This window comes from Glossina fuscipes, unplaced genomic scaffold (assembly GCF_014805625.2).
Source record: "Glossina fuscipes isolate IAEA_lab_2018 unplaced genomic scaffold, Yale_Gfus_2 142, whole genome shotgun sequence".
Lineage (NCBI taxonomy): Eukaryota > Metazoa > Arthropoda > Insecta > Diptera > Glossinidae > Glossina > Glossina fuscipes.
The window spans coordinates 969,797-1,041,885 of NW_023998485.1; the positions used below are offsets into that span (position 1 = coordinate 969,797).

General features: G+C 33.2%; 4 protein-coding genes across 10 annotated transcripts; 2 read left to right on the top strand and 2 right to left on the bottom strand.

Moving 5' to 3' along the window:
• Positions 1–19,330: 19,330 nt before the first annotated feature.
• LOC119641051 lies at positions 19,331–24,760 on the top strand. Of its 3 annotated transcripts, none has more exons than XM_038039478.1 (2): positions 19,331–19,582; positions 24,188–24,760. In XM_038039478.1, the coding sequence occupies exon 2, from the start codon at positions 24,377–24,379 to the stop codon at positions 24,734–24,736; it is 360 nt and encodes a 119-aa protein (XP_037895406.1). In that variant the 5' UTR covers positions 19,331–19,582; positions 24,188–24,376; the 3' UTR covers positions 24,737–24,760. The 3 variants fall into 3 exon arrangements, with proteins under 3 accessions (XP_037895406.1, XP_037895408.1, XP_037895407.1); XM_038039480.1 differs by having other exon boundaries at positions 19,331–19,552; XM_038039479.1 differs by lacking the exon at positions 19,331–19,582 and adding an exon at positions 22,402–22,904.
• LOC119641050 (cGMP-dependent protein kinase, isozyme 1) lies at positions 24,743–43,161 on the top strand. 5 transcript variants are annotated; one of them, XM_038039473.1, is made up of 9 exons: positions 24,743–24,835; positions 31,414–33,073; positions 33,208–33,711; positions 38,913–39,857; positions 39,919–40,288; positions 41,817–42,268; positions 42,332–42,495; positions 42,570–42,755; positions 42,812–43,152. In XM_038039473.1, exons 2-9 carry the CDS (start codon positions 31,490–31,492, stop codon positions 42,972–42,974), a joined length of 4,368 nt encoding a protein of 1,455 aa, XP_037895401.1. In that variant the 5' UTR covers positions 24,743–24,835; positions 31,414–31,489; the 3' UTR covers positions 42,975–43,152. The 5 variants fall into 5 exon arrangements, with proteins under 5 accessions (XP_037895401.1, XP_037895403.1, XP_037895402.1 ...); XM_038039475.1 differs by having other exon boundaries at positions 24,747–24,835; positions 41,865–42,268; positions 42,812–43,153; XM_038039474.1 differs by having other exon boundaries at positions 24,750–24,835; positions 31,488–33,073.
• Positions 43,162–51,783: 8,622 nt separating this feature from the next.
• On the bottom strand, positions 51,784–55,458 carry LOC119641101 (lysosomal alpha-mannosidase-like). Its single transcript, XM_038039544.1, has 7 exons — positions 55,334–55,458; positions 55,051–55,235; positions 54,810–54,995; positions 54,393–54,732; positions 54,201–54,334; positions 53,171–54,014; positions 51,784–53,101 (listed from the first exon to the last, which is right to left on the bottom strand). Exons 1-7 carry the CDS (start codon positions 55,436–55,438, stop codon positions 51,917–51,919), a joined length of 2,979 nt encoding a protein of 992 aa, XP_037895472.1. The 5' UTR covers positions 55,439–55,458; the 3' UTR covers positions 51,784–51,916.
• Positions 55,459–69,052: 13,594 nt separating this feature from the next.
• LOC119641084 (gustatory and odorant receptor 21a) lies at positions 69,053–70,734 on the bottom strand. The gene is made up of 4 exons (XM_038039520.1): positions 69,837–70,734; positions 69,634–69,779; positions 69,216–69,574; positions 69,053–69,151 (listed from the first exon to the last, which is right to left on the bottom strand). The coding sequence occupies exons 1-4, from the start codon at positions 70,592–70,594 to the stop codon at positions 69,053–69,055; spliced, it is 1,362 nt and encodes a 453-aa protein (XP_037895448.1). The 5' UTR covers positions 70,595–70,734.
• Positions 70,735–72,089: the final 1,355 nt, after the last annotated feature.

Here is a 72,089-nt window from a genome sequence, read left to right on the forward strand (position 1 = left end):
CAGTAATTTGTTGAACACATAACTGAAAGTGCTACCAAAACAAACGTCGGTTCGTTTATTTTTTCTTTTTTTTTTAAATCATCTTTTTCTGTTTTCTGTGTAAATATGTCTACGTTAAAGAGAAAACATTTTTACAACTAAATCTTGTACCCCAGTTCTGATAAGCCATCTATCGTTCGTGGAAAATTAATATACACTGCAATTAAGCAAGTACGTGCCTTCAATTATTTGCTCTACAAATGACTCAGTTTCTCCTGCGATAAACGGATGGATAATTGAATTCACTTATTGAGTGCAAATAGGCGCAAGAAGTAAACATTTCTTTCTTTCGCTGTTGTAAATAAGATGATGTTTTCAGTATACCGTAAAAGCATTAAATTATTTGAACGAAGACTTGAACACTTTGCCAAACAAAATATCGTTCGATTATTCATTTTTAGTTATACAGCTTCAATGATGAAACAAAAGAAATTTTCACAGCCACACCACGAATTTCGGCACTTCATGAAACAAATTATAAAACCGCATTATGGATCTCTATTCAAATACAAACATGCACATACATGCATACACTGATAAATGAAAGCTTTAATATTCAAAATTTATCAACAATAATAACAAGAAAACCAACTAAAAACACAAACATAAATAAATAATGAAAAATATATAAAACTTAAAGAAAAAGAGGAAAAAATATAACATAAATAAATGAGAGAACTCATATAAATTTTGAATTTAAAGTTACGGTTATTCAGCTCTTGATTGTAAATATTGTGCAATGGATACACTCAGAATTTTTTTTCTTTGAATCCAAAACAAGAATTAGGAGAAACATTTGCAACTTTTTTTATTTTTATTTATTTCGTTTTTTTTTTTTTTTTTTTTTCTTTTTTAATCAATATTAAAGTCTTTAAATAATAGAACAAATCTGTTGATAAACAGAATAGAAAAGCACAACAAAAAACAAAGAAACAATATCATATATTTAAGTGTAAGATAATTTTGTGAAATATATTAAACTTTAAAAAAATTTTTAGATAAAGGTAGAAAGATATACTAAATATAAATACTTTGACATATAAAGAAATACAAATTTATTTGTGTATGTTTTTATTTTGTAAGCGAAATACATTTTTTGGGTTTAAAAGCGTTTTTCTAATCATTTTTACAGGCAATTATTTTGAGAATTTGTAAAATATCTAATTTTTTATAAATTTTAATATTTTTTTTATATGAACAAATATCTTTAAATAACAAATAAACATTATAATATAGGGGTAAGCGTGTGCATTAGATAACACCTTAAATAATTTGCGAGTAATATAAGACCTAAGAAATCATGTGAAATGACTTCAATAAAAACTAATGCAAACACAAATTATTTTTAATAATTTTTTTAAATATTTCTACTCTAATTTTTCTTGTAATCGGTTAAGAAACAATGACATAATATTTATGCCCACTATCTCAAATATGCTTCGAATATTGATCAGCAAACATATTCTCCTTGGGATTTTGATCCAATTTTGCGATGCGCCATATTGAAAGAACTAGATAATCCCAAAAATTGCGCAAGAGTTCACACCGTTGCAGTCTTACGCGCGCTATAGCCGCATGAGTAGTCGAGTAAGTGAGAATCGCGATTACCAAAGCAATGTTTCTCTGTTCAAATCTAAGTACGTTACGGCATAGTTTACATACGTAAAAGCATAACATTTATCGACTATCGACCCCACTAAGCTGCGGTCAGTCCCTATCTTTTTCTATATTGTCACTTCTTCATCGCAGGGTTATACAGTGTTATACAGTGTTATAAAGGAACCTCCCATGAATAATTAATCAAACCAAAGAGAAAAGAAAAATGTGATGGGTTCATATTTACATTTATCCTTTACCAAAGTCAAAGTACGCCACAATCCCATGAAAGCTACAGTACAAATAGAACGACCGAGACATAACCGTCCACTTTGAATTTTATTGTTTTCTGGCGAACGCATTTTGCCAGTCAGTGTCGGCAGAAAACATGTTCATTGGGGCAGCTTCCTTTACTAAATGCAACGCAATAAATCTGATGCAGGAATTTATACCATAATATTTGAAAATCGAAAATAAGTGTTTTCTACACAGTTCATTTAAGCGGTAATAACGGCACTGTTAATAGTTTTCGAAATGCGTATTGTTTTTTTTTTCGATTGGAAGAATCTATAATGGTATAATAATATTTGAAGGGGATTACTAAAAAGAAATTATTTTGAAAAACATTAAAAAAACACCAAAAGTATTCCCGCCAAGAAAGTTTAATTTAAGGAGCTTTGCGGTCGTAACTGTTGCATCTGTTGCAAATTTTTATTAAAAGAATAAGCAAAGCCAACCTCTTAACGTAGATGTCTATAAACTCTACCTATCTATGGAGAAATAGGAATTACGAAAATATTGATTTTTTTATCATCAGCGAGTGCTTAAGATGAACGGTTGAATTTTCAAAAAAAAAAAAATATATTTTCTATTAGCGAATATTTGAATTAACTTATCGAAAATCCCATGCGTGCGGTGGTTTAGAATGCTGTTTGGAAAATATTGTAAAACAAATCGAATGACAAAATTGAAAATTGTTGAAGTTATGTTATTTGCCGTTTTCAAAAGTCATTTTTCGAAGAGAACACGTTTCAATTTTAGAAATGTGTTACAGACATATTTCTTATTATAATACATTTTTTGATTAATTTTTCCCCAGAAAAACTTCTATATTCAAAAATTCTCACCTTACTCTTGCAAACTTATTTATCAGAAGACAACTTGTGCGCCTGCGAAGCAGGAAACGGCAAGAAAATTTATAATCTTCTAACGGAAAGTATAATTAGCATCAAAATCTGCACACTTTCAATTTGTTGGGCTTTAGCCTTATACCTGCTCCGCGGTCGTCTCAGTGACCCTTATTTAACGTATTTGTTTGTTTGTTAAATACTTTATAAACGATATCGGTTAGGATATTAAGAACATTAAAAATGACAGCAAAAAGGACATTAAACGAAATGTTTCCATCGGATGTTCATTTGACACACACAGTTCGTTTAGAGCGTTTGCGAAATTTCCTGCCTCCATTTTGTAGAAAGTTCAAAGCATCTATTAAGCCAATGAAAGATGAGCGATGTCGACTACTTCAAATGCAAAAATTGACAAGTTAGGTAATGTGCTTATTAAAGGAAATTACTCAATGAAAAATATTATTCTCTCATTATCCAGTTTTCGAGATTGCAAACTGCAACGGAAACATTCTCTCCCTGTTGTTAACAGATTGTGAGATGGTGGAAATCTTTATAAAAACCATCATTAAAAATTTCAGGACTCAAAATATAAAATGATTCTCTTCTCCGTCAATTACCTGAAAGATGGTTACTTTTTCAACGGCTTTTACGAAATTGTTAATTGAATTCCCTTTCATACCACTAGTTACTAAACTCTTAATAGTTTCTTTTCTAGTACCGCAATTAAGTTTCGATCCATTTCAATTCTAAGTGGTGGGCAGCAATGATTTATTATAAAATACAGTCTTTACAAGTTTAGATATATACTTTTTTATAAAATTGTACATAATTAGCATTTAAAACAAAAATAAATCTTCCTCCTTATCATGATCGTCTCATACATATATATAATTTAAATTTTTACTACAAAATTAAAACATTTTTCTCAAGAAGCAATTGAAAATTCATAAGAATTTTGAAAATACAAAAATTGCTATTAAAAAAAGCCAGAAATTCTAAACAAGTATAAAATAAGCTGCATTATTAAAGCCGTACGAAAATTACAGTTGAGGGAAAATGATAGCATTTCTCAATAAAAAGAGAAAAAAAAAAAAAAAATTATAAAATATCATTGAACACAATTTAGAATTTAATGGAATTCAAAACTCGGTATCTCGTTGTATATGATAAATAAAATGCTGCCAATTAAAATAACAAAAAAGAAAATTTCAAATTAAGCATAGATGATAAAAGACACTAACAACACTTTTAGTATCATTCTTCATAGTAAATAAAAAATAGATAAAAAATGTGTGACTACATTGTAAAATGGAATCATTGTAGTAAATCATATAAAAAACAAATAAAACAAAGAATTTAAAGCAAATTTTTAATATTAATTCACGGAAGGAATTAATTACAATAGCGCATAACAAATAATTATAAAACATGTAAACAAATAGCTAGAAATCAGTATAAACAAGGATCACATTAATCACTATTCGTCGCATTTCACCTTCATGATAAATAATGAATAAAAAGTTAAAAATAAAAAGCAATTAACGGAGATAAATTTGAAAACATTCTAAACGAAAATTTTTTATAAGACTAAGACAGAATTTCCAAAAAGCCTGCAATTCATTTTTTACCGAATATTGTCGAATTTACCGAAGAAAAACTGGAAACTTTTACTCATCAAAAAAGAAGAATTTATTATTTGCTAAAAGTGTTTTCTTTTACTTTTCAACAAAGCTACCGGTTTCTGATCATTTAAATGCGTCCCTGTATGTGTGTGTGTGTGTGTGTGTGTGTGTGTGTGTGTGTGTCTGATATTAATATAACTGTTTAAATTGTTAGGAATGCTTTTAAAATTTTATTTTTGATCGATTTTTGACGTCTTTAAAATATCTGTTTAAAATCTTGCATACCTTTTGGGAGCAAACTTTATCTTTTATGGCAAGCAAAAGTTTATTAACTCTGCGTTGGTCATACAAAAACAACGTAATCCACCAGCTCCTTGTCGGCAAACTCCGTACGAAAACACGTTCGTTTAAGAATTTTCTATGCCAAATGGTCGAATTTTTCGTATTCTATGACGAACATTGGCCCAGAATATAAATTTATCACACACACACACCGTAAGTTTTCCAATAAATTGTAAGCCTAAAATACATGTGGAACTTTTAGTATTTTATGGCTTAATAGCCTATAGTACTTAATTGTAATTTCAAAATGCAGCATTTTTTTTCTCATTTTCTTTTCATGTCGCAATTAAGTTTTCGTATCGCTGATGAGCGTCATAATTTCCGGCTATAAGTCTTTCTTAACTAAAAGAACTACACGTAACAGTTAATGCATTAACCTTATTGTGATGATTTCTGCAACAGTGTTATTAAGCTTAGCTTCTCAGTTAACTTTCTCGCCTTTATCTTCCTTCCATTGCTTTCCGAATTCAACTAAATTGTTTTGAAGCCATTCAGAATTATCTCTCTTGAAACGTTCAGCATTGTATTTAAGTAAAGTTTATTGACTACCAAAAAACTCTCTAGACGTGGACACATTGTTAATGGTTTATTACCGGCAATACGCAACGGTGTTGTCCGTGTGTCACTTTCTAATTGTTATAAAAAATGTCTATCTTAGTAACACATTCATCTAATTTTCTTTAATGTAAATGTTTCTTTAATGATTTACTCAATCCTTTGTGCAGCGGTTTAACTGGCTGCTTGGGTGACTATTTTATCGTTTTCTCTATCGGGTTTACCTGTTTTATTCAAATTGCAAGTAAAGACTTGTGCAATTTTGCGCAAATATTAAACTACTAATCAATTTCCATTATACATTTAAAAGATAATACATTTCCGATAAAGCTCGTTTAAAAATTTAATTAGTTATTGAAATCTCGTTACTCAACTTAATTTTCGTTTTCTTTAAAATATCCTTAATAATATTCCAAGGGTAAAACAATCAATTTTACAGTTTCAATCATCATTCATATTTAGGGCAATTTTAAATGGAACTTTTTTAGGACTTTACATATGCCGATAAATAGAAATTATAGACTAAAAGTAATAATTCTTCTTCAACGGTAATAATAAAAGAATAAAACATTTAAAAATCTAAACTAGATGCATTTAAAAACAAATTTTTAACATAAAATAACAAAAACAACTTATGAAAAAAAAGTTTTTTTAAATTATGCAAGTAAAAATTTTACATAAAAATAATATAAAATTTACTAATAACTTTCTAAATGTGTAAGTTTATAAATATATCTTAAAATAATTTACCATAACAAACTAGTAAGTAAAGGATAATAACACAAAAGAAAAGCAGATATATAACTGATAATACTGGTTTTTTAAGGTCATTATAGTCCTAAGCGTATACACACAAAATATAAGAACACATTGAAAGCCATTAGCCAGAAATCGTAAAAGAAACCCAACTAAACTAAAATAACAAATATTAACAAATGAATATAAAGGAAAAAAAGAAATTATCAATAATATTTTATATGTTTTTTCATAAGAGAAAATAGTAAAAAGGAAAACAAATTTCTTTTAATTAATAATTCAAACACACTGTCAGAAATATTTTGTGAATTTCGTGAGACTCTCTTATAAAATGAAAGGCGTTTTATAATGTATCAGTAACCGCTGAATAGAAATCCTTCTCATCATACCTTCATTTAATGTTTCAATTGAATAAACCGAAACAAAAAAACAGAAACTTTTTTCAACAATAAAAAGTTGAAAATAAATAAATATATATGTACGCATAAGTAAGATATAGGTTTTTTTAAGATTTTATTTATATATAATTGAGTTTAAGTAAAAAAACGAGGTAGCAATAAAATTTCTTATCTTTTTTGAAAAAAAAATTAATAATTGAAATAAAAATTACACTATAAAAACAAATAATAATATAAAAATTTAGTTACTTGTAGTGATTTAATTATTATTGTAAATCATTATAACCGGGATTCGGTAGTGATGACTTTAATCAAACGCAATTCTCTCTCTTCAACGAATTATTTTCATCATACATTCTGGGCTATCAAATACATTCTTCATTATATGCGATGCTGTTAAACATCGGTTTTATTCCTTTCGATTTATTGAAATTTTCTTTTATAAGTTTTGAAATTATGAATAGTTCCCATAAATGTTTACAGACTTCATATTTAAAGCTCGATTCAAAGCTTGATTTGATTTTCAGGTAAATGCCTTTAAAGAAAATTTCTCTTTAGAAAATTTCTGATTAGATATTTATGGAAATAAAAAAGTTTCTCTTTAGAAAATTTCTGTTTTGAAAGTTTCTTCAAGAATTTACTTTAAAGACACTTATCTGTAAATGCTTTATACGACTTAAAGTAACAAATCAATTAAAAAAATTCTGATTGCCAAGCATAGTTTGTCAACCAAAGTAAAAAAAACAAACAAAAAGCAACAATTAATAATAATAACAAATACGTGTATTTAAGAAAAGACACAACACAGCATACACAAAGACAAGACAAAACAGTTTCTTTTTAGTTGTTCTTTTCTTATAATAACATAAGCACATGGCTGCAGTTGGAGCTCAAAACTTTAAAGGATTAAATTATCGACATAAGGTAAGCCTTAACCTTTGAAGTTATAAAATATTGATAAATAATTAACTTATTTCAATGAATTTTTAATTTTTAATTATTTTTATTTTTAGAAAAAGTGAGAGATTATCCTAAGGTCAGTAGCACATTAATGTGTACATATTTTGGTTATTATCTTTTCAACCAAAATACTTCGTTTAATTTCAGTCATTTCTTGACGGCGAGGCTAACGAAATGTTGTGACTACTATTATAGCTTCTTATTTAACAATGTAGAGCATTTGGCATGGAGAATAGCACTACCACTTGCTTATCGACTTGCAGTCAACTTGCGCTGACTTCTTAAAAAATCTCATTTCCGACGTTGCAGTATATTTAATTTTTTGCGTGAAGTTAGACAATGCTGCAAGTATTTTATGTATTTCAAAGAATTCGAAGCCTAAAAATGTGCATCAATAAAGACATGAACAATGCCTACATATTGCACGTTGAGGTGCATATGAGGAGCTTACACGTTTGTTAAATATTTGCTAAATTGTAATTACCGCTACATTTTTGTGGAGTGTATCACATACTTTGGTATAAACTAATGGAAAAAAGAACACAAATCGGCAAAGATAAGCTGACAACAACAAAAAGGCAAAGATTTGGAAGGTTTACCTCGGTTTGTTTCGTCTTTTGCCATTAGCGATCCGAGCTCACGTTATCGCTTATCCGCTGCATAGCCCGTGGTAAACGTGTGTTAGGTAAGAGAATTTTGGATGGGCTAACCATTTATTGTACTTTTTGATTCAGACGTCGCTTGTGAACTGTGTGAAGCTGCCTCTCCAAAATGCTGTGATGTGTGCACGTCTTCGATCTAAAGATTGGAGTTTTCGAAGTACTTTTGAAGGGTTTTCTTACATTGGCCTAAGAATGAAAGCTACAGAAATTCATTTGATAATATTGGACGATTGTTCCCATACAAAGCACTGCTTTGACAAAATCGCTATAAGGCAACATTTTTGGCATATTGAATAAATGTGGAAATTTTGGTTGGGATGCCAGCATTACTATTATGATTTAGTATGTGATGAAAATTGATACAAATCACTAATATAAGGTACAGATTTTTTTCAAGTTTTTACTTCAAAAGATATTAATATACATTAAATGTAAATTGTAGACAGAATAAAAATATAAACATTGCAGTCGGCCTCGGTCCATCACTAAATGTCTCACACTACTTTGCTTAATACATTATTTACACAAAACGCCACCTTTTGCAAAAGAAGACATTATATGGGTATTGGTCTAAAAATGGTCGCACCCGAACCGTTTTCAATGACTTTTGTTTTTCGGGTCAAAACACGTCGATGGGCCAAATCTCACCAAAGTACATATATCAAAAACTGCGACCTTCAGGTTGCACAAAAAAGAAGAATCGACTGATATCAGATGAAAAAATTTAGATCACTTCAAAAATTGCTATTGAATTGATCGGTGTGATGAAAGGTCAAAGGAAATTTCAAGTCATTCGGAATGTTGTATACATCTTCACAAACTTAATATATTTTGTAATGCAATTGATGTTATGTGATGAAAACGAGACAGTTGTAGATACAGTACTTTTGAGCTTTTTACAAATTCAATAATAACATCGATTACACCGTTTTGTATGAGAATGAAGTATAGAAGGTTTACAATTTAAAAAAAAAATTGTTTCAGAAAATTCAACACATTGAAGGTAGAATACAGTTTGTTATAATCAACGAAATCTGAGGGTTTAGAATTTGGAAGGTCCGAATTATTATATTATGAAAGCAAGAACAGCAATCGAAGAAGTAAAGAAGAGAGTTATCATTTACACCGCAGAGCGAGCAAACAGGGGAAATATTGTTGTCAACACAATGTTCGAGCGTCATTTTGGTGCACCCTAAAGGTAATCTAATTAATTTAGAAATTTGATGTCGTCGCACTTTAGAATTCGTTAAACAGCCGCTAATGAACAGTTTATCATAATATACTGACCTGGTGAGGTTTCATGCCTTAATTGCTGGCTTTTTTGTATGTGTATGGTCATTAGTGAAACGTTGGAGTAGTTAAAATTGTTGGTAACGTTAAACGGAGAGAGAGAAAGAGACAATTTACCTAATTTAAAATATATAAGAATGCACATCATAATGGCATTAAAATTTTTCGAAGAATATATAAGAAAAGTAGCAAATTTATTTCTGAAATCTTTTTGTTTTCTATAGCAGAAAGGATGTCTTTATATATTATAAATTTGTTTCTTGTATTACGAATTATATTGGTTAATGCAGTGAGTATAGCGTTAATCTAAGTAGGACCGTAAAGGAATATATTGAAAGCAAAAATAGGATTATTGGATTCTTGACAAAAATTCTGAGGAAACTTGTTTTAGTATATTTTCAGAGTCATCAGTGAAAACAAATTAGTAATCCTTAAACTTGACTTGGGAGACTACGAAACGGGTTGAAGTTTTGAAGCTTGAATCTGCGAACAGCTCTCTGCATAAACACAAGAAATATTGAGAAATAAAGTGCAATTTTTGTCTTTTATTGGCTTAATGGAGAAAGACACAGATAGAGTTCTTGGAGTATACCGACTTTTGACAGACTATTGGGTGAATGGAAATTGTAGATAAGGTTTTTGAAAAGTTTGAGGCTGCCTTTAAATTCAATCAATCCAAAAGTGATAGCATTTGGCTCATACAAATACGAGGGTCTGAATCTTTCTGACTACAGTGGGTGAGAAACAGTTATTTCAATGAAATCTCATTTTTTAAAAGCCTATGGTTAACTCTTCAAGTCTCTTACATTTTCATACGACTCACTCTTCATCTCCTGTTGTCGTCGAGTCATTGCGATACTGTTATGACAAACTTAACAAATTGCCGCTCGTTCCCTTCACACGGCGTATCGGCTATTTTGATGGGTGGGTACAAACCACATATAACGATTTCATATAAGGTGCGTTCTTGATCACGACTTACACGCAATGATTCCAGGTAGTTGGATGTTGATTCATCTGATGCTGATTTGCACTTCCAGCGACCCATACAAGAAATTGCAAATTTTCACTAAAGAAATTTTCAGTAATACGACCGCACAACCACTGCTTAAATTTTCTTCTTCAATATATTATATCTTCGTTTCATATTAATATATTTTTACCTATCTAGATTTTATTATAAATTAGCTTAGCCCAATTTTCAAACACACGCTTCAGTTGATAATTTGAAACATTTTTGTATTGTTTTTGACACAATTATATATATAATACTTTGCAAATTTTTGTTGTATGGGCTATGAAATAAATTGGACTTACAAAACTTATATCAATACACATATAAACGATTGCCGCAGTGATGTGAAGATAATGCTTTACTTTCCTTTTAAAGTAAGTTAATGGAGGTTATTGAAAGATTTTATGTAAGGTGAATATAATTTCTTTCTTCGGGGTTATTTTCACTTTCAGTTTTCTGAAAAAAACAAAACTGATTTATTAAAATTGAAACTTCTTCTGAAGTCTATACATAAACTATTCTATATACTGTACATCTCCGTAAATATATGCATATGTAAGTGTAAATATAGGAATACATTTGCTGGTAATAAGAGCGATCTTAAAGGGCGAGATTGGACGTCAGTTTTCATTTATGTTTATATGCATTTCTATTTGTTCCTGGTACTAAGAACAACAACGTTTTATGAATAGCGTTGGAGTAGGTTATGCAAAGCGTAGAAATTATTGGAGAAGGCGCCAAAATGTAACATTTAACTTACTTATTTTTCTAAAAGTTTAAATTTCTCCATAGATACATAAATTTTTATATGCTTTAGTTTTTAAGATTCATAAAATTATTATTCATATTGTCTATTTTTTTTCTTATTTTTAAGTGGGACATTGAATTCGCAATAAGTCTCTACTATGGTGCATAGAAAACGCATCTTCAAAACTTTTATTCCTGCATATGATCCAAACAATGTTCACAATCTTTCCAATCATGTAGACTTGCGAGAAGAGACGTTAAAACTTTTACAAAATGGTAATGCAGGTTGCTAGAAGAAAGAGGTTAAAAAAAAAATAACAGCTGTAGCAGTTTCTCCTGAGAGTGCCAAGTAAAAGTTCTTTTGGAAATATTAATGTACGTTAATCAAATGCATTAAACTTCGAGTCCCATCAGAGATCAGTGAAAGTATTTACACATGAAACATCTTCGATTTACTTACATTTTACAGTTTTTAATTATATATAACATTCTATATGAACTTAGCATATAATAATTATGCATACATTGTCGGTTGTAATTTTATACATAAATAAATTTATTGTACTCTGCATTGTAAAATACATAAATAAATTAAAAGTATTCATTAATTAAATTACGAATTTTTCTTTATTATATCCTAGGCTATGTAAGCAATAGCACTGCCGACAATAAGAGAATTTACTTTTATTTTTGTCAAGTTATAATAGCATACTTCTCGGAAAAAGTCTAAAATCTTCTACTCTCGCATAAACTTCGATGTAAATTTCAAACTGTCTGCGGAATATAACAAACGCTGTATGCTAAGGAAAAAGCTACAAAGAGAGTTTCCCGTCGCCCGTGGGTGCTTCTGACTAGTGATGGGAGCGGAAACGCAACAATATTTTTGATCATTTTATCTATTTTATGCTATTATATTTCCCTAAGTACTCTCTGTTTTTACGTTACACAAAAAGAAAACATATCTTATCACATGTCGTTTATAACTTTTGACAGAATTTTTATTGAATGTTTGTTGAATATAGCAATTTTTATTCCAACTGTAAGATATTTTAAGTGCGTAATTTTATTCAGAATTTTACGCATTAATAAAGATGAGGTCGGCTTTTCTATGGAGTTATATTGTTTGCCTGATAAAGCTGAACTACGTATATATTTTCTATGACTGCTGTGCAATTCTTCAGCATGCCTGGTCACCCGTCCAGGGAGTGCGAATTCTTTCACAACTTTTGTTAAGATACTTTCTGTGTGCATAGAAATTTTTTTCTTTTTCTTTCATTTCAGTTAACGCAGCAAATATTCTATATACCCGACTTCGATTTCTTTCGATATTCGAAAAATTTAGATGAGGCCCGTACTGAATACCATCTAAGTTTTTCAACAAATCTATCTTGTGTTCTGAGCAGCTTTGGCGGTTTTTTGGGATGAGAATGAGAAATTAAAAAAAAGCGACCATGGATAATGTTTTATTGTCTGGCAACAAAGCGACTTTAATATTTTCAATGAGTGAGTTGGTCGAAAACAATATTAAATACAGGTTTTGCGGAGAAGGACAAATGAGAAAATTAAAAGAAAATTGCAAGAAAGAAATTCTCCGAACTTATAATTTATAAAATTTTGTAATAATTGAAAAGCGTATTAAATATTAACACCGGCAGACCCTAAATAGTTGCATATTTTAATGTAGTGATAACACTCCTAATTCTACCGCAAAGGATAGAAGTATGACAAATGACAGTGAACACCCAGTATCCAATATCCAATATTTTAGTATTCCTCCACATAATCGACCGTTTTTGAAAATTTTAAATTGTTAAAAAGAGGAAATGAAAGATCGCGCATTAAACTTACGTTAAATTGCCGCTCTGACTTTACACGTGTTTAAACACTCTATCAATTGCGCTCGAAAGTTTTTGCTTTAATACTGTTTAACACGTTCCCTGATACGCGTACAGCTTTCAATGCATCCTAAAACTCTTCTATACACAGAGTTACATTTCTTTAAATCAAGACATTGCAATCTAAACATTGATTGTTATTATTTCATACGATGGTATTGTAAATTTCCTTCTGCAATTTTCTCTTTAACTTTTCTTCCAATGTATCTTTGAAGATCCAACTTTTCCATGACATCATCCATAATTAGAGGAGCAGAAGCAGCATACTTTGCCGCTCGATCAGCCTGCTCATTTCCCAGTAAACCGATGTTACTTGGTACCCATAACATTTTAATTTTTCCGTCGGGTGTAGTAATTATATTCCTTAATTTGTTGATGGTGCTCCATCTCGAAGTCGAAGGGTTCCGGGTAGCTAGTAATACAGACAAACTGTCAGTAACAACACTACTCTTGCATTAACCCTCAATTAACTTCACCTCTATATCCAACAAGTGTTGAGAAAACCAAGATCCAAACATTTTCGAGAATTCGCCTTGGTCGTACAATTGCAACTCACCAATGCATCCTGAAGAAGTCTTCTCCCCCAATCTGCTGTTGTGGACAAACTCTTACTATAAAGCACATTCTCTGCGACTGCCTCAACTTTTCCTTGGCTAGAAGTATTGCATTTGGAACGATTAACCCTTTGAACATTCTACAATCAACTTCAGAACAGAATATCAATTCAATTTGTTAGTGCTCAATGTCTCTTTTTTTTAGTCTAAGAATTCAATTCATTAGTCTAAAATTAAAATAATAATAATAATAATAATAATATTTCATACGATATAAATATGTTAGCAATAACGTTTGACAGGTGTACCGATAACGACACACACAACGTTTCGATCAGTTGCCAAAAAAGATAAAAAGAAGATGGCAGACGTGGCATAGATTATATAGAGCTTGGCAGGCAATGTGTCAACTGTCAAATAGATTGTATTCAAAAATATGCATTTTATTGTCTAATTCGAATAAAATGCAGTAAAGGTTTCATTTCATTCTTCAATTGAGCAATTTTTCGTTAGTTTTGATAGCAAATTTGGTTGTACAATTAAATTATATAACAGTTATTAACGAACGATGATAATATTTATTAGAAAGAAAATAGAAAATTAATGGAAAAATTAATTCTTTCTCTTTCTTATATATAATTTATAATTTATTAATTGAAAAATCATTTATTTTAATTCATATCAAGTACACAAAAGATTGGTAAGTTCGTTAGCTCGGAAAGAGAAACCTGTTATTGCATTCACCAATCGTCTAAAGCTTGTTAATTTTCTAAACATTTGTAAATTGCATATTACAGCAAGCTTTTGCGGGAAATTGAAAAAGAAATATTACTCGCTTAAGTTTCCCTTTTTTCATTAACACTCTTCCATGTAACATGTGCGTCTGTTCTTGGCATTAATATGAAATTTTATAAATAGGTGTCCATACGTCAAACCAATTCAAATCAAGATAAACGAAATACAAGTTCAAGTAAATAAACTTAGGCATACGTATATTTATAGCAATAACAAAAAGAAACGGAAGTACGACATGTAAAAACGATTAAAATTAAACGTACGACGTGTATAAAGAAACTCTGAATTTAACTTAATAAAAGTAATAAATAATACTTGAAATATCATTCATGTACTTGTATAACTTTTCGGATATTTTACATTTTTTCAATTATACTATTTTTAAATTATTTTTCAATTTTCCACAAATGTGAAACCACACTTCCTTCCAAATATCGCGTCTATGTACACCTACTCTGGGGACAGCTATATTTTGTTTGAACTTAATACGACGTCTTTTGCCATATGCATGCTTGTCATCTGATTTGTCCATCCACATAAGAAGAATAGTTAAAATAGCTAATTTATGTTGTTAACTTAAGTGCGAACAAGCAAAGTGAATCACGGCTTTCGTCAAACTGCGTCTAGATATACAAAAGTACTTATGTATTTTGTTCAGTTTTTCATCTAAAGCAGACGTAAATTGAAACTTATATTAAAACACATAAATTAATACAAATTTTGAATTAACATAAGATATGAGTACAATCTTATTGGTAGTTGCTGCTAATCTCGCTATAAAAAGCCAATTGGTCCCGTGTTTTTTCTTAAATTTACTATCAAATGCGTTGTGTAAAAATCAAATCTAAGCTCCTTTTTTATCATATTTATGAAGTAGAAATTTGCTATTATGTATACAAAGTGCGCTTTACATTTGTAGTTAATCAAAATTCGTCATTGAAAACCTGAACTTAAGGAGTTATTAGGTACGAATTACTAAAGATCTTTAAATATTTCTTTTTGTTTTGTTTTATTTTCTTATCTGTTCTTTTGTTCCTTTTTCTCTTTGCTTTTCTTGTCTTTTCGTTTCTATTGTATTCCGCTCCTTTTTGCTTTGATTTTTTTCTCTTTTTTTACAATCGCTTCTCTCTTCTTTTCTGGTCTTATCTTCTTTTGGTCTTTTTTTGTTTTTTCTTTTTATTTCTTTCTCTCTTATACATTTTCTTGTCATTCTTATTCTATTCGTTTCTTTCCTAACCTTCGGTTTGTTTTTTTTATTTGGAAACTAACAGAAAGTTTATGCAAATTTTTGTTTATTTTATTTATTTATTGTTTTTTTAAATTTTTTCATTTTCTTTACTACGAACTCTGATTGTTCGTAACAAATTTATTTATAATACGATGACACTTGCATAAAATAGCGCGAATCAAAAAGGATACTGTGCTTTGTTTTCTTAGAATACTTTGTTTCCTCACTTAAGCGTTATTATAATAAGTAGTCAAAGGTAAATTATAGTAACGCCTATAGCTAGAACAAATAATAAACCGCAAGGGAATGCAGAATAAAAACAAATAAAATAAACAAAAAAATTGTATACTCTTTAAACGAATCTATTGACACTCGACGCTTTCCGATTTTCCTTTTTTCTTTTAAATAATGTTTCAAACTAAAGTTGACAATTTCATGAGCGTAACGTTCTCTAAAAGCGTAAAATGTAAAGTTATTAAAGAGCGAACGTAGCGTAAAAAATTTTTCAACAATATTTTCCAATTTTCTCATTTTTCAACTTACTTTGTCAAATTTGAATTAAGAGAAAAGACAAAAGGCGTGAGCTTCAACTTATAGAAAGAGGAATTTTTAAAGCCGATAACCCTAGATGCTAGTAGTGCTTTAAGACTTTAGTCTTAGAATTTATTCTTTGGTTAAATTTATAATAATAATAATAATAATAATAAATCGTTTTCATTATTCAAGTTAATGAAATGTGCGTGTGCGTTATGAGATCTTTGATGATTATTTTCATTCGTTCACTCATGTAATAAACGTAGTTTGCTGATCGCGAGTTACATAGCGCAACATATGTTACCGTTGGTGGGCATCGGTTCAACTGCATAGTGTTAGTGGTTTAAATTTCATTGTTTTTGTTGCCTTTAAAGTTACAAACACAAAAAATGCAACACACGAAATGTTTCTAAACTGCACTGGAAGCACAGACATTGCACTTTTTACTTTTTTACACAAGGTTAGTAGAATACTTGTGGTTGTTTATTAAAGAGTAAAGCACGTAAAAGAGAAGTTATTAAAAAAAAAAAGAAGAATATTGAAAAAATAAATCCATATAATACATTTCAAAGAACACTACTTTTAAGAATTCATTAAAAATCGAAAGATGAAAAGCAATTACTAAAATAGTATTGACTGTCATACGAAGTAAGTTAACTATGGCACTTTATCTGTGCAAGCTTGTTCACATTTCAGGAAATTTCAAACCATTCAACATGCGTACAAACGCTTAGAATTTTTTTAGGGATAATTTATAACGCGAATCGCTTATCTTCTGTAAGTTAACCTAAAACATATCATCGAAAGCTGGACAAATATAGCGCTGATATATATATGGTTTTCATTGGAATATAATTAGGAAATACAATACCCAAAGAGTGCAATAAAAATTTGTTGGCCAGAAAACGTTTTTATAGGAAATCCTTTCTAAATCTAGAGTTATGAAAGATTTTAATTCTTAAACGCAGTGTAAAAAACTATTTGCTGTTTCAATGGAAAAGAACATAAAAAACTTTTCTACATTATGACGATTACGGTGTAAAAATCTAAACAAAACGTAAAGGTGAAGTGATTTAATTTTTATGGTGGTCTGCGTTTTCAGTTACAACTTGCTTAAGGAAACGAATACTGAACTAACAAAAAACATGTGTATCTAAACTATTATTAGAAATAGAATTTCACAAGGACTTCACATAAAAACAAATCAAATCACTTGCCGTGATTAGACCGAACCTTGGCTACCCAACATTTCGGTCCAAATTGTTTATTATATCGAATGATAAGTGTATAGAAATAAGGAGCAACTACTTCGAGGACGCATATCGGTATTAAAATACTTTGCATAAATATTTTTAACTACGCTATCTGTACAGGAAGGGAATTGAAGTCGTAAACTTAACAGGAGCGGAAATACTACCGAGTTCGATAAAATGAAGACTATTTGCAAATAATGCCAATCTTAAAGTAATGTTTAATTTTTTGAAGGAATAATCATTTTTCTACGTTAAACTAATATCTTTGATTTGATATTATTTTTATAGTACAAACATATCAACTTAAAAAATTGAATTCGAACTCTTTAAAAATGTACGGAATACTAAAAGGGAACTTGAAAAGTTTTGCAAAAAAACTAAAAAAAAAATGATTAGCTTCAAAGTAAAAGTTTATGCACAATTTGCCATCCAGTGCTGATTGTCTGATTGAAATATCTACCTGCTTTGTTTCCCACTTTCATATAAAAAGTTTCCTTAAATTACAAGTGACAGTAACGCAACACAAGCGACAGGTAGACTTGATGTTACGAAAGGGATGATAAATTTGGTGTATTTGGGGGCTGAAAATTGGCAAAATATAGAGAATTTTATTTTTAGCTTACGGCTAAATAATGCAAAAAAAAAATCGAAGTAATACATTTGGAAAAAAAAGAAGAAGTCATTTATAAGAAAAAAATGGCAATAAGTCATGGGTAATGAGAATAAATGGACGCAAGTTATCTTTAGGACCTTCCACTTTCAGATTAATATCTGATTGAATTTTATGTCCGAATTTTAAATTATTTTTATTTTATTGTGGGTGTGGTTAGGCATTAGGTTTGTTTTCAAACTTGGCCATAAACTTAACGTTCCAAGCACAGGACGTATACAGGTGAACAGACGCGCAAAATAAAACCAAGACAGAATATTATGCAAATTAAAAACATTTATTACTGTGTTATAAGCTCTCTAAAGAAATATCTTGTCATTACATAAGGAAGTGCAAATCTAATGTAGTTTCATCCATAAGCACATGGAAAACTCATCGACGGTTCGAAAAACGGTTTAAGTGTGTTTATTTTAAATTGAGATATTCTGTGTGTATTCATACTCATCTCCTTAGAACATGCGGACCCAGTAAGATTCTACTTTCCTCCTCTTGCTCGTCGTCCTTTTGCTGAAAGCCTGACTACATCAATACGTAGTAAATCAAACCATCCAGAGGTTCGTAAAAGAAACAATCGCAACCGACCATTAGGAAACCGTCTTACAATTTTCTCGCATCTAATTTGGCTGAAAGCAAATATTCCTTTTTACATAACCCGAACTAATATCGCACAAATCCTTCACAACAACAAGATAGTGTACATATGAGCTTGTTGAAAAGGAAGGTTCGATTTTTTCTAACAATGTACAAAGACCTTTCCACTTATTACGTTTAGGTGGATTATTTGGACTTAAATCTTTCGTTCTTTTGTTAAAGTTGTGGCATTGTGGGATTTCAATATTTTATTGATTGTTTATATTATTATGAATATATTAAAAATTATTTAAAAATAAACATTTTCTTCTCATTTATTTACTTAAATGCCTTATAACTGACATCCTGACAGGTTGGCTATCATAGTAATGTTTATTTGACAATTTGTTATAATTATTTATATACTTTTAATACATTATATTGTAATTTACTATTGAAAAAATAAAAATATAAAATATTTCTCTCTGTTGCTCGAAACTTAATTCTACACCAATTTCTCAATTCAATTAATAAATGCTGCCAAGTTTAAGTTCCGAAGAAAGAAAAGAAAAGAATTAAAAGCTTTTTTCATTCGCTAGTTTCAGGTGCGTTTTGTTTCTCTTGCACCTTTTCTCTTTTACACACTGGAACAAAAGGTATGCTTACTTTACTTACTTTGTTTTATTCAATTCTCAACTTGGTTAAGCGGCTAGAACCATATTAACAGTTGTTAAGTTAGGATGATTTGGTTTTGGTTACGCGCAAAAATTAATTTTTGCTATACGTGTTAACAAGTATTTAACGTTCTGTTGAATAACGATAAACATTAAATTACGAATTTGTTTATGTGAAATGCATGATGGCAATGCCTTAATAGAGAATCTAAGGAAATCGGAAAAGCACTTACAGCTCTTTACAAGGCACAACAAGGATATCAGGAGGTAGAAAGTGAATGAATTTATGAATAAAATGTAATAAGAATGTGAAGAAACGAGGCTTAAACTAGAAACGGTTACTAAACCTATGTCAGTTCTTAATGAACAATAATACCGAGGAGATCAGCTCACCGGAAATAAATTCAAAGGGAACATATAATATATAAATTAATAACGTGATGTTAATAAAAATCTATATAATAGATGAAAATTAAAACTTTTAGAAAAAACTATTATGATTAATATATATTTTGGATGAAGGTTGTAACCTGTATTTATAAAAATTTTGAAATAAGAAAATAACTAAGTAAGATAATATAAAATAAATAGTAGAATAAAAAGTCTAAGAAATAAAGACAAGCAGTGAATACATACATAAAACTAAAAAATAAACGAAAAACAAAGTGAAACAAAATAATAGAAACTAACATTAAAATAATGTAATAAAACTTGAGAAAATTTAATTCGCCTTTGGACGAATCATGGACACGGATCAGCTTAGACTTATATTTAACAATTGTTACGTCTTCAAAATTAAGAGCACTTCGAGTGATCGCTCAAATCTACGTTTGCACTGAATTTTTTAGAACAATCTTGAAAAATATTTATACAAATTTCATTCATGCTGTTAATATTATTTAATCTTGAGCTCTTGGTTTAATTAAAAATTATATATTAGAGATTTATAATGAGGATCAGAAGAACGGCTAGATAGACTGGTATCCCTTAATTGGATATGAGGACGCTTGCACTTTCCGGTTGTTATTATTTATATGATATAGTTCCTTTTTTAAAAAAAAAAAGGGGAAGGAGGGAAAATAAGGGCTTATCACAGAGAATAAAAAATATCGTATGTATTTATATTTATCGAGCAATTTCACAATACATATTTTACCGAATTTGCTATCTCGTGTAGTGTTCATGTCCAATATTATAAGCTCTTTTTAAATGAATTATACTCCATCATAAGTGACATTATTCAATTGTACGATATTAAGAAACGAATAAGAGATGCATACTTAAGTGATCTATATCACAATTCCGGAAATTTTTATCAATTATTAATTATAAAAGGCTGTTTTGAACATTAAGAAGAATGAGTTCAGATTGACGTTGACTTTAATTATTTTTTGAAATATGTGGAAGTAATAAGCGTACACAGTGTGCATGTGAAATTTCAACTTTCAATCTAAATATCTTAATTTTGAAAAGAAAATGAACATCCAGGCAAAAAGATTTCAATGAACTAATCCCGAAATAATTCAGAAATCATTTTTCCAACTTTCGAACAGTTATTTAAAAAAATTATTGTAATAGTTGCTGTGCTTCTAAAGCTTCCTCTACAGGTCGTTATAGGGTAAATGCTTAATAAAATTAATTACTGCTTACAATATTTAAACTATGAATTAAACTACAAAATTTAATAACCCTTGCACCACATTTATTTATATGAAGTGTTCTTTCATATGTTATAGAAGAGAGCAAAGAAAGCAAGTAAGAAAATTATACCCATTAATTAAACCCATTAATTAATTTTCTCACAAAAAAAAAACAAAAAATGAAATTTCGACACTTTAAAATTTTTGGTTTTGAAAACACAAGTGTTTTCACTTTTTGTTGCAGTGCATCGACTAATTTCAACACCAACTTGAATAAAGGAACTTTCATTCTTTGTGCCAAATTTGAAGAAAATGTTTTTATTGTAGGGACCAAATGAATGTTTCGTATTTGCTAGCCTACTTAACGGCAACATAGCCTATATTGCTAAAAATTTCTATCAATATCCGCAACGGATATCTTAATAATATTTGCCTTAACAGATCATCGCTTTCCTAAAGAAGTATGCATTGGGCTTAGCAATTAGAATTCTCGTGTTTAACGGTTAGAGCTGAACAAGTTATATATATCACTAGACTCTTCCATTTTCGCTAATTATTGCTATCTCTCATTCTATTGCTACCTAGACCATCGGCCCACCTTGAAAAAAATACTTCGAAATATTCCGTTTATACTCTTTTGCACGTGTTTTACTTCAATTATTTTCGATGAGTCTTTGCGGCATCCAAGCTTGCTGCGAAGATATTTTAGATGGTCGGGGTACACCATCGATTTTGTTATGAAACAATCTCCTGAACAACGTTGCTGATAATCAAAGCACAAGTTATTTTATGTATAGTATGCGTATTAGCGTTATGTCAAAACATAAAGAATAGCACTAGGTTTTGGTGTGGCAACTCTACTCAACTCTACATCTAATATTCATAAGCTTGTTTGACGAGATCTGGCATCCGATTTTCTGATTAGAAAAAACATTTGATGCTGACTTTCCCCATAAAACAAGACTAACACGTAATGAGCTGAAAAACTCTATTCACCGTCCCGCCATATATCTTCGCGAGGCTGCACGTTGTTTTCCCCAGCCGCCACAAGCCCAAACCAATTAATTCAAACTGAATGAAGGTCGCCGTTAACTAGTTAACTTGTTACTCTTTGCAAGTGCCGATGTTTTTCGGGCTTAACTGAAGGCAAGGAAACTTGTAAAAGTAGACAAGATATCATCCTACTTGAAAATATAATTTTTCCAACGGCATTCGATTCCATGGATACTGTTTTTTCAAATATTCCATTTCCCCACTTCCTCACCAAAGTAAAAAAATTTTTAGAATACGAAAGACCAACACGAATTGATGTAAATGGTTTGCCGAGTAAAAACAACAATTCTACGACCTTATGAAAAAACGTAATATAACATCTTCACGTAAAAAATTATTATTATTGCATATCTCCAATTGTTAATTAGAAAAATAATCATAAAAAAAGTACTTACTGGTAACAAAGCAAAAACAAAAATCATAATAATAATAAAAAACATAAAAAAAATAATGACATCCGTTAATCATATAATTTTTTCATCATATATTTTAATACCTGGTAGGGTATTTCGTCTGTCGACACTACCACACATATTTATCATTGATGACTTGCAACCTTTCTAGTGCTTTAGATATTTGTCAGTCTATCTCTACAACGATTTCAATTGACTTGTAGTTTGTTTCTCTGATTTGTTTGATATCACGTTTAGGAACCGTGAGTGTAATGATGTGCATTACATAGAAGTTTAAGATTTCACGCAATTGAAAATGTCAAACACGTATCAGCAGCCTAATACGTCTATCTGTATAGAATATCACTAAACAGTCAGTGAATGTTTTCGTTGCTGCCTATGTGAATTTTCATATGTAAAGCGATTTTTATTTTCCATAAATCAGTGAAAAAAGAAAAAAATTCTCTCAAAAAGTTATTGTAAATTGATGGCAGTTATTATAATTTGATGGAATATATTCTGGCTAATAAAAATGTATTCAATTACTGCATTTTTAATTAAATAAAAGACAATTTAAAAGTTTTCATTAAAAATTTGATGAAACATTATTTGAATAAAAAGTTGGAAATATCCCGTTTCAACTGGCTTCAAAATTCTCTGCTGAGTTAACCTGTCGTCCTATTGGCACGTGTCGGCTAATATGAACAAATTCTAAATATAACAACAATTCTAAATATAAACATAAAAAAAGATAAAGCACGATGCCAACGAAAAATTCTAAATAATAATATATGTGTGTCACAAAATAGCAATTATAATATGCAAGAAAATAAATAAAATCCCACGAAAAATATTCTATGTAATATGTACACCGCCAAAGCATAATTGCTTCGCTGTTCATTGTGTTTGCTTATGATAACCTATTTATATAAAAGCTTGTAACAGAGCGACCCTTAATATTATATCTTGGATATCTTCAACCTCCTTTATTCAACAGATGTAACATCGTAATCGGCAAACAGAGGCCTAATTTCTTTTAGTTACCAATTTTATGATGAAAATATTAGGTACTGAAGTTTTAATGTTCATACTCACTAAAATGACAAGGGCTCAATTCATTATTCCGCTTGCGCAAAAAATCCTAGTGTGTGTAATCCTGACGAAAGCGACATACTGAGTTCGCTTAGAGATAGGTAACCAACACTTTCCATTGTAGTGCGATTTCGAAGATCGGATTCAAGCCACCACGAGATCCTATGACATAATAAATTAAAGTCAGCCCAAAGAATATTTTAATATAATTATTTTTTTTTTTTTACTAAGGTCTACTTATCAAACTTTGTTTTTGAATAACTGAATTGTTTCAATGGGTCTAGAGTCAATTTTCAAGATTGGAACAGCATGCACATCCAAAAGTATTTGTGATATGTCTCACTATATAGGATATGTATATGTATACATATAAATGAGGTTTAATTATGGACAGAGATTTGATAAATACATTTTATAAATTAAAAATTCAAAACTATCTGATTTCTTTTCTTTTAATGAGTTCAGAATTTAACATAGAGGTCTCGATAGTTATGCTTTTTTTTTAAGTAACAGACAAGACTTATATTGCAATTAGACACGGCCTTTACGTGAAAATGAGTGGCAAAGAGAATATTTAAGAAAAAATTTATATTGAAAGTTTGAAATTTCACACATGCACGTATAATTTAAACGCGCACGTATTAAATGTCTTGCAGTAAATCACTAATGATTTGTTATAGAAGGGAACTTAATTAATAATACTTTAACCATTAATATTTCTCTAGAGAATAAATGAATAACTTTGTCTGTAGAGGTAACAAAAAAAAAGAAGAAAATATTATAAAAATTAACACAAAAACGTGAGCAACGTAATCGCTTAAAAATAGTTTAAGAAAGCACTTAGGATATAGAAAAGAAGAACAACAAAATATTATTCTACACATTATTAAACAAAAACGTTTAATTTGGTGGTCATGCATGATTTGAGCGTAACAATTGTGGAAGAGCACACCAAACGTTTAAGTCGCAATTTGGCTTTAACACAAACCCGTCGACGCACTATAACCTTTGAAGAGCCGCCCGGAGAGCAAAATATTCAAAATTCTTTGATGGTGAAATCTAATAAACCAAAAACAATTTGCTCCACATTAACGACCGAGAAAGCTTTGAGACCCATAAAAAATCCTCAAAATTCTACAGTTACCACAACGACCGTGGCAGTGCCTTATAAAAATTTTCAAATTTGGACCGATTACGATAAGGATCAAAATCTTTTACTGCATATAAAAGAGCGTAAAGAAGCGGCCGATCAAAAAGTTTATAGAAATATTTGATATTCGAGTAATGAAAGAGGAAACGAGTGCAAGAAGAATGATAAAGTCTCCAAATTAATAATAGATTTAGATTGAAAATTAAAAAGTATTACAAATTATGTAAGTACTAAAATTATATCTTAATTTTGCTAATAATTTCATATTCTAAGCACTTTGACACTTTGCGCTGAATTATGTAAAAGGTCATGTTTTCTTAGTATTTGTAACGTACATAAATTGTTATAAGTGCTTTTTCCTTTGCGAGCAGTTCCATTTTTTTTTAACTACCTCAGGAAAAAAAAAGATATATCATTAAAAATTCATGGTTATTTATTACAATTTTTTTTTTTTTTTTTTGTGGAAATATTTTTCCTCCTATCTTCGAATAGGCTTTATGCAAATTTTGACCTCTTGGCTTGCAAATGACCAATTTTTGAATGAAGTAAATGTCTGTGACACATTACATGCCCTTTGAAATTGTTTAGTCTATTGGTGCGACTTTTTATTTAGCTTATAGAGACACTTTCATATGCAAATTGTGGAGCACTAAAGCTGTGCTAATAACATTTGAAGTACATTTAAATACGTATTATAAAGATTATGCATATGTGATATGTAATCAGTTTTATCGTAATGACTTTTTTTTATCAAATAAACTCAAACAGAGAGATAAACTAATTTTGTATACAATAAAATAAACAATATTCCGCTTATTTATTTAAATAATCTGTTATCAAAATCGACAAAATGCGTGTTTTTGTGCTGACTTCATAACCAGTACATTATCTTACATTCGATGTGAAGCCATTTTTTTTTTTTTTTTGTTTTCTTATAATTTAACCTTTCCAAGATGTGCTATTTTTATAGTGAAAATAACCCTTTGGCTTAAAAATACACCATTTGAAGTTGTTGAAATATAAGTAACCTATGTTTCTGTTTTAACAAATAAAATTAATTTATCTGAAATTTTAGTAATAGCAGTTCCAAATTTTATTAACAGATATGAGATTTTCAAACAAAGCTTCTCTCGTCGCTCTTCAATTCATAATAACTATTTTATATTTGTTCATTCCTTTGACAATTGAAACCGCCTTGACTGCCTTAGCAAAAATAAAGCTGGCATATTCAGCTATTGCCCATCATTTCGTTCAAGATGTTCCAACCTTATCAAGTCAACGTATAAGTAGCAACTTACGTAGGAAGAACTCGATAAAATCATCCCGTTAATCTGAATAACACAAGATTCGGATTTATTTTTTTGTGTGTTTCAATATTGTACGTATGTTTTCAATTGATATCGAATCAGAAAATGCAGTCCACGATTTACGAATTTCTGTTCATAGCCTAGCATTAGTCCGTACCGTCTGATTTTCGACGAAGAACTTCTCATTTTCAGTTCATTAAGTTTCAATCAACGATTTCTATTGCCTTCTTCTAGGCAATTGACGACTACTTATATATTGATGACTTCTTATTACTAGTTGCCAACTTGATAGTTTTAGCTACTTGTTTCAAGCAGGCACGTTCGATTTTCAATTCAATTCAAAATTCAATTCAGAAAATTCATTATATATCTAGTTTATTAAGAAATACATGTCAAGACGCACTTATGCAGTAGTTAAGATTCATCATCTTTCTTTTCCGGATTACTAGTCACACTTATACATTCCAAATCCGATCGTCTTTGGCGGTTCATTACAACTGCTACTTCATTCCGAGCATCTTCAATTGACGCATCTTTACTTTTTTTATTATTTTCAACCACAAGGCTTATCATATTCAGTTAAGAACTTCCGGCTCATATTTGATGACTTGTAATTTGCTATTGGTAAACGCCGACTTTTGATTGCGGTTTTGCGGTCTGATTTTCAATCGCAACTTCTGATTATACACTACACCATTTGTATATTGAAGTTATGCTTATATATATACCACCTGGAAGAACTTAAGATAAACCCATTTTTTATTATACCGATCTGATATTAAAAATGAATCAGATCGGATAACTTTCATCAGCACTCCTCCTTTATCACCTTGTTTTGGGCAACGTTCGTTTGTATATATATCACAAAAATGGACGGATGTCTATATTAGGTGAAATAGTTTAGGATATTTAGGGGTCGACAATAATGTTTTTATTTGTTTTTAATTGACTACTTAGGGCATTATACTGACAATTTCTGATACTTGTCGATTAACCTATAATTTGTATTTGGTTTCACATTGGATTCCGGGTTTTTCAGTTGTGGCGTAATTTTGCTTAAATTTTTCTAGTTTCAAAAATGTAATGCTATGTTATAATAACATCCTTCAATTATGCGCACAAAGCAGCCAAGAAATATTCGAGATATTCCAAAAATATTATTCCTTTCATAATGATTTTGACTAAGTTTAAAATCAAAAAGTGTGGTTTTGTATAAATTTCCTTCGTTTGTTAGCTTTTAAAAAAGAAAATATAAATATCGTGAGTTAATTCTGCATCATTGGAAAAGTAAGTTGACTGTTACTGCTACTTTTTTTCACACACAGGGTCATTCTTCATCCCTTTATTACTTCGCACTACTGATAAGACCTCATCTATATATTTTTTTTTCTTTTTTTTTTGTGTATTTAAGGTTTAAATATTTATTGCTATTTTGCAAGTGTTTCACTTAAAAACAATGTACGAAAACCTTACACGGCTTTGTCCGACTCATGGATTCCACATCACATGTAGCACCTTTTTTTTGTTTTTTTTTTTCGTTGAGGCTGTACCAGTTCACAAGCGTAACTTTTATTTAAAGTTACAAAATCATTTCCATGATTTTAATTTTAAAAAAAATTTTTTTTTTAATGCTCTCTTCTAATTACGGGAAATAAAATCTTAACTGAAAATGCATTCAACTTTCTCTCTCAAATTCGACGACGTTGAAAGCCCATGCAACGTATGGGACGATGGATGGATTACTAGAAGTGAATAAAACACGATTAGAATTTTTTATCAATCGCTTTTTTAAAATGCGTATCTGCGCGTTACAAACGGGAAGACAAAGCTTACACCCATTTCTAAGGGATGAGAGTAAAAATTAATTCAAAAACTTTTTAAAATTTTTTTAGATAAAACAAACACAGCAGCAGATAAATGAACACAGGGTCATTGTTAAGGTTAGCCATGGAGAAATGTATTTTTGTTGTTGCTTTTCGTAAATTGTTTACCTTTATAAATAGCCGGCATTCTAGAATGGGGATCTCTTGAGTACATATTAATATTTGTAATTATTTAGTTATTTATGGTTTTAATTATTTACAGAGTGTTAATAGGATTGTCAAGGAGCTTTCAAGACAGTACATTCATCTAATAATTTGCAGCGTATGCGTAATAACATTAGGTGAATATTCCAACTGAAATTGTATAAAAGGAGATACAATATAAATAGAAAATATCTTTAGAAAATTATATCGCATCATGCATGTACTGTATTATATTCTAACCTATTTGAAATATGCAGGCATACAAAATGATAAAAAATACTTCTATACTACTACTACTACTACTACTACTGCTATATATTCTTCCTATCTGTCTGATAATTTGTGGATGCCACGTCAAAGAAATTGTTGCTCGTTTAAAGCAAACCAGTCATTGAGCCATTTTCGTGCACTTTCGTAAGAAGTGAGACGCTACTCAGCAAATGCGTATTCCATCGGTACAAACAAGGGGTAATCGCTTAGACACGAGTTTGATGCATAAGTTAGATGAGCTGGTACTCCCAATTGAAAGCTTCCAATATATCGCGAACCTTTTTTTCATATGGATGCCATTTTAAAAAATAACCTTGTGTTGTCTTACTTTTTATTTCGCTCATATTTTGCACAATAAACGGTTCAAATCCACTAAATGTAAACTCTTCACCAGACTTTAACAGATGATAACATATCACACGTGCGCTTCCTGCAAAAGCGATTCAGTTTCACAATCGATGTTGGTGGTACGGTTGGACCTAACCCTGAATTTTTACGTTTGGGATTTTCGAAATATACCCTACTCTAATTCCCAGTTAGAATGCGAGGCCAAAAAGACCATTTTGTATATCGGTCGGGCGAAGAACCAAAGCTGTCGGCGAAAGTTCTTTATTTGGTACAAAATACGTTTCCTTTATTAGAAAAAAATATTTTTAAGTTGACATTACAACTACTTATTAGTTCTAGATGTCTAAACTATAAAGAAATCGTAACAGAAGAGATGTGTGTCCTGTTACAACCATCTATGCGAAAATTTAGGTTTCATATTAATATTCCTTATCATGTATGCATTTTCGTCCGACTTCACCATCTTATTCTGTACATGACTTATTGTATAGGCTATATTAAGTTTGTGCTGACGTAAGTAACACCTGCAGAGGCTTAAGATAAACCCGTCTTTTACCGAATCAGATTCATTTTCTGAAGCTCCTCTATTCGTCTGTTCATCTGATGTCTGTTCATCTATTGCTTCGTGCAACCTACAGGTCGTCACTTCTTGATATATTTTGATGAAATTTTGTAGACTGACTTGCCTTGATCAAAGGATGAGGGCTAAAAAGCGCTGAAAATAGTTCAGAATGGTCCACCTTTTCACCTTTATGTATTAGATCCATAATATATTTACTTGAAGTTCTATTCAAGTAAACTCTCTAGTGTCTAACACGTCAAAACGGAAGCTCTCTTCACTTCTGTCTTCCATTTTCTCTCTTATTTCTTTAGACAACTCCTTTTATTACTTTCAGCCATATCCAATATTGATATAATTTTACTTATTTCACACAAGTAGTCTTGTTTTGCTTTTTCTAATGGTCGACATATTTTGTACTCATATTTCTAAAACTATCCAAACCTTTTGGCAGTACATCTTATGCGGTTTTAGTCAACATTTAGTTGAAGTTTTCGAATAGTCTTCTACGTTTTTTGAACGTAGCTTTAGAAACTTTGTGGATATATCTTAGCAGTCAGAAATGATGATCAGATCTTTATGAGCAATGAGCAAGGAAGACAACCTTTTTTTGATTTTGAAAACAAAGGTGTCCTCGGATTAATGTTTTTTCGAACGATTTGTACCACTTTCATATACAAGGCTACCAAATGTGAAGCTGCTATCTTAATTTTTGCGATCGGGATGGTATATATCGCAAACAGATGAGCAACGGAACAAACGGTAATGGCTATATCGATCGACAATTTGCTAGAAGGTGTAATATATTCGATCTCTAAAGCTTCCTTCTGACCGCTGCAAGCAAATACATCTCTCAGTTTCCTTTGTGACGTATTTCTAATTATCAAAATGTACAGTAGATCAATGAATTAATTGTAATTTCTTACATAATCATTTTTAGGGCATTCCTGAAAATATTTGTTTCAAATATTAGATCAATATATATCTATTGAGGTTAAGCGGTTATTATTATTCATCCCAATTATGGCGGTCTATACTAAAAATACTACCGTGAAGTTTCCGACGTTGTTTAGTTTTTTACTATCAGTGTATTTCCCCACTCAACGAACACTATTGTGTCAAATTAAAATTTTACGTTCATCATTTTCTCTTTGTTTTTTTTTTATTTTTCTATTTTATTTTATCCAAACGTTTGCAATACCCGGTAAAGTATAAAAGGCATAAAGTGGAAAAATAAAAAGTATTGGTATCAAATACTGAATCGATTTTAGCACCTCAGTTTGTCCGCCTCTGTAATGCATGCGTTAAACATTTGCAAAAGCAAAGATATCGCGGATTTTATCGAACATATCGCAGATTCTTGGATGCGGATTGGTATTCAAAATGAGCTAATCAAGTTAAAGCACACCCCCAACGTTATACAACATAGAATTTATTTTTCTTTTGTATTGTTTTTAAGAAAAAATTTGGTGGGTATGAAAAATTCAGTCATATAATATTCTTATATGTTTTTTTTCCAGTGCAACCAAATTTTGTTTGCCTTATAATAGCGTAAACACTGTAACAGTGTGCGACATTGCGATTTGTAAGGTTATACATTTTTAGCAGTTATTCAATCATTTCTCGCTGTGTTCATGACACTAGCTCACACATATTTATCCTTCAACTGTTCCTTATCGCTTGCATAACCCTATAAACAAATGTAAATATTTGTTCTTTACTTTCATTCTCTGTCTTTACTTCTTTAAAGTTTACTTTTTACTTTCGTTAGCAACTTTTACGAAACAGATATGCAAATGTTTACATACAATTTTACCGATCCATAATTGAGCTCGAAAGTTTCGTTTATCTTCCTTCTATAAAAACAAGATATGTCAAACGTTTCACAAACGTTTTGCATACAACGCCAAAATATGTAAGGTTTGCTATAACACAGAATACAAACATAACAAGATAAGACCTGGTCTTTAAAGTGCCTACTTTTTGCTTTTTTTCTACGTCTCCATTAGCTGATTTGACCGGTGAATCGAGGTGAATCGCTAATGCTTTTACTCTATCTCGTTAAGAATTATTCCTCGCCTAGATACCCTGACCTCGTAGCCAATAAGTGTTATTAATTAGTTTCTTTAAAAGTTGAAATGGCACCTTTTCTAATATATTTTTTTAAACATTTGCTCAAGCCTGCAATGTTTTTACACTGCCGTTAAAATTAAACAAACTTCAGACATCTTTAGCAAATTAATCTAAAAACTTTCGACAAAATTGTTAATTTTTAAATTTACTTTTACAGATGTCGCCATTTCTAGTATTTTAAAGCTTTTTAAATTTAATACCTCACCCTCCTCACTTTTACATCACGCATAGCTATGAAGTCACCAACAAAAGAATCGCTTACAGAAGGTATTGTGAGACACACAAGTTCTTTATTGGAAGAATGCAACCAATCTGGAATTGAAGTTCAACAGATTAAAGAGGAAGAGACGCAGATACCCAAAACTAATGCGAGATCTCAAAACAGTTTTGAAGACACTACTTTGTTAGAAAAAGCAACTACGACAAAACCTACTAACTTAGTTCTATCACGCAGTCAAGATGATGATTATATTGAGAACGCAATAAAAGAACAATACGATCGAGTCTCACCAATTTATTATTATTCCTCGACACGCGGTCCTTTAAGTTCAACAGGAGCAACGCGAGCGAATAAATTTCGTTCACGATTTCACAAAAGTCACACATGTGGTAGTTTATTTGCTAAATGCAATTGTGACGTCAGTAATGACACCCCGCTGGCAACAGCAATAGAATACGTTGATCGAAAAAATAGCTCACGTGCTCCATCAATTGAAAACGACGCTAACAGCGGTCTTTATATCTTAAATACGGCAGCAACAACAACAACAACGAAAGCTACTGTACATAAACAACCGCAGCATTCATATCATCTGTCAATTTCACCGTCTTCGAACACCGAGCTTTCGTTAGCATCGGCAACATCAGCATCAGATAAATGCTTTAGTTCGGGTTTCCATTCATTTTCTAGCCAAACCTCATCGGCTACATCAGCTTATCTGTCGCGAGATGAGAGCTTAAATACTAGTTTCGATGGAGGTAAAAGTGACAACAACAACTTTTCTAAAAATTCTCAATTACTCTCACCTACTGATAAATCAGGGACAGAGAGCACCAAAAGTACAACCGTCATTGCTGTTAAGACCGCTGATTGCGGCAGTCATAATACGCAAATAACTAAACCGACTGTCAGTACAGAGCAGAATGCTCTTAGCTTAACACAACAAGCCCATAAACAAACGGTTCCACGGATCTCATCACCTTGTTTAGGTCAAAATAAATTCCTGATCTCACCCAAGCAACGTAAATCAGAAATTTGCCATAAACAACTAAATAAAAGACTATTTCAGTCTTATTCTCACCCCGATACAAGTTTCATATTTACCGATCAAAATAAACATCCTCCGCGAGAGTCATTAGTGCAACAGCAAAACGTAGATCAGATTATCACTACGCGTGGTGGTAAGATTGAAATTAAGCAACCAAAGCGTTCATCATCACCCAACATAGGACAGGTACTGGATGTAGCGGTACATCCGGACATATTAGTGAAAATCTCTCCTAAGCATTCCCCATTAAGTGATAGTAGACGGCAACGTTCACCTTTAATTTTGAGGTCAACACAGCAAAGGCGCCGCCTTTTGCAGAGATCACATGAAATTGATTCCGGCGGTTCTACTTCAGAATCAGAGAAATCGGTGGATATTAAATCTCCAACGAAAGATCAGGAAATTTCTTCTACTAAAGACGAGACAGATTTTTTTGCTGCCCACAAATATTTTGCTGAAAGCGGTATTCTGGGACCTTTGAACACCACATCCAAAAATTTACTGAAGAAAACTTCAAAAATTCTACAGGAATCAAATGTCATCGAACAAGTGAGTGCAAACTGTAGACATAAGTCAATAAGTTTTTCTTTTTATGTTATGAAAAAACATACAAACATACAAAGTCGATTAATTTTTTACTTTAATAAAGGATACAAAAAATTCTGATTTTATTCATTCTATAGTTACGCAAAACTTCGATGATTTTACGAACAAACAACCCAAACAATATCAAGAGAACACTATCTGTTTCGCAACGAAGTGAAGGTACCCCTCAAAATCCTTGCACAACAACGCCTTCACTCATTACTACCACTACATTTTCAACAACTGTACCAATATCTCCTAGCAATCTGTCTGCAAACGATACACATAACTTTCCGACAGCAAAAAGCTTTACATTAAAATTGCAAACTAATGCAAATATAAAGACCGCGACGGATACTGTCGGATCATCGTCTGCACCATTTTCGGAATCTGCTGTAATAGAAACCTCGCCACAATCGCCGCATACTATGGCCACCACCTGTGGTTTCAGTCCAAATTTAACCACTCAAAGTTGCATACCTATTGACGACAAAGACGCCCAAATCAAGAATTTGTTAGGGGAAATTGTCTCATTGAAGGATGTCATTAAATCACGGGATTCTGAAATTGTGAAACTCCGACGAGAAATTCATAAATTAAAAGTGAGTTACGAAATATAGAGTTAAGCAAATAACGTATGAATACAATGAAATATCTTCTTTTTTCGCGAGTATAATATTGCTTTAGTTTATTTTTGTCAATTCTTTTTTTTTCTTTTTTTTTTACTTTATTTCTTTATAAATATTTAATTAAATATTTCACACTTTTGAGCTCCGCATATTTTGTGTTAATTTCTGTTATGTGAAATAATAGCAAGATATATGTATATGCGTATTTCATGTATTTATACTCTAGCGAAGGGCTATACGCAGAGAGTGAGAAATACAGAAAAACAACAAAATGAGACAAATAAAACCAGTATGCTTGCCTTGAATCTTGGATACCCACCATCTCGCGTAAATTGGCAAGGACTGTAAAAACATTTTTTTCATTGCCGTCATGTGGGAGGACCAATGCATACTTTTCAGTTGGCCCGAACTTTTTATACGCTTACTCTCGCATGCACGCAATTTTTATACAAATACTTGAATAAGGATGCATAGAATGCAAAAATATGTAAGGTTTGCTATAACACAGAATACAAACATAGCAAGATAAGACCTGGTTTTTAAAGTGCCTACTTGCTTTTTTTCTACGTCTCTATTAGCTGATTTGGTCGGTGAAACGAGGTGAATCGCTACTGCTTTTACCCCATCTTTTTAAAAGCAATGCAAAATTTAAATGTAAATATACTTTTTCCCAAGTAGGTCCACTTGTTTAGTTCAAAGATATTTTCACATTTTTGCCCATTTTTTATACATATATAATAAGGCTTCTTAACGTCCTTAAACAGATTCCAGTTTCTGCTATGATCTCATTATTTGGTTCTAATCTTTTTTCTGAAACATCCTTTTGGGATTTGCAAGCAGACGATTGTACCTGGGGACCAGAACTGAAGATAACAATCGACGTATGCGTTGTACCATTGTGAGTGAACGCTGCACCTCTTTCGTAAAGAGCTTTTCCAGGTCCAAATTTGTATGCAAAATAACGAAAGCTTTGCTCTTTCATACGTATTCTATGTTTTGCAATAATCACTTATCAATTATCGAGACCAATTTTCGAAATTTTTTTTATGTCTTTTGCAGTAAGAAGACTTCAAGTTCAAATGGCATGGTTTAATCGAACCTGGGATTTTCTATTTCTTTCAAAGTTACAAATATAGCGTTACTAAGAAAGCAACATGTCACGAGACACAATTCTTCGTTAAAGGTGACATCTATATATCAGCATTAAGAATTGTTCATCGATTTGTTACATGTTTGTGAATAAGGTCTATTTTAAAGCCCAACTTTTGTAGCTGAACCAATGAAATACATGCCAATTTTAACCATTTTATCTAAATATATATCCATATGCGAGTTATGGTAATAGGCAAACAGACGAAAAACACTCTATTAAAATCCTATGATTATCAAGAGTATATATACAATTTAGAATTTGTAGAATGTACTTCAAGATATTACTAGACTGACAGCCTTCCACTCTTCCTCCTAAGTATGCAAAAGTTTTATGCAAATAGTACGAGGAAATAGCTAAAAGTAATTAAAAATTCGAACGATTGAGATTCAGTTTATGACAATCTATTGACAACCCGATATAGAAAGTTGCTTGAATGATTGGGCCAATGTGAAATATTTTCTATATAAAGTCATTTGACAATTCAAGCGAATATATAAAATCAGATTATTAGTTTTTCATATGCAAGCTGAACAGGTGTGACATTTAAGACAACGAACTTTGTTTTGAAAAGTTTACTGGATTATAACTTACAAATTTGTTGGTTAGACGAGAGCGTCAAGTCTATTTGGCGCTAGCTGTGCGGTCATTGGAGAAAGCCTGAACAGATTTTCACCTTTCTTTAATGCAAGTGTCTAATTCGCGGATATTTTGCTAAACGAGCTTGGCTAAGTCAACTTGCAATTTCATTCTAACGTATATTTTGAATACATTGTTATCTTTCGACGAAATGTATATATGTTCTTAATCCTCATGAATTCTCCGTTTGAATACTGATTAGAAAAAAACGATTTGAGCGATTTGAATCAGAACTATTTGAAAGAAAAAGTATTATAAAATGTATTAGCATCTATTTATATACAACTCTACACACATTGACATAGTTGAACTTTTTTGGTGACGTCATACTGTGATTGATTTAGAAACAATGTATGCATTAGAGATACTATTCCTCTACAATAAACATTATAGACGATGTGGAACGGTCTTTAAAAAGACTCCTTTTTAAAAGCAAAGCTTATTGCTTTAGCATTTTCAATGAATGAATAAATTTCTCCTTGAATTGTAAAACTTTATTTACTTATTTTTATTGTCACCAATTCTTCTCTCTTCCCTTATCCGCTCTGACAGGAATAGGTTCGACTTAGCAACTGTTTGATCGGCAAAATTATCTTCCTTATGGATATGTTCCCGAGTGGCATAATGAAATCAAAATTTCGTTTTTCATCTGTTTCTCTGTCTCACTGTCTATTATAAGAATTACAACTTGGTTTAGAACGTCGAATTTATTAACTTATATTCTATTTTCTCCTATCTACGATTACAGATCGGCCTATTTGCTGGCCGACTTTCGTGTGAATCGAAAGATAGAAAAACTATTTTAGTAAGTTATTCTGTTCGCTTCTGCAGATGTTAGAGGAAATCTGTTAAAACATTTCTTTCTTTTAGGAACTTGATTCTCTTTTTTTGCAATTAGAGGCACATTGTACACCCTACCCTACAGTACTTCGCTTAATGCAGTTAGTTAATCGGTTTGGTAATGATGCACGAAAAATTACACATTGTTTCCATGCAAAGACAGACTTTTCATGAAAGCCTACTTAGTGGAGGATGCCCAAAATATCACAAGATGTGATCTAAATTTACGAAACCTAAATTACTTCCCACCAATTTTCTTATTTTCCAGTTTCCTTCATAAAAACCTAGAAACTAGACATTCTGCCCATATAGGGGATTGCTTTTCATGATAAAATTTACATATAATGGTGTCTAAAAAATAAACTTACGTAATCCACATTCTGTATCATGAATTTTTTTGCTAAATTGCTACTCTGGACCAATTTTCATCCTAAAATATTAAAAATTAAATCTTTTTCTGAAGGGCTTGTTATTCCTGTGGAATCTTATATGGAGCAAAGTCCAAGAAGTAGACCTCTATGTTTCAAATTTCACTTAATAGGAATGGTTATATGAAAAGGGATGCAACAAATCTCTCAGCCGATTCAAGGTTTTCACAGCAGTTTAAAATGCCGAAAGACTACTACCCAGCTGTTTTGGTTGAGAATTTTTAAAAGCTTTAATCTTTTTACATATAACCAATCTTTAAAAAAACAGCGTTGTATGGGCAGTGGTCCAGTAATTCTGTCCGCTTGTTCGTTTGCCCGTTTGATATGTATCCATGCATTTTTCTGTTCAAGCTATAGTCCGCACTTTTTGAAATATTTTGATAAACTTTGGTACATTGACGTGGTTTGACCCAACGATGAACGCTATTTGAGATTGTGTGAATTTTCCGACCACTCCCCATATAACGCTCTTCTCTAAAAAGTCATTACATGGAAAAAGATTGTAATTTTCAAAATTTCTCGGCAAAAGTGGCTAAATAGTAATATTTCTCTCCTCTCTATTGGCAGTCTAAATTGGTATGAAAACTTTAGACCGGCTGGTGCAATTTTTGAACCCCTCTCATATAATGAAAACTAAAGTTCTTACGACAAAAAGGTATAACATTCAACGCTCCATTTTGAAAATTATATTATAATAGTAATCTAACATAAAAAAATGAGCTGTTCCAAAGTGGGACCATCCCGGTCTATTTTTTGGATCCTATCCTAATAACGATTCTCACGGAAATTGATCCTTTGTAGAGCAGAAAAGTCTAAGTTTAAACATATAGTGATCGAAATATTATAGTAATTTCATACAAAAATAAACTCTACAAAATTTAGACCAAGTACGCCTGTTTTTAGACCCTACCTTATCCAAGAAATAAACTTGTGCTACATTCCCATAAATACGCTTTTGAAAAATTTGCCTTTATACAGAAACAGGATATAGTTTTTGTGTTCTGTAATAAAAATAAAAATTGTGTTAGAAAACGTGGTGTAGCGTATTTAATGCTCGGCCTTGCCCGCCTGCAATGTTCTCACTTGTTTTCTGAATTGAGCGGTATTATAAAAGATTAGTCTGTGTGTCACTTAGGTCCGCACGAACTTAATACATACCATTTGTGCTACAGGGTATAAAAATATGAAGGGAGAAAAGGAAAAAATGTTTTTTTTATTTCTTACTAGCGCCATGATCACTCTGCAAAATGGGCTTAAAAAACCTACGAATAAAGAAGCAAATAGACACATCCATTAAAAACGTTTGAACGTAGCTTAAGTATGTGTTGATGAATGATAAAATTAGTGCAACGCTTTGTTGATGGCTGGAAAAGTTACCGTTATTACAAAACCAGTTTCCTACAATCTTCCTCCCTCTCTTCATATATACCACATAAGAATGTATATATTATTCACAGTGTTTTTTAAACTTTTTTCTTTACTCTTGTCTCCTCTCTTTCTTTCTCTCTCTCTCTCTCTCTATCTCTCTATCTCTATTTATTTGCTATAACTTATTTATAATTACAATTGAAAGCTAGAACAGACAGGTCTGAACAGATCTTATAAAGAACCCGAGGTAAATAAATTTTTGTAAACTAAGCTAAAAAAAAATATTTTAAATAAATTCATTTTGGAATTTCTACTTGTATGATAAATGCGCGCATTCATTTTCTTAGATTATAATTACGCCAGATTGCACTGAATATAAAACAAGTGCATTATCTACCGGTGGCCACCATGGGTTTACTAATGAAAGTTCGTAAGATTCAATTAATTTTTCTTAGAAAACATGCTCTCATGAAATTTTGTTTGACAAATAAAAGATTATTTATTCTATTCACTCGATTCATTTTCTTTACAATTGGAATTAAAAAAGAATATTTATATTTACTTGGAAAAATATCTTAAGCATAATATATAAAACTAATTTCAGTGTATATATTTATAAGCTAAGCACTACTCACACATAATTAATGCCGACCCATTACCTTTCTTCTTAAGACTTACTAATGTTTCTATTTTTGTTGAAAGTTTGAAATGTTTTCTGAATTTGTTTTCTCTATTTCACCCCTTCATAGAGTGTCTTACAACAGACTACGAATCACCTGACGATAGCCAATGATGAACTGTTGCAACCATCTTCACCACCTGCGCATATTTTAAATCATTGTTTTATGACTCGAGCGACGAACGTCTTCGCCAAACTATGCGAAGATTGTAAAAAATGTATCGAACATTCTTCATCCATTCACAGCACTCCATCACTTGATAATTTCAATTCCCAGATAATGTTCATAGATAACGATAAGCGAACTTCCGTAGATATCGCCTTAAAGCATACCAATTTCACAGCTTCGTGTAGTTTTATTTCGGCAGAGAATGAGTTTAAAAAAAATTATTCCTCTAACGATCTCACCAAATATCAGGTGAAGACAAAAATATCTTGCATTCCTCCACAAATTCAGCAACCGTTGTTGCTCAAAAAGCAAGGGGTCTCCGGAGAAAGCTTAGAAACCTCTATGCAACAAAACATGAATAATACACCGATAGTTAAATACGATAAAGATTACAGCAGTAAACAATTGATTAAAGGCGCTATAATGGACAATGATTTCCTTAAGAATATAGATGCTTCTCAAGTCAAAGAATTGGTGGATTCAATGTATTCACTTACTATAAACGAAGGCCAATTCGTTATACGTGAAGGTGACGTGGGTGCCCATTTATATGTGTCGGCTGAAGGGGAATTCGAGGTAGAGAAAAATGGGAAAATTTTAGGTATCATGGGACCTGGAAAAGCTTTTGGAGAATTGGCCATACTATACAATTGCACACGTACTGCTTCTATACGCGTACTGTCAAATGCTCGTGTTTGGGTTTTGGATCGACGTGTATTTCAACAAATTATGATGAGAACTGGCATGCAACGTATCGAGAATAGCGTTAATTTTTTGAAATCTGTTCCTCTCTTAAAAAACCTAAGCGAAGAACTTTTGACGAAAATAGCCGATGTTTTGGAAGTGGTATGTATATAAAATTTATATTCGTTATTAATTAAATATTACGTATTTATTTTTTATTTAGGAATTTTATTCTTCCGGTACTTATATTATACGTCAAGGTGCTAGTGGTGATACGTTCTTTTTAATATCCCAGGGAATGGTTAAAGTAACTCAGAAAGTATCGGGAACATTGGAAGAAAAGGAAATTCGTATTTTAAGAAGTGGCGATTACTTCGGCGAAAAGGCTTTAATAAATGAAGACAAACGCACGGCAAGCATTATTGCATTAGAACCAGGTGTAGAGTGTTTAACTTTAGACCGTGATTCGTTTAAGCATCTAATAGGAGATCTTTCTGAATTAAAACAAAAGAATTATGGTGATGAAAATCGGGCCTTGGCTATGCGCTATGCTGAAAGGACCAAAGAGATCTGTAAAGCGAATGCTAAGCAAGGTAAACTACAAGCAACGTTTTAGCAGATTTTTGAACGAAAGTATAAGGTATTGAGTCAAACTATAAAGAACCGTGCGCACATTTTTTATTTTGCTTTATAGCAAAAATATTGGCTATATAGCCTGTAGGTAAAATGAATTCGCAACCGTTATCTTTCTAAAGCACATTTCCCCATCCCAATACGCTGGGAATTAACTTCGATAAGCGCAGTTCCCTTTAAGTTTTTCGGATAACTTAGTTTAGTGTTCAAGAAACGGACGGAATTTCAATCAATTGTTTCAATCACGCGAACGCACAATCACATCCCGTCTCTTCAAATCGAAAAAAGTTCAGCGATTCATGCAACCTCTACACATCAGCGTGCCAGCGTTCATAGTTTCCACTCATAGTTGCCTACCGTGATTTTTACGCCATCGCAATAAGAACACTGCTGACCCACAATATTTTTTATATCCTAACTTCGTTTGGATTCGTTACTTACATTTCTTTATGCTTAGCCTTTGGAAACAAAGATGGAAGAAACGACGTGAATAAGTTTCTCTTCCTTGCTATAAGGATGAAACTATTATTGTATCATAAGACATAATACCACTACTTTTTTACGTGAAAATAATACCGTTAGGCTTTACGCTATACTGTGTATTATTCCGTTACAGAATAATGACATCGTTTTTTAAGCTCGCGGTACTTAATTGCGACTGCGCTTAGAGCTACCAGCTGATGCATTAGACAGAAAAAACGACCACACAATAATAAAATGATTTTTCAAACCTTCCAGGCTCGCTTCCACATGTCGATACTCGCATAGAAAATGTTAACGGCGTTGGATTCGAGTGCGCTATACTTCTCGTCTCCTTTATGTAGCATCACCTGTTACCACTTTTTTCAACCAATGAGAAAATAATTATCTGCTCTTCGATTCTTACGAATATATATAAGTATGTTCGTCCTTGCATGGCTACAATCTTGTGAAGCAATTTTTCCTGGCAAACGTTTGATTGAACTAAAAAAACAACTCATAGCCCTACTGTATTAAATCTGACTTACATGGTCGTATAAACTACAAACCGACAAAAACTAAATCTTTTTGCTTAAAACAAATGTTAGGACGAAATCGTTGATATTCTAAAAAAGCACATGACTATTAGATTCGTGTGAATGAAAAGTCACAGTTCAAATAAATATAGATGCGCAACTTTCGTCAAAGTTTTTTTGGCTTGATCACTTTGGTATTGTATACCATAACAGTTGTGGTGATAAATATGTAAATAATAGGATAGCAATATTTGGTTTTATAACACAGCGTAGTAAAATAATACACCAATTGCGACTCGTAATAGAAAATTAAAATACGATTGTGTCGAATATTGCGTTGGATTATGAATCAAAGCGGACCCCCTAAATGCAACTATTACAATAGCAAAACAAGTACTACTGTACAAGGCACACAACTGTATTCAATCGATTAATTTAAACAAGTAGTTTATAACGGATTATTAGCTAAACACATACATTTTCTTTTATGTAGAGTTCCCGAACTTAAAATTAAGTGATTTGGAAATCATTACCACTTTAGGTATTGGTGGTTTTGGCCGTGTTGAACTGGTTAAAGCTTGTCAACAGGATCGTGTTGATATTTTCGCTTTAAAATGCCTCAAAAAGCGTCACATTGTGGATACAAAACAAGAGGAGCACGTATTTAGTGAGCGTACTATAATGATGAGTTGCAATTGTCCGTTCATATGTCGGCTCTATCGAACCTTTCGCAATGAGAAATATGTGTACATGCTATTGGAAGCTTGCATGGGTGGCGAAATTTGGACATTGCTTAGAGATCGTGGATCATTCAATGAAAATACAACCCAATTTATTATCGGTTGCGTTCTGCAAGCTTTCGAGTATTTGCATGCTAGAGGAATAGTCTACAGAGATTTAAAGCCAGAAAACTTAATGCTGAATGAAAACGGTTACGTTAAGCTGGTAAGATATATCGAAAATTAAGCGAAGTACATCTCATGTAATCGAAAATTGAAAATATTTCAGGTGGATTTTGGATTTGCTAAATTTATAGGTAGCAGTAATAAAACGTGGACCTTTTGTGGTACACCCGAATATGTGGCTCCAGAAATAATACTGAATAAAGGTCATGATATGTCTGTCGATTATTGGGCTTTGGGTATTCTAATTCACGAATTGCTAAACGGAACGTAAGCACTCTATCTTCGATAAAGTAAAAAAGAGAGTAATTGTAATAGATTTTTCTTTTACATTCTAATAATAGTCCGCCTTTTACCTCTAACGATCCCATGAAAACTTATAATATCATTTTGAAGGGCATTGATATGATTGATTTTCCTAAGCATATGTCGCGAGCAGCCATTCAGCTTATTAAAAAACTATGTCGCGATTCACCTGTCGAAAGACTGGGATATCAAAAGGGAGGCATACAAGATATCAAGAAACATAAGTAAGAACTTAAATACATTTTATGCGGTAATTTTATTAAATATTTTTTCTGTTCAGATGGTTTTTAGGTTTCGATTGGGATGGTTTGCAGAATCAATTGCTTATACCGCCATTTTTGCGCCCCGTAACCTGTCCAACAGATACCAGTTACTTTGATAAATTCTCGGTTGATAGTTATGAACCACCTGATGAGCTTTCTGGTTGGGATGCCGATTTCTAAAAAGCCTTTTCTTCATCTTAAATGGTTCTATTATTATATAGGAATTAAGAGGTGGTTGTTTGTTATTCTTAAGTAAAAATTTTGGAACCAAACTTATACACCTGTGGATGAAACTTTGTGCCTTCTGCGTAGCTTTTGTTCAAATGAAACTTTTAAGAAACCAATATTTATCATTAAGTTTTAACATATTCAAAAAACGTTAAAAATATCAAAATAATAAAGGATTACGTATTATTTAGTTGTTTCGTTTGTTTGCTTGTTTTCTTTTTTTTTTTGCAATTTGCATTTCGTCCTTAAAAAAAATTTTTTTTTTTACTACGAAAGTTCTGCCCAAGAAGGAGAGATCCAAACAAGACGTATATAGCGAAAAAAGCATAGGTGGTCACCTTTGAAATGTCAGCTGCAATTATTTACGGGCGTGAAGATAACCCACCGTGTGTAGCGCAAAATTTTGTCTTTGTTAAAAGGTGAGGTATGTTAATATTTCGTGCGCATCTTTGCTAAGACAATTAATAATTGAACGGCATTGAAAAAACAAAAAGATGATTATAAAAACTAAACAAAAATAGAAACGTAAGTGAATTATAAAAATCCTACTTGAGGCCATGAAAGATGTACAATATATTTATAGTTGCCGTTTGTCGTAAAGTATATGTTTAAACATGGAGAAAAATTAAAACGTATAAACCATGTTATAAAAAATTTTAGACCCTTAATGCAATTCCAGTGTTTTGACATCTCCTAAAATTATCAGACTACGAGATCAAATGTTGTCACTGCTAAAGTTCCCCATATATCCCTTTCCCACATATCTACGTTAATTATAAAAGATTCTTATGAAGTAAGGCAATTCCAAGTTCCTGTTTGTCCTGATTGTTGAGCGTGCTTCACGACATAATAAAAAGTTGAAGCAGCGTCATATGTCGGAATAGTTTTAAACTTCCATTTAAACTTCGCACTCGTTCCATATTTGTACTGCCACTATGTTCGATAGTTAATAGCAGTAACTTAGCTTTTAGAACTTATGGTGCTAATTCTTTTATATACTCATGCTTCTTAATATTATTATTAATTTGCCCAGAGAAATAAATTTTAAACTAAAGTCTTAAAGCGCTAGCATCCAAGGCTTTATGAAAATCTCTACCGCACTTGTGGTCCGATCCCACGGCCATTGAGTCGGGTCGAGAATCTTTGTCTTCGGCTACTCAGGCGGATGTTTTTTTTTATACCCACGACAGAAGGGTGGGGATAGGAGTATACTCAGTTTAGCAGAAGCCCCAATTGGAGTGTAAATTGAACGCAACCCATTTCAACAAATATATCACGTTTGCTTTGCGAACCATTTTATTATTTATGTCCTAAAGTGGAAATAATCGACACACACAAGGTTACAAGTGATTAAATTATCTTTTTATCAGTTTTTTGAGGTTTTATGCTTATTAATCTTAAACTAAACAAGACCCATTGCTTAAAATTATTCTGTACATTCCTCAAATAAGGACATATTATCTGCCTAAAAAAGCGTTAATTCTAAAATAAATATGGTGGAGACCATAATCTATTGGATTAATTTTTTCTTAACCATACCGGCGATATGGGTACCACTAAAAGGGCTTGGAGAGCAGAATATGAAAAGTGAAGTGTGTTAGTTCTAATTTAATTGTGGTGATCGTCACGACATTGTGGACAAAATTTTTCTGAAAATTATCGTCTATATGGGTGTCATGTAAAAGGGTTTAGAGAGTGGAATGCGAAAAGCTAAGTGTGTTAATTCTAAATTAATTATGGTAGACGTCAAGACGGTGGTAGATTAATTTTCTTTACCAATGCCTTTTAGTAAAGTAAAAGGTGCAACATAAATATTTTATCCTGTCCACTTTTTTATGACAATTAGCAAAAGCAAGGAGAGCTAACGATTTCATTAGTGGCAGGTATACAAAATTCGCTTCCAGCTAAATATAACTCCCTTACTTCCTTGTAATAAAAATGAATTGTGTGTGTTTTATAAATATGTAATAAGGATTTCACTATTATCTTTTTTGCACGATTTTTGAAGACATATAGCGTTTTTTCCTCTTACTCGGTTTTTTAAAGTTGTGGAACAAATCATCAAATTTACCATACATCAAAAGTATTTTTTACACGATTTTTATGCGCGGAATTTTAAGGAGCGCGTCTACGATGTAAAAAAAAAGTTGGATCTATATTCTCCCACATTTGTCCCGGTTACTCTTTTATACCATTGTAAGTGTTATACAATGAAACGTCGGGTTGTGGGGCCGAACGCACATGAAGTCTTTGCTGGCTTATCAAGTTTTGAAACTCAAATAGATTGCATTGAAAACAATCAGTATACAAGCATACAAATTTTCAGGCATATCAAGGTGCTTAACCTTTTACTATGATACTAAATAAATAACTTTTGGTTAGCTAGCTTTCGCTTCGATGGAAAAACTTGAAAATCATTTCACCTTGCGCACTGTTCCACTTTCGTCTGTCGATATTTATTTCGAAAAAATAAGTAGAATATAAGGGGAAAAGTTGGCGACAAATAATGTTTTTTAACAAAAGTTAATGTGAGAATATTCATATTTTTTATTTCAAGTTTTAAAGTTATTTTTCAAGTTTTAAAGTTGTTTTCAAATTTATATTGTATTAAAGGATAGCCAAAAATTGAATATTAAAGATTGTAAGAAAGAAAAAAGACGCAATTGCTCGTAATTCGTCGAGAAGATGTAATCGCTACACGTTATTCTCTCATAAACCGAATCTGATATTATTTTTATACTTTTACACACCAAATCACTAGGTGTATGCAAAAATTTTGATAATTTTTACTTGGAAAAGGCATTTATTGTGGACAATTGGTACAATATATATTAATCACAATAGTTTCCATCATTTTCTATGACAGTTTACAATATTTTTGGAGATATCATGTCGAAAGAACTTATATTGGTTTGGTAGCGATCCACTCGTTGACTCATTTTCGCACTTCTTCAAATTTGCGGACCTAGCAGCCAAGCCACGCTGCTCCGATCTGAACAATTGCTAATCATGAGACGCTATGCCTGGTAAGTACGCCGGGTGTGGCAGAACTTACCATTCGAGCTGCAACAGTGTATCCTGGAAAACTCTTGCAAGGAGTGGACAAAAAATGGCATTTTCAGCCAATTCGTGTCGCCAATTTTAAACCGTTGAGGCCAAAACCGGCAATTGGAATATGATGGAGCAGCGACGGCAGCAGATTTCTTTAAATAAACAACAACAGTAACGAATTTGGAAGAAGAAGAATTTTGAACCCTCCATGATTAGATAAATAAATCAATAATATTCAACGGAAAACAATTATCTTATGTAGAGGAAAATCAAAACCATCGAATTCAACCGTTATGTACACCCCATTACCATTTTTTTAGGATTTTTACCTGTAGAATTCGGTGTTCAAAATGTTTGCAAATACCTAATTATATATATACATACTAGAAACTTCACTAATTCATGAATCAGTCGAAGTGTTCATTTGTTGTATCTATCATTAGATGATGAAGAGTATATTCATCTTGTCAAAACTTTTCCAACACCCGGAAGGAAACTTCAGAGGCCCGATTAAGTATATCTATTTTCAATTAGCATCAAAGTCTGAACTGATCTAAGCATATCCGTCTATCCGTCTATGCAGTGTTGTAAACATAGTATTAGCCGCAAAAATGGAGCTATCGGATTCAAATTTGATACAAGCATTAGAATTAAGTCTGTAAAGAAAATGAGTCAAATCAGGCGGAGGACTTGCCTACAGCACCACAATGTGCTTTAAAAAGAAAAAGAAGTTGGTTTTTTGCTTATAATCATAAACTACAACTGCCAAACGTATAAAAATGTAAAGATATATTCAATGGACGGTGCTTTAGCACCCGGAGTAAAATGGCAAAAATTTGCCATTTATATCCAATGTTATAAAGTATTAAATTTTTATTTTGTTCAAACTTTCAACATGGGAGGGAGTTTGAGGGCTGAACGATACGTTGGCTCAACGGTTACTTTTTTCCATGGGGATTTGGAGTAGCCTTAGAAGCTCGGGACGGAGCAAACCCCGCTGCTTGTGGTATGCGATTACATGGCCCCGATTTAGCGTCTTGAGCTCTCGCGCAAAACTCGGTGCACGTAATAAGGAGACATGGCCGGTCCCGGACAAACCGTGCATTTTCTCGTCCTCGCAAGACTAAATCGGATTGCGTTGGCGCAGGTATCATCCGTCAAGGTAGTCGCGACTTGAGCTTCCTGCTTTTTCACCCTGTGGGTAGTTCGGAAGTATTTGGTGGTAGGTGGTGCAGCCACTTTCAGTCTGAGGTTTCCAGCGACACCGATGTCAGTTAAAATATCGTCGTCGTTTGGAAAATGTTCATTTGAGGTCTCTGCGTATACTATGAAACAAATCGCGGAGGTTTCGGGCTTTCTTTTGCGGTTATAACTTTGGTGTTTGCCGTCAGTTGGTCGTAAAATGTGCACGGTCGGGGTCCTTGGATAATATATGCTGTTGAGTAGCCGTTGGAGTCTGATGCTGCAGGGTTCACAGCGAGTGTATTCTAGGAAAGATTTTTATTCCACATGGCGTGTTTCTCAAGAAAATATTGGAAAATTTTTGTTTTGCTGATTCGATATACTCTTTCTGTCAGGTTTACTCGTGCGATATACTATAAAGTGAATTGATGCTCTACCTCGAATACCTGTAGGTGACTCTAAAAGCGTCCATTTGTTTATTGTACACCATTATCGGGGATAACTTCCCCAATTACGTAAGATAAAAGTGTATGAGAAATGCGGCGAAGCTATAATGAGATTGTACCTTAGCTTGGTCGTTGGCATTGCAGTTTATTGTTCTTCAATCCAGCGCTAGTGTTTACATTCCTTCAGCTATTCAGTGGACAAATCGGCGACACCACGAGACCATCTCCAAAAATCGTTTTATGTCGCGAGCGTTCTTAGGTGTTGGCATTTCGCGGGTGGCCGACATTTCATGGATAGTAGTAGTCGGGGAAACACATTCATTTCCCGATGTTGTCTTGAATTTAGAGGCTTCGGTTTTCGTGAGGGTCTTGTATTCCGCTTGTAACCCCATCAAACTGTTAGCAATCTCCGCTTTATACTCGCTGCCGATAAATTGAGCCCAGTGGCTCATATACCAAACTCCCCTAAAGAAGCTTATCGCAAAAAATTGGCCACGAATTCGAAATCATTGTGTTTAGACAGATCTTTCAGAACAATTTTTCTTTCTTATCGAAAAATTAAAACGGCTTCTCAGAACGATTTTTTATCTAATTACTAAAGTCGGGCAAACATCAATGTTAGTATTTATTATTATCATTTGTCAATCCAAGACATATTGCAGTTTAATTTATCTCTGAAACTAGTATCATCCAACAAAACCAGAAGTTGAAGTCTCAATCAACAGATACTGAACGAATTTTGGACAAGCCATGTATTTTTAATTTAAGCTCGTCGCAAATTTGTTAACTTGCTGTTCCTACTAGGTACATTTACTAGTTGTATCTATGCACTACTCGGAAAAATTATAATCATTTACTAGAAATACTAAACCTCATCTACGAACAAATATTTTACGGTATGCTACAATAAGATATCAAGAATCTATTCAGGGCATGTGATTATGGAACGTTCCATATCATAAACAACACTAGAGAATGTAATATGAAAGAAGGTGTTATTTAGATCTACAGTCGGATGTTGTTCTTTCTAAAATATCTCCTTTTTCAAACATTCGGAAAAACTACGAAACGAGTGGAAAAACAAAATTCTGAAAAACGCGGGAAGGAAGGGTAACAAAACAAGATTTTATTTGTTATTAATATTTTTTATAGCTGTTTTCTCTTTTGTGTTTGCTTTCCTTTTTTTGATATTAGTAGGGACATAAAACTATTATCTGGTTTTACTCCTTACGACAAGTTATCGGCTGCCCTTCGGTGGGTGTAGCCCTTCACTCGAATGATCCAATCTCTCGACTATGCTCCCTTTTTTCCTTAGTGGTTCCCAAAGCTCGAAATTCGCTGATTGATGTCGGCCTGGTCACTAATATTGATCCAATCTCACTTGTTCACAACGCATATATGCAAGCTGGATCATTCATTTTTTCCATTCTTTCACAAGTTGATAACGTCATTCACGATAATAAGAACTAAAATGTCTCTGCTCGCGCACCACTTGTGAGGAAATTATCTGCCATTTGCGTGATGCCTGGGATAAACTCGCGAAGTTCCAGGAACCCCACAAGAAATTTATTTTTTGTCGCAACGTTTTCTTTATTTGCACGATATTTTACTTACTTTCGGCTAGAGGGGAGGAAAATTTTAGTTAATTTGATATTCAGAAGTTATGGTGAATTGTCTCATAGCCAACTCAAAAGTTTTATATTCGATTCACGTTTTAAAAGAAAAAGGAATTAAATTGTTATCACTGTCTAAAAACACATGGTTTCTAATCGAGAAGAGAAAGACAAATTGAAAAGGGTCGGCTCTTCGGCTCCGACAGTGTAGAAGTCACCTGACTCGCTTATTCTTCAAGGTTGTCGCCTGCCAACCTTACCGTACCTCTGTTTCTGACTGGATTTTCCCAAAACACTTATTTGTCATGCCAACTTAGCAAAATTATCTACTTATCTAACCTAACACTTCCCTCACTGAGAGAGGACTTATGAGGTCAAAACGCGGAACAATTTTACTCGTCATAATACATATTAAATATATATTATATATACACCATTTTCCTATATCGATTTTGTATCTTTTTCTTCCTTTATTCAGCTTAATTAAGCAATATTTAAGATTAAAAGCTTAAATTACGAGATTATAGAGAAAAAATATGTCAGCGTCCGCAACAACAACGATTGCAAAGCCGAAAATAAATAGTTCACAATATTTTTAGGATTAAAGTACCTCAAACCGGCTTAACTATTCTCTATTAGATGTGTAAAGAAAATCAGTCAAATTGCTTTATAAAATATATCTGACGCATTTATTTCTCCCGGAGTTGTAGATCTAAATAACTTTGAAATTGGGGCTATGAAAGTATAGAGTGATGGCATTTACGGCGCTGTGTTTTTTCATTATTCTACAACCAACTGGAAAAAAAATGACGCTAAAGCTACGGGTTGATTAAGTGACTTTGAAAACAGTTGGACAGCGGTTTTAGAGATGTCGTGCAAAAAATTCAAAACCGGGAACCGTGACCGTAGTCTCCAGCAAAACCAACGCAAAAAGCGGTCTACAACATGGGCTGAGAAGAGCTCTTGGGGTCATGTCCTCGTCGCCAAAATGAAGTTGTCTCCTTCAATTTTATAGAAACATCGCGAGTTCCTGCACACAGGGTGGTATTGAAAACGAGTCAATTCGATGGAAGAACTAGCCCACAATATAAGGTAAGCTGAGTCCTGTGGTTTTAAAAAATCGAAAAAACCGTTGACATTTCTTATTTTAAAATTTATAATTTTTAAACTAGATACTTCTCAGACGATATGATACGCGAGGGGTTATGTACTAACTGGTTTGGCGTTCGCAGCGTTTTATGTATTGATTATTTATGGCCTAAAATAAATAAATATTTATTTCTATTACTTTTTATTTTGACATTACATACGCCTAAGGAACCATAATAGTGGAAAATAGGCGAAAAATGTATATTAGATAGCCACGAATCTTCTGCCTGTGCCTCAAACTAACACACTCACTTACTCGATTGGTGCCACGTTTGCTCCGATCGTTTAACAGTTTGGACGAAATATTTATACAGGACGCAAAATAAAATTTTTCACCTATGGTGGGTAAATGTGACAAACTTCTGCAACTAATTTACCAGTCTTCAAAAATATTTTCTCCAAATCTTAGTTTAACATTAATTATAAAATGTAAGTCACAATTGTTGGTTAAAATGACAAACATGGCTACAACTAAGGTAAGATAAGGTTAAAAACTGATGAAGAATAAAGACACATTAGATAGCCTTCGATCAGACTCTCTGTTACAAACGCAAAGATTAATACACGTGGCGGTTGTGCTGTTAGTTGTCGTCATGATGCTTCAATTAGTCACATTAGTTTTTTTTTAAACTAAAGTGTAGGATATTTTGCATAAACAAGAAAAATTGTTGATACGGTTGTATATTCTGTATTATTGATACGATTTTGAATCTGAAATTCAAATTCTAGGTTAAGATTGGTCAAGTTATAATTTCATCCACTAAGCTAACACAACTAAACTAAGCAAAGGGTATTCTCTCAGGAATATTTTGAATTAAATGTCATTGTCATTACTATAATGTGATAATATTTTACTCCTTAGTAAAAATTTAAATGCGAGAAAGTCTAATATATTGTTACGAAAATCCCAAATTCAGTTAATGTCAGCTAAGTAATTTTCGTAATAATAAATTCCCTAAAGAAGGAAAAACGAAATAAGCATTCGCAGGCGCCTCATGTAGCTGCAGGCCGATGAAAACGATTAGAGGAAAAGCAGGTATACTAACACGCTTGTAAAAATGTACATAAACAGAATATTTGTGGAAGGAAGAGTTGATCGGGCAAGAACATTTGAGCTGAGAGTACGGCCAAAATAAATTGTGAATAATTCTACTGTTAAGAAATATAATTGTAAATAAATACTCCTTCTGTTGTGAAAGACAAAGTAGTAAAATAAAAGAATTTTGAAGTGTATTTCTCTTGATCAAAATACCCACGATCTAGTGATACAGACTGCATCTTAGTAAGAGCGAATTTCATAACAATATATAGCATATAAAATTCTCGACTTTTGCGTAGCTATTATTTAAAATGAAATTTTGAAAAAATAAACTTAATCGGGAATCGGAAACTTATAAAATAATGGAAATCTTTTTCGTTACTTTTGACAGCTTTCACGAACATCATCAAAGGTTTAGAAGGGTTGATATCTATTAGCATAAAGCTGAATGTCTTCCACATCAAAGTTTTTATGCGTTAGTATAAAAGTTCTTATCTGCATTGGTTCCATAGTTATTTCGAACTTTTTGTTTTTCGCCTTTAATTTTTCTTCTAAAGGCCTATGCTTAGCGGTATAATATTCCAAATTTTTCACGGGTTTTTCATCTTTTTGGAATTTAAGACGTTTCATATCCTTGAGAAGCATGTTGCCATCTATAGTAGTCTCATGTATTTTTTCAGCTTTTAGTGACATTAAAAAAGGTTTCAGGTTGAAAGTTATTGACGACTTATCGAACATGTTCTCCAAACGTAAAAGACTTTTAAGGCTTGTAAAAGGTTCTAAAGTAAGAACTTCGATACCTTCCGGTAAAGAGGAAAAATTTGCGTTCACCGTACTATTAATATTTTGAAAAGATCGACTAAAGAATAACCAAACTGGTAGGTGAAGTTCCTGTTGAATTAAACGTTCTTCTGTCGCTGTGTCATTATCCGCCGGATTTAAAATCAAATAAATTTTACCCCGCGCCACAGTAGTGTCATTCAGGGGTTCGCCAAGTCCTCGTGAATCATCGTGAAGTAAACGTCGATGCAACATCAATTCCAAAGTGCCATCCCCCAAACACGAGCCTCCTTGAGCACGATCGTTTAAAAGGGTCATACGTTTTTTGTCATCTTCTAAAACTATTCGGCCAGTTATGGGATAGTAATTGCCGGGAATCTCTTTCGTGTCATTTCGTTTGCGATGTATCATTTCACGGCCGTTCGAATCGGTGTAAAAAATTTCCTGATTACGAATATCGCTGCTAAATACTGTTACTACCTCCTTTCCTAGACGATCACCAATTGGTATGGGGCCTACTAACCATTCAAACTCTACCCGACTCACACCTTCGTAGATGCGAATCACCTGAGATGTCCAATTATTAAAATGTTGATGAATTTCCTTGACCAAAGGGCCATCGTAAATTTTTAGATCTATTTTAAAGCTCCTTATATTCGCCCCCTGAATGGGAGGTGCAGATATGTAGGCTCCAGAAGTTTGTTTATCTCCTTCCTTTGTTGCTTCGTAAAACAGAAATTTTTGACTCACGTTCGCAGATATTCCATTCATTTCAACTTTCCATAGAAAGCCGTTGTTGTCAAAGAATAATTTTACCAACTATAATAAAAATTAAAAAGCAAACAATAAAACGTTTCTGTATACTTAATATTTGCCGAACGCACTTACTGAATTTCCTACCATTTCGCCGTGGGGTTCTTTGCTCAGCTCTTTCATCTCAGAGTCAACACTCAGATTCTGAGGCTCGGAGTTTCGATTTGTGCTTTTTATATGATAATGTCCCAATTTTGCAACATCAGCCTCGAATACTAGATCATATTGTGTCAAGTTCGGCCTTAAATATTTCAAAGCAATCAGTTCTTCTGGTAACGGTACCAACTGAGATTTAACAGCATTTCCTTGGAAATCCTTCACCATATAGTAACCACGCGGCACAGGTATGCGGACATATTGCTTTGTGGCACGAGTTAACGGATTGTAGACGGTGACTAATAAATTATTTGGTCTATTTTGTGTGAATTCACATATGCTTATGTTCAACTGGAAACAACTAACGAATTCACCGGTCTTTAAAGAAGTTAACTTTTGAAGAGCCATTTTTGCTGTATGTTCAGCGCTAGTTAAAGCTGATGACAGAATACGAGTGTAATCATTAACCACATGTTTTTTGCAGGTACCAGTTATAGCATCATGATGTTGCATAATACCCAATGATTGCTTTAATTTGCTCAAATTGCTCATGGCATCCGGAATATTATGAAGCTTAGAAAGGGCGGTTAATTGTTTAACAACTTGTAAAAAATGATTACCCAAGCGTATAAAATATTTGAACGTAGGTCTGGATGTGAAATAACCAGTCCAATAAGCATGCGGTTTATCAGCATATGGAAAGAAATCTTGCGTGTTGGTAGGCCAAGTCAACTGCGCTCTATGTAAAGCCTGCAAATAACAGCCTGGTGTAGAATAAAAGATATTTACATATGAACCATTCACTTGACGAGCATTGACATAGCTGGCAAAAGAGGAAACGAAAGTGTACGCACTTCAATTTAGTTCATAAAAATGTACATTAATTAAAATATATTGTTTAATTACTTGCTTACTTGATATACATACAAAATTAACAATATTTAATTTAAAATTATATACAACTAATATTCAGACATATATATATGCAATTAAATTTACGCAAACATACTTGATCAATTTATCCATATTTTTAAAGTTTCTTGCAGCTACCATATAATGGAAATCATCGCCCATAGGTACAAGCAAATTCGTAGCTCGATAATGCTCCGACATACCAATAATGTAATCAATAAATTGGTCAACCTAGCCACAATTATATAAAATTTCAAGCAAAAGTGTTTGCAAAAGAAAACTTTCCCACCTTATCTTCAACATTATTCAATTCATTGTTATCGTCAACTATGGGATCATCGGTACACAGGATGTCAAAACAAAAACCAATAGGTGCGGAATAATGCTTGTAAAGAATGCTGGAAAAGATTTCCGAACGTTCATCTTGACTTGCACTGGCCTGCCATATCATTTCGGCTGAGCGATTATTCATTCGTCCTTCCTTCTCTTCGAAATCAACGCGAGCAAAAAATTGTCCATCATAACCCATTTGAGCTAATATGGAAGACATTTGTTCTGAATGACCAAAAGCATCGATTTGCCAGCCTACCCGTGGTCGAGCGCACTTATCAAACGTTTCTGATAAAAATCTTAAATCCAATTAGAGAGAGAGAGAGTTTTGGTGACTTGTTAATTTCATTTAAAAGAAGAAACAAAGGCTATTTACTGTAAACCTAGAGTGAACTGATCTATAACGCTCTGATAGTGAACAGTGGCTTCATCATTAGCCGTCCAAGCACCTCCAGCAAATTGCAAACGTTCTTCTTTGACTAACTTTCGCACAGTCTCCTGCATTTCCGGCTTTTGACGATTAAACCACAAGGAAAAATACGCCATTTCCACGTACACAAACCTAACGGTAAACATATTCAATTTTAAATTGTTATATTTAGTCACATGGCTACTACCTTCTTCGTTCATCCTTCAATAACTCTTCTACCACAGTATCCATAATACTTTCGACATGAGCTCTTTGTATGTTGGTACTAGTACCGTAATAATATTCATTCATAGTTTTAAGCCAACCAACATCATCATGGCTGTGAGGCACTAAATGCACATTAATTAGATTCTTCTTCGATACAGGACAAGACTAAAATTATATGTTCGTATATATAGTCATTATTTATATTCGTATTTAGTATTCGTATATATAGTATAATATTTATATTTAGAATTAAGTATTTTTACCTTAAAACCACAACGCGTTGATTCTTTACCATAAACAATTAGTGGCAGTAATACCAATAATAATAGTACTACCGGCATGTTCGTAGTCTCTTCTCTACTTGTCATTTATATTTTGTCCGCGGCTTAAAGAAAAATTACGATGAACACAACGTTTGTCTCTTAGAGAGTGAAGAATATTTTACAAACGCTTCATAATTTATTTACAATTTCTTGTTTTCATTGTTCAATAACTCCCATATTTTGGGTGATAACGAGTAATTCGTAAATAAAAAAAGAGAAAATCCATTTACGAATTATGTAGAATCTTTGTAATCCCTACCTAAATCAATATATATTTTGAATATATTTTACGCGAAATCCTGATTCGAACGAGACATTGTAAAATTTTCAAACATAGATGAATCTGAGAGAGAGGCTGTGTATAAAAAATTATTTGTGCAGACACATTAGCCTACGGTAGCGGTGCCGACCGAGTATGTGAATATAAGATATCCTATATGAATGTCAAAAAAGGGCATAATAGAATTAAAGTCATCTTACATGAGATTTTATGATATATGATATTTAAAAGTATGTATAAGATGTAAAAATATATAAAGGTATGTTTTCATATAGAGATTTGTAAAATTTTCATGAAATTCTTTGAAAGCAATAAAAAAGGATAACAATTTTAAACGCACTGCGACTACGATTGCAACCACTTTTGAGCCTTTCGTTTGCTTCGGAACCTTTATAAACCTTTATATTAATTTTAAATTGTTTTAGAAAAATATAAGTAAAAGTGTGCGATTAAGTCAGAATTTATGCGACAACAACATTCAAATATACCATCGAAATTTTCGGGCAAGACTGTTGCGAATGTGAAATGAATATTATTTCTGTATTTGTAGGTATTACAAAAGAAGTGCCAATTTTAACATACGGTCAGTCTGATAGAGGGTAACGCTAGAATGATAGTAAGTGTTGTCGTAAATGCAAGCATTTTAAACTTTTTAAAACACAATATGAAATAACTTTTTATTACTTATATTACAGAGAATTGCTTTTGGTATAATAATGTCGAAACTTAGATAAGAAAACAAATACTATTAAACATACGCATAGATATTGTTCAGGAATACATTGAGTTCAAGAAGAAGGGAAGAGCTTCTTTGGACATTTTTTTCACAAAACATATTCTTGCTTCTTTCCCTCTTTCAAAATTATTTCCGTCTTTGTTTACAATAAAAATATTCATATAACTTTTAAAGGAATTGGTAAGGACGCCACTGCAACTACTTTTACTAATTGAACCTAGTTAGCAGTTCTTTTTAGCTCTTAGCTAACTACGGGCTAATGAACTTGAACTAAAGTAACATCCGAGGTGTTAATAAAGGTTTTTGTCAGGCGTTTTCCCTCTTGGATTTCTCAGTAAATCTAATTGTCAAATTGAAAAATATTGTGCTCTGCTCGGAATATGAAAAGAACAGTATATTGACTAGTAATTTTTAACATTGCAAAGACGCCGTAAAAGCGAAACGCCAACATTTCCTCTTGACAGCAATAGAATTGCTAACGAATGAAGAAGGCCAAATCACCCTTCCAAAAATAGAATTAAACAAAAAATTTATATTGGGCTAAGATCCGAATCTCGCATACCCGCCACCATTACATTCTTTGGCGCCCCTGCTTTTATTTATCGTCATAAAAAAGTAAATGGATTATAATATTTATATTTCACCTTTTATTTCACTGAAAGATATTGTTGAAAAAATTTAATCTACCACATCGTGACGTCCACCATAACGAATTTAAAATTAACACATTTTTTTCTTTCTTTTCTCATTTTACTCTCTATTTGAGAGAACTGTCAAAAGGGACGGTATTTTTAAGAAAAAATTAATCCACCACTTCCTACCGTCCACCATATTTATTTTACAATTAGCTCAGAAATGTACGAAATAATTTTGAACTTACAGTCTTCTTTAATTTATGATTAATAAGCATAAAAGCTTAAAAAATTTTAAAAATGAATATTTATTATAATTTAGTGAATTGTTTGATCATAATTTGGGTCAATATAATCGCACCCCTAATTGTAATGGTAGACTGCTTGATCTCTGCTTTGCCAATTTTCCCGAGATTTACGTAAATCGCTGTCCACCTTTTAGTTTACCTGAGGATCCTTATCATCCATCAATATGCATTTCCTTTCATCATATTAATGATGGTTTGTTGAAATGCCTTAATGTGCCAAACCAAATTTTTTAAATAATTATTATGATTTTCATAAAATCAATATTGTATTACTAAAACATCGTCTTTCACATCTGACGCTTGATTTCTCAACCGGTAGTATTGAAAAATTATTGCCATCGTTCTACAATACATTAAATCTAGCATGTGTTCCGATCAAGCGTTGTCGACCTCGAAGCAGATGTCCCCCGTGGTTTAATAAGTCAATTAAATATCACAAGTATAGAAAAAACTCGCTATTCAAAAAATATTCGAAAAGTGGCTCTGCGCTCGACTATGTCGCTTACTCGGTGGCGAGGCATAGATTTAACTCCCTCAACCATCATTTTACTGCAGATACCTTCAGTTCATTAAAGCCTCTCTGCTTGCTAATCCTAAATTCTTCTTTAAATTTGTTAACTCTAAAAGAAAAATTTCCACATATCTCTCTCATGTTTCTTTTAATGGCTCTGATTCCTCGGATGATTTTGAAATCCCAAATCTATTTGCTGAGTATTTCCGATGAAACTTTTCGATTGCTAATTTCGATTTATCAGCAAACCGCCCATATCCTATAACTAACTCGGTTTCAATACCTAACTTGGTTATTTCGAAAGATGATGTTTTCAAAGGGTTGAGTTCTCTAAAATACAGTTGTTCGCCAGGACCTGATGGAATTCCATCATGTGTACCTAAATCTTGCGCTGTCGAGTTGTGTGGTGTGATCTCAAAGTTTTTTAACATGTCCTTGTATTTAGGCGTTTTCCCTTCATGTTGGAAGAGCAGTTTCCTTATTCCTATCCCCAAAAGTGGAAGTAGACAATTTGTTGAGAACTACAGAGGCATAGCCAAGTTGAGTGTCTTGCCCACGTTGTTCGAGCGTATTGTGACTCAGCATTTGGCCTTTGCCATTAATTCGTATATTTCTCCGCACCAGCACTGCTTTCGGAAAGGGCGATCTACAGTCACCAACTTGTTAGAGTTTACCTGTCATGTTTTCAAGGCTTTTTCTAGTGGCTCTCGCACAGATGTTATTTACTCTGATTTAAGCAAAGCATTTGATATGGTTAACCATAGACTACTTATCTTTAAACTCCAAGCCTCTGGTTTCCCACCCTACTTAGTGAAATAGATAAGCTCTTATCTGCACAATAGATCCTTCAGGGTTTTGTTTAACTCCATTATCTCGGATGAATTGCCCGTTACGTCTGGCGTACCTCAAGCAAGTCACTTACGTCCCATCTTATTTAGTTTATACATTAACGATCTCCCATCGGTGGTTAATTCCAGCCAGATCTTAATGTATGCTGATGATGTGAAAATGTTTTCTTCCTTCTCTGTTGAATCCCAATCACATCAGCTTCAAAGCGACTTGGATAATTGTGTTGCATGGTGCTCTTCGAATCTGCTGAAACTAAATCTGAGCAAATGTAAGAAGCTTTCTTTCTCAAGAAGAAAGTCATTCATTACTCAGTATTTCATAGATTCGCATAAGTTGGAGGACATCGATACGATCACAGATTTAGGCGTTCTATTTGACCATAGGTTGCGTTTCAACTTGCATATTGAGCTTTCGATAAGCAAAGCTAGATCCGCGCTTGGTTTTATGAAAAGGTGGTCCAAAGAGCTTGATGATCCCTACGTTACGAAAATGCTTTACATGTGTTTGGTTAGACCTATACTCGAGTATGCCTCAGTTGTGTGGTCTCCTTCATATAGGTGCTACGTAGATTTGATTGAATCTGTTCAAAAGCAATTCTTGCCGTTTGCCCTTAGAAATTTGGGTTGCGTCCGTTTGCCTCTCTTCCTCCCTATGAAAATAGGTTGCTTCGGCTGTCCTTACCGTCTCTTGAGAAACGTAGGCTTGTTCTTGGCGTCTCCTTCGTAATCAAAGTAATAAATGGTGCTATTGACTCGCCTTCATTACTTGGTGAAATAAGCTTTAATGTCCCTAACCGCTCCTCTAGGCACTTTATCTTGGTTAAGCTTAATCAGTGGAAATTTAATTATGAGCTGTTCAATCCGCTCAGAGTCGTTTGCAAGAACCTAAATGACGTCTACCACTTATTTTCGTTATCGGACTCTTTAAAGTCCATTAAAGCAACATTGCTTAATAAGCGCGATTTACCTATGTCATATTTAAACTAGCTTTTATCCTTAAAAAGTCGTTACGTTTCGAAAGTGAATTATTGTCAATTTATTATCGGTTGCCAGGCTTATGCATGTTTGCGATGGCTTAGGGATTCATTTGCAATTTGGTCCTGTACCGGTTGTAAGTGTGCTTCTATGCTGATAGTGTACATGCTTTTTTTCTCTTTTTTCTTTTTCTTTTTTTTTCTTCTTATTTGTTTTATTATGCTTATACTCAATTTTATTGTTAATTAATATTAGTTTTGCATTAAGAGCCTATTGAACTCGACTGTTATTTGTTTAGTTGAGTTTCTAGTATAAGTGGAATAAATAAAATAAATAAATAAATAACTTTTTGCGGGTATGTCCGATTTTTCCATTTTTGCACATAAATACTGGAGTTTCCTATTAGGTAAATGCGGAAATTGTCAGCCTTATTTCTTTTATAATTCGTGAGAAGTCAGCAAAAACCAAGAAATGTTTTCCTAGAAAAACGGAATTACGTTCATTTTACACTTTACTGCGGACTTGTGCTCTGACCCATTTTCAATACCAACCCGCATGCAAAAATTTCCAATGTTTCTATCAAATTTGGAGTCGATATCTTCTCTTTTCCGACCAAGTCAGTGTCAACAATATACAACGCAAACATGCATACAGGCAGACGGATAGATATGGCTTAATCAATTCAAAATTCCACGGTGATCTAGAATATATATTCTTTAAGACCTCTGAAACTTCGTTTTGGGTGTTTCAAACACTGTGATAAAAGGAATAAACCCATCATTTTTCAATGGTGGGTATAATAATCCCCATTTGGTAAATGAGATTACATTCTACTCACTCATCCACCACTCGACAGCTTGACGAGTTCAACCGAAGCGGAAAAATGTACGCTAAACAATAACAATAATGTTCTCTTGAACAATGGTTTTTACTCCATTAGCGTTTTTGTGTGGGAGGAAGCATCTGTAACAAACCAAAATACACTTCCGGAAATATATAATTTCGAAAGGAATATTCAGCTGTGCCTTAAACGAAGTGATATACGACATCCAATTAAAATGCTCTATACGGCAGAGAATTCTTGTATCGCAATATCCCATCTTATCGAAATGCTATCGTTATTTCTAACAAATTCGTTCATTCAGAGACTATTGACGGCAGCCACCGACTGACTGTCGGGGAAACCCAAAATATTGTTTGGTCCATCCTGCCTCGCTCGACGAGACAAATGGGGATTACAAGAAATATTTTTGTAAATGTTTCAAGAATTGGATCTGCTACAGGTAATACACACATTTTTGTCTTAGTTAACAGATGCGCTATCTACACAATTATCCACAATTTTTCTAAAAGGTTTTTATAATTGTGCGGCGTTAAAAAGAAAAAAAAAGGTTACAAAAAAAATAAAAACGTACATAAGATTCAAAACATAAAAAAAGACAATTTTTACTATTCATCATGCAGTGCGCACATAGTTTGTACTTATTAACAACGTCGTTGTTACGAACAATCAATCGTAAGAGATTTTCCATTAATGACTGCCTAACAAACGGTAAAATTCGATATCGTGACACTCCCAAATTATTTCGACTACATTTAGGGTAAACAAAAATCTTTCAGCACCATCGCATTGACAAATGTTCGTGCTGCGATGAATGTGACACATCTTCTCTTCACTTATGTTATTTATTATAGTTATTTTCAAAATTTAAGGAGTCAACTCCTCCATTGTGCCAAACTTTTAGATACCCTTAATTGCCACAACAACCTATCTGTGGCGTGCCAACTTTTTCCAACTGATCAAAAGTTGTAAACCATACATAATTTCGCCCAATGTTTCCAAACCTTGGTTTACACATTCATATATATGTGATTATATAATTACCAACATTATTTAATTTGTAAAAACCTTAGAAGTATTCCACCTTCGGCCTGCTTTCTTCCCTCCTAACTTGTAATTTTGATTCCAAGTTAATTAAAAAAAAAAAAAAATGCAATGGCTGTGGTATTGGATCTGTACCTTATGCATATTGTTACGAAGTTCACTCCTGGATACGGTCGCTTGATAGTGAATTCTCTTTTTAAGAGAAATACCATTGCACTTTTTGATTTCAAGGTCTTTTATTTAGAATTCTTTAAGAGGGGGTTCGACTTCTCAACTCTGATATTTTTTTTCGACTCAAACGTTCTTGTCCGACTGATTCTGCCCTGCAAATATTCTGTTTATATACATTTTTACAAGCATGTTACTATTAAATAAGTTCATGGCTTTATTTCCAATCCGTTAGCCTGCTTTCCGCTAATCGTTTTCCTCGGTCGGCAGCTGCATCACGCGCCGTAAATGTGCACTTAAGTTTTCCCTCTCTAGGGAATTTATTTTCTGGGCAAATCAATTGGTCGGAATGAACTGGATTTGGGATTTTCGTAATAATATTTTGACATCAATGTGATGTGTTAATCATTGTTGCTTTTGTCATTGTGTTAATTACGTATTGTGAGGAACCAAAGTCGTCCCCCGTTTTGGCCTCACATCTGATATAAATGCGAATTGAGAAAATAAAGCTATGAAGTCTGTACATAATGGAAAAACGATTGTGAAATAGGTGAAAATTGAACTAGAGAAAGAAGAAAATTTGGCAACACAACAAAAAGAACAAAATTAAATAAAACGACAAAAGAAAAATATTGTTTGGAAAAATCATAAAAGTTGACCTGAACTTTGCCAAGGCAAGAGCAGCACCGAGTGTTTTGCGAATAATAATATACAGAGCGTGTGGGTATGTGTGAAAGATATTTTAAAAGACAAAAAAAAGAAATAAATTACTTGTAAAATTTCCAAAAGGAAAATTTATGGACCATCTGCAATTAAATCACTGAATATTGTTCAGAGACGAAAAAAAAACAAGAAAAGAAACAAACAAAAAAAAAAGGCAAATGTGCTTGCTACGATCAAGGTACAACCATTTTGGGCATCAAAAGCCCATAATCGACCATGTAAATGCGAGTACAGCAAATATTTCAACCAAAAACCGTTGCGCGAAAGCAAAAACAAGATAAAAAAAATAAAAATTGAAGCGAAATGACAGATACAACTACGGCAAGGGTTTGAATGGAACAAAGCAAAAATTTAATAGCAGGTGTTGGATCGCGCAGAAAATTTGGTGATATTGGTTGTGCTTGTTAGCGGAGGACTCCATTTGATAATTTGTGCCTCACCGCCTTTTGGAATATCATTAAAACGAACGCGTACTCATTATACACTAAATAATGTGAGGTTTTTTTTTGCCCAAAGCCTGTTGTTGGAGTAATTCAGCGACTCCAGGTTTTTGTTTCACAAGACATTTCTTTGGTTCGTTTTTTGTATCAAATTTTGTTGTAAGTATTTTATAAATGAGTTTTTTATTATTATAAATTCATTTTTACACTGTCTTATATTTTCTATTTATTCATAGTAACTTTTGGTATTTCCTTTTGCTTATTAATTTTCTTTCTGGAGGTGAGTTTCCTTCGTTCTACTTCAAAAATCAATTCGTTTTCTTGATTGAAGGATCTACTACCAAGTCATAGTGAACGCACCAACCAGACCAAAACGTTCACTCTTTCACTTAATCCTGAACTAATTATGCTCAACGTCTTCTAAGTTCTCTTTACTCTAATTTCTCTTTACTTAACCCTAACTCTCTTAGCCTAATTTACTCTAGTACTGACAAACCTACTAAACTTCGGCTAAGGCTAGTTATTGTCAATTTTTCTGATTCCTCTTTACTCTAATTTCTCTTTACTTCATCCTAACTCTGTTAGCCTAACTTACCCTAGCACTTCCCTCAGAAACAAAGAACCTGTGAGGCCAAAATGTGGGACGACTTTGGTTTCTCACAATATGTACGCAAAAAGGGAAGGAAATAACAAAACGCACATAAGTGAAGGCAACGAAATCCCCAAAAGAAGTTTAAAAAAAAAGATAAACAAGTCCTAGTAGAGATATAAAATTGAAATTTAACAGGGTGGGAAACTTTACAAAACCGTTAAATTCCTCGACATTCACAAACAAACATTTGGATCTCGGTAAAATTTGATTAATGTTCTATCTGGAAAGTTGGCTCTAAATTACGAGTGATAGTTGTTGCTGGTGAAGCATAGAAGAAACAACATTTTTGATAATTCCAGCCCAAATACGAAAGGTAAAAATCAACCTCGTAGTGAGAATTTTCTTTAAAACAAAAAAGAAAAACGTTGTGAGCATAGTGTGTCTAAACATAACGAGGCGTGTTTGTAGAGTATTTTCTTTTCACAACAACGCCTCTATATTTTGAACTACAACGAGAAAATTTACCTACATACGCTGGTGAAAGCGAACATTTTAAATTCATATTTTTCCAAGATAAATAAATAAATGGTAAATCTTAGTGCATTAACGTTCTGTTCTGAAAATGAGCTCTAAATTACGAATAATAACTGTTGCTAGTGGAACAATAGAAACAACTTCTTTTAGTCTCTTCTCAACTACGAAAACTAATATTTAACCGTGCCTTAAAAAAAAAAATGTTCGTAGGGCGTTTTCTTCTGCAGCGACGCCCCTATATTTTGAATTACAGTCAGACAAACTAATCGCATAGTCTAGTAAAAGCGAACACTTTCAATTTATATTCAAAGATAAATAAATGCTAAATCCCAGCAACATTGATTAACGTTTTGTTTTGGAAAATTAGGTCTAAATTATGAACAGTAAAGTAATCGATCGCGGACGGAGCAGTAACAACGAGAGCAGCAGGAGTAACAGCAACCACAACGTGCCCATAACCATCAACCTCTAAGGCAATTGAAGCCACCACCATCAACGAAAACAATAACAGCAGGTGAGAACAGAAAACTAGATACATTTGAAAATTTGTAAATAAAATAAGTATAAACTAAATCTAGTTACCTTACTAAATCTATATATAAAAAAAAAGGAAATTTTGAAAAGAAATTCGAAGTCATCTGCTACTACTAAGACCGGAACCAAAAAAACCAACTAAGCATATAAAGCATTATAAAGATTCGGATAAAACCGGGGAAACATAAATTTTAACACAAAAGTATCGGAAAAAACCGTATTTTCACATATTATGAATACATTTTCTTCAGCTCTTAGCGTTCACGTTTACTCCCCAAACTCATTGTAACTTAGTTAACTCTAGGCGGAAGGGAGTGAACGAAAACACGGTTACGTTGTCTTGCATACCTACTATCAGATCGATAGTATTTGAATTTAAAGAATAAAAACTAGATAGATCTGAATTCAAGGAAAAAAGGTTAAGAGAAGAAAGAAGGAGAAAGGAAAACCCACTAAACAATCACACAAAAGGTTTGACTGTAGTTTCCAATTTAAAAAGGGAAATTGAAACTCAAAATACATAATTTTGTTCTTTTTCCTTTAATTTCGCTTTTCTTTTAACCTTGGTGAAAGCAATAATTCCAATATATAATTAAATCCGTTACTTTAAAATTTATATTACACCTATACATTTACAGTTTAAAATACCCCTAAAAAAAAAAAAAGGAAGGGAAAAGAAGGTATAACAAACAAAAAAAATAAATAAATAAATACAAGCATTGTCCCTTAGTAGTAAAAATTGTATATATAAACATAAAAAGGAAACATATATAGGCATAAACTACTAACCTCCATGGAAACTTGTACGGGCCAGGAAAAATACACCTAAAAAAAAAGGGCTGTAAACAAAAAAAGAACATAATAACAAAAAAAACAAAGAAAAAAAAGAATAAAGAAATAAATATTCAAAGCGCCCTAGGATATTATTAACTCTTTTTATTTCCCCTTATTACTAAAAGTCACACTCACCGACGAGCGCCGAAATCTTGCACGTACCAGTGACGACACCGCGGCCGAACAACAGAATGGCATCGGTATTCTACCCCAATATATCGGCATCAGTCAACAACGCCAGCGAAATGATTCAACTCGCCGCCCCGATCGGCGGAGCATACACAGTTTTCCCAACAGCAGCCAACACTATGCCCGTCATCGAAGTAGTCAGCAGATTGGGCCTTAACTTTATCGGCAATAGAGATTCGTTTACCTTCATCGGGCGAGGCGAATAAATACGGCGACGGCGTGCCGTCGATGTGCCAAGAACGAACACCACCAGTATAATTGCCCGAACCTTCAGGTCTTGCCTTGCTGGATCTGCGACGGACGAGGCGGAAGACCCATTAACTGCTGCCAACAGGGAGACAACCGTGACGTCCATCACCAGCGGGGAGATCCAAACAGATCCCGCGAAGAACGTGCTTCACAAAGCCCACAACGCGCAACGCTAGCAGATAGGTCCACTGTTAAACAAAGACCAAGTCCTACCCAGCCAAATCAACGAAACCATCCTACATCGACTCTCTACAACGAGACCTACGATATACCAAAGCAACGCCCTTCTTTTTCGCCGAAACTTATTAGTGGCAATCCATTCCTCAGCGAAGCCGTCCTAGAACCCCCACACCGCAGCATTAAGAAGCAAAGTCTTCAAATCCACCGAAATCTACGCTCGCCAGCCGACGAAGCTCGCATGGATATGAATGCACCCTCCGAGCCTACAACCAGTCGTCCTCAGCGAAGCCAACGGCGCCATGCCTCTTACTCCACCCAACATCTGGTAGAGTCGGTGTCCCCAGCGGCCTACGAGACCAGCCACAGCGATCGAGTTCAACGAGTTAATCTGGTAAAGTCGGACCCTACAGCGGCTTCGAGAGATCAGGAATAGTTATCAAGTTCAACGTGTCAACCTGGCAAAGTCGGGGTTCTAGCGGCCTACGAGACCAGCCACGTTCGCCCGAAGGATATCCTAGCGATCGATTTTGAAAAGGCAACGCCCATTATAAATTTTTATCCAACGCCAGGATTAGGTAAACAAATTGCGAGCCCTGTAGTAACCAATGTTGGCACACGACCCGTACCTACCGATCAACGATCCGACATTCCGATGTCGCAAAGCCAAAGGTACATGAGCACTGATATGACTCACCGTCAACAAGAGGCAGATACCACGTCCGATGGAACGGCATCCATCTTGGAACAACAATCAAGTTTGCCTCAACAGCAAATCATTATAACATAACAACAACTACAGTGAATTCAGCAACAACGACAACAACGACGATAGCTACCAGACCAACTAATCGGCCACTGCCCATGCGGCAAAAGCAATATGCACAGAAAAATGCTACCAAGAACTTTGACGGCTGGCCATCGGTTGGAACCGGCCATCTGACTTCAGGTATGCCTCCAGCAACAACAGAAAAGGGAACAGCAGGAAACATAAAAGTCACTGCTAGTGAAAAGAAAATTTCTTATGAAACAGAAGTTAAACAAATTCTTTCACATTCACCTATACCGATCGGTATGAAGGGAAATATCAACAACAGTAGTAATCAACTGCAGCAATAATCTACTTTGCATAATCAACCATAAGTGCAAGCGAACTTTATAAAGCATGCTCTACCTTCAACTGTGCCCCCCACCCTTAGCTTATAAAATCACTGACTTGATAGAAAAGTCCACAAATAAAGTTTTTGAACGGCAACAACAATGACGCAAAGCGTTAGATTACATAACTAATAATATAGTCAATGAATGTCATATACTGGTTCGGAAATTTCCTCCTGAAGATAAAGTGGCTGCGGATGACTTGAATCAAAACCATCATGATTAAAGCATGAAGAAGACGGTACGTTTACTTTGCAAATGCGTTCATCGCTGGATACCAACGATGAGTTGTTTGCTGATAGCAATGAACCGGCAGTGGAAGCCAAAATTAGTAAAGAACGAAGGTTGTATTGGTTCTCTTGCCGCAGCTGGTACCCTTGAAGCTCATTTAAACGCCTGCTAACATAGTTTTGCTTATTTAGACGCTTCTGTAGAAAATGTTACTTCCCCTAATCAGCAGCCAAGCCAGCAAGCCCAAACTCAACCGACGCAAATTATACATTATATGCGGTATCAATAATCAAATCCCAATACCACCATGCAGTATATTTTGACTCAACAACAAGAAACGCAGGAAGCTACGCAAACCCATCAGCAACAACGAACGCAACCGCAACAACAAACAGCGCCCCAGAACGAAAGTCTTTCGCTATCGAACGTTCGTAAGGTCATGAAATATCGCGCATTGAAGGAAATCTATAGAATGGGAGCAGTATCACCGTCAACTGCCGGGAGAATGGGCAGCCGAACGGTTCAGCCGGCGACGTATCCGTAGGCGCTGAGGAGACCCCGCCACATCGAAGCCTTTTCGCCAACAGGCCACCCCCCGGAAGGAGCGTCATCAGCCAACCGCCGAAGAACGGAGGATCTGTGAGCAATCAAAGACGTCCCCCGTTATGGCCTCACAGGTTCTTCGTCTTTGACGGGGAGTGCTAGAGTAAGTCAGGCTAAGAGAGTTAGGATTAAGTAAAGAGAAATTAGAGTAAAGAGAAATCAGAAGATGTTGAGGATAATTAGCTTTAGCCGAAGTTTAGTAGGTTTGTCAGTTCTAGAGCAAGCTAAGCTAAGAGTTAGGGTTAAGTAAAGAGAAATTAGAGTAAGGAGAAATCAGAAGAAGTTGAGGATAATTCGTTTAAGCTGAAGTTTAGTCAGGTTAGTACGTGCTAGAGTAAGTTAGAGAAAGGAGAGTTGGTCGCGGGATGAGTTAAAGAGTGGGCGCTTTGTTCTGGTTGGTGCGGTTAAAATGACGGTGGTGCTAGGTCTTTAACTTAAGAAAATTGAACTTATCTTTAAAGTAGAAAAAAGAAAAATTGTCAATATCAACGAAGAAATATCTGGAATACATTTTTCAAGAGGAATAACATTTTGACTAAATATAAAGAATCTGATATAAATCCGAATTGAGAAAATAAAGCCATGAAGTCTGTACGAAAGAAATTTCTTGTGAAAAAAAAACTTGGAGCAGCTAAATTACTCAGCACCAAGTTTTGGGCAAAAATAGCCCTCACGGTTTTTATTGGCTACGTAGTTAATAGGACCTCCATCGCAATTTTCACGAAATGAGTTCTTTTTGCATTTATTTTGTTTATTCTAATATATATGAAATTCATCGTGGAGAAACTAAGTCAGACAAGATGTATGATCAGTCTCCAAAAATTTTGATACCACCCGGCAAATTTGGAAAGTTAAAACATGAATATTAAAAGGAGTGTCTGGCCCATTTGCTATAGCATTTTTAAGACGCTCCCAAGTTTTCTTAGTATTTTGAGTGAGCTTTGTTAGTTAAATGAACGAAACCATAGAGTACTTTTCGTTGATTTAGCATTTATTTATTTTTCCAAACTTTCCTTGGGTTTAAAATAATTTTTTTATTTATTAAAAATTTTTCACAAGGCAGTTAAAGTTTGTTGAGATCGTACAGCTCTTTGCTCTGTAATCTTGAATTGCAACAACACCACAAGGTACGTAGCCATGAACGATATGTTCTGCGGTTTAAAGAAATTTTTAATGACGGTATAAACTACTTCAAATTTCTTACGTAGTACATACCGATGTTATCAATTCCCGATTAATGTTAGCATAACCATCTAAATTCATAATGGGTGGATTTTTGGCTATTGCAACCAAAAACATTTCCACTTCTTTTTGCGTAGCACTATCTACTGCGGTTAGATTAACGTTTAGCAATTTGGTTTGAAAATCTAATCCCACACTTTGTGAAGCGTAGTGGGCTTCATTGCAGATGATATATAGCAAAGTCATGCAATATAAGACTATGACAAAAAGTCCAACTTCTTTATAAGTGGCGCCATGGTCAATGATTTCACTAAACGAACCATAAGTGGCGACGATTGTGGTAAAAAACACCACCAAACAATACATACCATACATATTGGAATAAGCTCGCCCTAAAATTTTAAGAAAATTTAAAAATATGTTTTTTAAATTATTAATCCGAAAAGTTTACCCAATTGCTGCATCATATGGCTTAAATCCACCCACAGATGACGATATTCGGTTAACTTTTGGGCAGGTTTATCACCCTTTAGTGTCGTTTGGAGAGAATCTGATAAGGCGCGACTGGCGGTGCCGAAAGCGTTACAATTAATGTACCTGTAAATTACGTAATTTTTTTTTTAAATTTTAATTTCAATTTTCTTCAAAACTTACCACAGGCTGCAGAAACAATTTAACATGGCTATAATTGGATAATAAGCCAAGGTGTACCATAATTCAAAATCGGGTTGTAAGAAATATTGCGATAAATTAATTACTATACTCAGCACCCAAGAAAAAATACACAGACCCCAAGTCAAAGGGTAAAGATTAGGGAAAACTATAGGCGTGCCGGTAACTTTCAGAAATTTCAATTGATAATTAGTCCACATGTTTTTAAATATCGCTACTTGGGGACCATGCCTCCAACTAGCCACTGGTAAAAGGAAATTCGTAAACAACAAACTTATGAAAATCACGTTGTAAATAGCTTCATCGAAACGCTTATCTGAATTGGTAACGAATTTATTAACTCTTTCCCGCAATACCAACACCACAAGAGTTGTCTGTACGGCAAATACCACACAGGCCCACATTACTTGCTTTGAAGTCCATGAATAGCCCGTTCGCGGTAAATTCGTTTTCGGCGGACTACGATGTATAGGCATAACACCCATTATTTGAAATAACACTAACAGAGACTTTGTGGTGTGATAAAATGAATCATGCTTATCTAGTAATTCCGGGTCATCAATAGTTTCTTGTTTGCGTACATAGTAATCCGTCAAATTGCCAGCGTCCGTACGAGCCAATATATTCATTTTTTCACGATAACGTATCTCATCTTGGAGAAATTGCTTTTGATTTGGGTTAAGGACGGGAACAACTTTCGATGGAGAGGTTCTTCCTATAGCCGCTGCCCAAAAGGCCATCGTTCGTACTAAAGACTAGTTAGTTGTTAAATGCAAAATGAAAATAATTTCAACGTAAGCCATGACCTGTCTTATTCGTACGCTTTCTTATTATTATTGACTTATTATTTCCTTTTGCTCCTAATTGTATTTATTTATGGGAAATAATATTTAGTTTGCTGCAAAACACTTCACCTCCTTTGCCTGACAGAAGTGGAAGTTTTCAAACGAAAATTTTTCTTATAAAAAGCACAACCGCCCATTGAGATATGTAATAAACAAAATAAGAACGGAGAAGGAAATTTTATTGACTTTACCAACTTCACATCGATAAAGCTTTTAAAAATTTACAACGTTCGCTTTGTGAAATGGTAATAAAAACAAATACATTTTATATGTTTTGTTGCGGATATTATAAGTCATTCGACATGCATTTTTAATTAATTAATTTACGTCATTTGTAGCGCTTAAGGTAGCTAACCAGTTATGAGCAAAGTTTTATCAAAAACGCACGCATAATCTCATTGGTAAATTCCGGAATATTCATACAGCTTTTATCGATCAATAAAAGTGAGTCGATCACGATAATTTGGAAAGATTAGTCGAACTAGAAAATTGGAAATCAAATATCCAAAGTATTTATTCCGCAAGGTCTCAACTTAAACTACTGGTACGTGAAATACGTTCTTCATACTGTAAATCATATTTTCTGCTTGCATTAAGTTCAGAACGACGGATTGCAAACAATCTTTAGATAAACTTTTTGGAAAGAAATTATTTTCAGGAATTCCTTGTTAACAACGCTTCAACACTCTTCTTTGATTTTTGTCTGCGGCTATTATAGTTCAAAAGTGCTTGTGTTCGCTAAATTCTCTGCTTACAAAACTTTTTTTATTTTTTTACCAGTTAAATTCCGCAGGAACTCGAAAGAAATTGTGAGTTTTTTGTGAAACGCCACACTCGTTATTTTTCGATGTCCCAGATAAAGCGTCAAATACCTGTTTTTGGAGTTATCGCTTTACTCTTATGCTTGCTGCTTACTTGAACAGGTTATACCTCTCGGAATAGTATAATGATTTCTCGATTTAGATTTCATATAAAAAAAATATTTTCAGCAACATATTCATTGAAAGCAAAAATGCATTGGGTCAAAAAACAAATTTTCAAAGGCTTTTGGGAGAAAATTGATACTGTAAGGTCTACGAGCCTCAAGAAAAACTGTATTTCCTGATACCCGTTTGCTGTCCTATTCGGAAATATACTAAGAAAACTTTTCGAAACATACCTGAAACATTATCACTTTTATTAAATCTGAGCGAACACACGATATGAAAGGCCCTTAGGCGCCTTTAGAAACTTTGGCTTACTTTTGAGAGTTTACTTCTATGATATGTTCATGAGCTTGTCATGATTGATGGACAATAAACTTATAATTGATTAATTGCGATCGAGATGATTTCATTTCCTTACCCTTATTTATTTAGTGTATATGTGGTGTAGACAATTCATCATTTAC

What these genes read in the sequence shown, in the direction of transcription:
- LOC119641051 (XM_038039478.1), top strand. Translation starts at nt 24,377, where the DNA reads ATGCATGATTTGAGCGTAACAATTGTGGAAGAGCACACCAAACGTTTA.
- LOC119641084 (XM_038039520.1), bottom strand. Translation starts at nt 70,594, where the DNA reads ATGGCCTTTTGGGCAGCGGCTATAGGAAGAACCTCTCCATCGAAAGTT. An exon ending in AATTGTTTCTGCAGCCTGTG is followed by an intron (nt 69,780 to 69,836) that starts GTAAGTTTTGAA and finishes CGTAATTTACAG; the next exon opens with GTACATTAATTGTAACGCTT. An exon ending in ATCGGGAATTGATAACATCG is followed by an intron (nt 69,152 to 69,215) that starts GTATGTACTACG and finishes TTTAAACCGCAG; the next exon opens with AACATATCGTTCATGGCTAC.
- LOC119641101 (XM_038039544.1), bottom strand. Translation starts at nt 55,438, where the DNA reads ATGACAAGTAGAGAAGAGACTACGAACATGCCGGTAGTACTATTATTA. An exon ending in CAGTTCACTCTAGGTTTACA is followed by an intron (nt 54,733 to 54,809) that starts GTAAATAGCCTT and finishes ATTGGATTTAAG; the next exon opens with ATTTTTATCAGAAACGTTTG. An exon ending in TGAATAATGTTGAAGATAAG is followed by an intron (nt 54,335 to 54,392) that starts GTGGGAAAGTTT and finishes AATTGTGGCTAG; the next exon opens with GTTGACCAATTTATTGATTA.
- LOC119641050 (XM_038039473.1), top strand. Translation starts at nt 31,490, where the DNA reads ATGAAGTCACCAACAAAAGAATCGCTTACAGAAGGTATTGTGAGACAC. An exon ending in AATCAAATGTCATCGAACAA is followed by an intron (nt 33,074 to 33,207) that starts GTGAGTGCAAAC and finishes TTCATTCTATAG; the next exon opens with TTACGCAAAACTTCGATGAT. An exon ending in TAGCCGATGTTTTGGAAGTG is followed by an intron (nt 39,858 to 39,918) that starts GTATGTATATAA and finishes TTTTTTATTTAG; the next exon opens with GAATTTTATTCTTCCGGTAC.